General features: G+C 42.4%; 3 protein-coding genes across 3 annotated transcripts; 2 read left to right on the plus strand and 1 right to left on the minus strand.

Moving 5' to 3' along the window:
* The first annotated feature begins 3,385 nt into the window (after nt 1-3,385).
* LOC120038423 lies at nt 3,386-8,180 on the plus strand. Its single transcript, XM_038984190.1, has 3 exons — nt 3,386-4,127; nt 6,927-7,006; nt 8,079-8,180. The coding sequence occupies exons 1-3, from the start codon at nt 3,386-3,388 to the stop codon at nt 8,178-8,180; spliced, it is 924 nt and encodes a 307-aa protein (XP_038840118.1).
* A 10,017-nt stretch (nt 8,181-18,197) lies between these two features.
* On the plus strand, nt 18,198-22,979 carry LOC120038424. Its single transcript, XM_038984191.1, has 3 exons — nt 18,198-18,830; nt 21,734-21,829; nt 22,905-22,979. The coding sequence occupies exons 1-3, from the start codon at nt 18,198-18,200 to the stop codon at nt 22,977-22,979; spliced, it is 804 nt and encodes a 267-aa protein (XP_038840119.1).
* A 9,729-nt stretch (nt 22,980-32,708) lies between these two features.
* Nucleotides 32,709-41,197, minus strand: LOC120038427 (Fc receptor-like protein 5). Its single transcript, XM_038984195.1, has 5 exons — nt 41,117-41,197; nt 38,855-39,143; nt 37,621-37,863; nt 36,327-36,368; nt 32,709-33,007 (listed from the first exon to the last, which is right to left on the minus strand). Exons 1-5 carry the CDS (start codon nt 41,129-41,131, stop codon nt 32,985-32,987), a joined length of 612 nt encoding a protein of 203 aa, XP_038840123.1. The 5' UTR covers nt 41,132-41,197; the 3' UTR covers nt 32,709-32,984.
* Nucleotides 41,198-72,089: the final 30,892 nt, after the last annotated feature.

Consider the following 72,089-nt stretch of genomic DNA (forward strand, 5'->3'; position numbering starts at 1 on the left):
GGCTATCAGAGGAGTCCCAACAGCAGAGTCCCAACACCTTACCACTGCTACACCTGGCTATCAGAGGAGTCCCAACAGCAGAGTCCCAACATCTTACTGTTACACCGGGATATCAGCGGAGACGTCTGGCAGCGAAACAGTTCATTCAGCCTCATTTACTGCCTTTTTAAAAAACATAGCTGATATGGCTGACTTGCTTAAACAAATGTGGTTTCTACTGACAATTGAGATGTACAAACTATGCCATAAGGGGACGATGAGCAGATAAAAGGCAGTCCGTAATTTTGATTAAGACATTAATGAGCGAGCTAGAACGGACGTAGTCAATATAACGATTTGTTCAGCACTTTTGAAATGTACAGGAAAAGAATTCCGAACATGGGCCATTCTTACAGTATTCCCCCTGTACAACAAGTCAGAACCGTAGGATAAATAATGGGGGCATATAAGCAGACAATGAAATCTCTTATAATATTTGATGATGACATTTTTCTTAAACGGGCTATAGGCTACATGTGCACCACCAAGTCAGAACAGTAGTCAAAATTAAGATGGGTAAATAGTTAACTAAGTTATGAGGGGGAAAGGGACTGAGTTAGATGACCGTTCAAAACGTATTTTCCCAGTCGGAGCTCGTTTTTCCCCCTGAGTTCCCAGTTGTCTTGAACTCACTAAAGTCTGAGATTTCCCAGTTCTGAGTTTCCAGTTGTTTTGAACGCAGCAGAAGCCATGCTTGATTGACAGCATGGCCAATGTTGAATGTTTATCCTTTTAAGCTTGGAAAAGAGACCCTTAAACCCAGACTTTGATCACACACTCTGTCCACTGAATAGCAGGCTAGTGATTGCTTTGCAATGCTGCAGTTAGCCACTGATTCCTTCCAAGCCACTCGTTGTTGAATTTGCGATTTCCAACTTGTTGTCTAATGTTTGTGTCCAATGGACGATGAGCACCGATGTTTAATCTATAATTTCTCTTCATAATTTCACTTCATATGACAAGGGTTGAAAAAGATTTGCCAGTAGATTGTCAACTTGATTCACGATGATGACTGCTAGCTAAGATTTTGAAGGTATGATGTTGACATGATTAGTCCAATCAAAAGCTACGGATAGATATAACATGATTTGACATCATTTGATCTGTGGCCAATGACCTTGAGTCTTCTTGGATGGGCACTTCTAATGGGATGACAACTAGAGGAGTTCATTAATCGAATTAATTCTAAGGGGCTTGAATTTTTGAGCTCTCCCCGTAGATTTTGCGATGACATGATGTCCCCATGGGTGACAGAACTCTGAGCCAATCACGGCGCAACTAGAGAAGATTGCCAACCCCTATATTATATATTTCTCTGTCTGCCCCTCCACCACAGAAAGCACTGAGCTCGGCTGAAACACCTGCGTTTTGGAGCTGCCTTACTCAAGAAAACAACAAAGAGACCACGTTTGTATGCGACTTTATTAACTCAACACTGTTTTAAAGTTTTTTAAATGTTTTACATTGTTTGCAAACTGACATGTGACACGTATTAATGCCAAAATAACATGCAAAACAGGCAACAACAAAAAAGGTGGGGCTCATAACAGGCCCTGAATAACGGGACGCCACTGACTGACACTATTGCAGTCAGTTAACAGTGCTAGTTTGAACGTAAACATTCCCCCGAGGAGGTGAAACATTGCTCACCGGCCCCTAAAAGGAGAAAAGGGTTGAGCCCTTGGCAGTAGCTCAAACATCTAGGCCTGTATTCTAAAAGCGTCTCAGACTACTGCTGGTCTAGGATCAGGTCCCAGTGTCGTTGTAATCTCTTTCATTATGATTATAAGGATTAGAACTGATCCTAGATCATAACACTGATTCAGAGACACTTTATGAATCGAGGAGGCAGAAAGTAGGGACATTTGTGGCATGTAACACAGCCCAGGCCAAGACTGGATAACTTTCAGTTTCATTTCCTGAGATCTTCATGGTGAGTCCTGCCCCCAGAGTAAATTATGACACACACACACACACACACACACACACACACACACACACACACACACACACACACACACACACACACACACACACACACACACACACACACACACACACACACACACACACACACACACACACACACAAACAGAGACAGCAAAGCTTGCAGATCATCCAATCAACTTCTCACACGGCCTCATACAGATCTACAGGGACATCGAGCACCAGAAAATAGAGATTCCATTTATTTTGAAACACCAGGTACAGTAAAAACATTTTATGATGTGCTTTTTTGTGATATTTTGTCTGTTCTCACTAAACAGGTTAGATCTAGTCTGTCCTTACTAAACAAGTTAGATCTAGTCTGTCCTTACTAAACAAGTTAGATCTAGTCTGTCCTTACTAAACAAGTTAGATCTAGTCTGTGATGTATATTTTCATAAATTTGCTCTCTAGGAAGGAATCTACCAAGACAACCACATCTACCAAGACAACTAAAGGAGTTAACCCTCCACATCTATCAAGACAACTAAAGGAGTTAACCCTCCACATCTACCAAGACAACTAAAGGTGTTAACCCTCCACATCTACCAAGACAACTAAAGGAGTTAACCCTCCACATCTACCAAGACAACTAGAGGAGTTAACCCTCCACATCTATCAAGACAACTAAAGGTGTTAACCCTCCACATCTACCAAGACAACTAAAGGAGTTAACCCTCCACATCTATCAAGACAACTAAAGGAGTTAACCCTCCACATCTACCAAGACAACTAGAGGAGTTAACCCTCCACATCTATCAAGACAACTAAAGGAGTTAACCCTCCACATCTACCAAGACAACTAGAGGAGTTAACCCTTCACATCTATCAAGACAACTAAAGGAGTTAACCCTCCACATCTACCAAGACAACTAAAGGAGTTAACCCTCCACATCTACCAAGACAACTAGAGGAGTTAACCCTCCACATCTATCAAGACAACTAAAGGAGTTAACCCTCCACATCTATCAAGACAACTGGAGCGCTGGGCCAGCCACTCTTAAATATCACCTTCCAATTAATGAGACGAACAAGCCAGCACAGGTGTAACACATACTGACTAATGAAGTGACACCAATTGGAGTGCCCTACGTGCTAACATCCAACCTTGAAATATAAATACATTTAAAAAACAGCCTGTAACACTTTTGCCGGTGTAGTGATGTAGGGAACAGCTACATTAGTGCACTCCAACGCCATAAATGTCCAGACCTCTTAGCAGAGGCTTATACTGTATATGGAAGGTAACTTAACTGTATCACCATGAACTGTATTGTTTAATGCTGTCTGTTTCCTTGTACTCTCTCCCCCTCTTTCTATATCCCTCTCTCTCTCTCTCTCTCCCTCCCCCAGGGATACCATGGTTCGAACATTGAACAATATGGCGGAGCTGAGAGCTTCTAGGTTTGGTCATCCTTGGCCCAGGCACGGACTCAAGCTCCTTTTCTGGTTCGCCAACGATTACATCGTCTTCGACGATGACAACCAGATGTTTGCAAATTACGACCCCGAAGAGGGAGACTTTGGTTTCCATCACTTCCAGAACAGACATGAGAGTGAAAACGGCGTCTGCAAGAGGCTGCTTCCTGATGATGGCTACCCATTCTATGAGGTGGGCAACCTCCACCTTATAGCATCTGATTCCATGCCTGAGTACGTCAGGAAGTACAACACTGGTCACATAGATACCAGCAACATGGACCGCCTCATCATCAGTATGCGTCCAGACATGACAGTGGATAAGGTCTATGTGACCCAGCACGAGGACCTGAGGAGCTTCGACCCGGTCAACACCTATCGCATCAGCAGGGGGTTGCTCATGATCATATGCGGCCATCCATTCGCTGACATGTCACTGAGTAACTTCCTGGAACAGGCGGGCTATTCCACCCACGAGCCAATGAGATATATCGATCAGAGTTCTAGTACCGCCCAAATCGAATTCTCAAGCCCCGCACCCAGGGAGTCTAGGGACACCACAATGAATATGGAAGTTGGACCCAGAGCTCCGCCCAGAGCTGCACCCAGAGCTCCGCCCAGAGCTGCACCAGGCTTCTGGGAAAACGACTGTATCATACTGTTATTTTTTATTGTTTTTGTTTTATTTTACATTTATTTAACCAACAAGTTCTCATTTACAACCTGGCCAAGATAAAGCAAAGCAGTGCAACACAAACAACAACACAGAGTTACACATGGAGTAAAACAAACATACAGTCAATAATACAGTAGAAAAAGTCTATATACAGTGTGTGCAAATGGTGTAAGGAGGTAAGGCAATAAATAGGCCATAGTAGCAAAGTAATTAGAATTTAGCAGATTAACACTGGAGTGAAAAACTAACAGGTCTGTGAGAGTCGGAATTCTTACTGGTTGGTAGGTGATCAAATACTTATGTCATGCAATAAAATGCAAATTAATTACTTAAAAATCATACAATGTGATTTTCTGGATTTTTGTTTTCGATTCCGTCTCTCACAGTTGAAGTGTACCTATGATAAAAATTACAGACCTCTACATGCTTTGTAAGTAGGAAAACCTGCAAAATCGGCAGTGTATCAAATACTTGTTCTCCCCACTGTAAGTCTCCAACTTCAGCGATTTTTGCAATGGGGATGACCAGTGAGATACACCTGCTGGATCACGTACTACGGGTGGGTGTTGTTATGGTGACCAGTGAGCTGAGATAAGGCAGAGCTTTACCTAGTAAAGACTTATAGATGACCTGGAGCCAGTGGGTCTGGCGACGAATATGTAGCGAAGGCCAGCCGACTAGAGCATACAGGTCGCAATGGTGGGTGGTATATGGTGATTCGGTAACAGAACGGATGGCACTGTGATAGACTGCATCCAGTTTGCTGAGTAAAGTGTTGGAAGCTATTTTGTAGATGACATCGCCGAAGTCGAGGATCGGTAGGATAGTCAGTTTTACTAGGGTATGTTTGGCGGCCTGAGTGAAGGAGGCTTTGTTGCGAAATAGAAAGCCGATTCTAGATTTGATTTTGGATTGGAGATGTTTAATATGAGTCTGGAAGGAGAGTTTACAGTCTAGCCAGACACCTTGGTATTTATAGTTGTCCACATATTCTAGGTCGGAACCGTCCAGGGTGGTGATGCTAGTCTGGCGGGCGAGCGGGTGCGGGCAGCGAACGGTTGAAAAGCATGCATTTGGTTTTACTAGCGTTTAAGAGCAGTTGGAGGCCACGGAAGGAGTGTTGTATGGCATTGAAGCTCGTTTGGAGGTTAGTTAGCACAGTGTCCAAGGAAGGGCCAGAAGTATACAGAATGGTGTCGTCTGCGTAGAGGTGGATCAGGGAATCGCCCGCAGCAAGAGCGACATCATTGATATATACAGAGAAAAGAGTCGGCCCGAGAATTGAACCCTGTGGTATCCCAATAGAGACTGCCAGAGGTCCGGACAACATGCCCTCCGATTTGACACTGAACTCTGTCTGCAAAGTAGTTGGTGAACCAGGCGAGGCAGTCATTAGAAAAACCAAGGCTATTGAGTCTGCCAATAAGAATACGGTGATTGATAGAGTCGAAAGCCTCGGCCAGGTTGATGAAGACGGCTGCACAGTACTGTCTTTTATCGATGGCGGTTATGATATCGTTTAGTACCTTGAGCGTGGCTGAGGTGCACCCGTGACCGGCTCGGAAGCCGGATTGCACAGCGGAGAAGGTACGGTGGGATTCGAAATGGTCAGTGATTTGTTTATTAACTTGGCTTTCGAAGACTTTAGAAAGGATGGATATAGGTCTGTAACAGTTTGGGTCTAGGGTGTCACCCCCTTTGAAGAGGGGGATGACCGCGGCAGCTTTCCAATCTTTAGAGATCTCAGACGATACGAAAGAGAGGTTGAACAGACTGGTAATAGGGGTTGCAACAATGGCGGCGGATAGATTTAGAAAGAGAGGGTCCAGATTGTCTAGCCCAACTGATTTGTACGGGTCCAGATTTTGCAGCTCTTTCAGAACATCTGCTGTCTGTATTTGGGTGAAGGAGAAGCTGGGGAGGCTTGGGCGAGTAGCTGCGGGGGAGGCGGAGCTGTTGGCCGGGGTAGGAGTAGCCAGGAGGAAGGCATGGCCAGCCGTTGAGAAATGCTTATTGAAATTTTTGATTATCATGGATTTATCAGTGGTGACTGTGTTACCTAGCCTCAGTGCAGTGGGCAGCTGGGAGGAGGGGCTCTTGTTCTCTATGGACTTTACAGTGTCCCAAAACTTTTTGGAGTTAGAGCTACAGAATGCAAATTTCTCCTTGAAAAAGCTAGCCTTTGCTTTCCTGACTGACTGCGTGTATTGGTTCCTGACTTCCCTGAACAGTTGCATATCGTGGGGACTATTCGATGCTATTGCAGTCCGCCACTTAGCAGACACTCTTATCCAGAGTGACTTCAGTGCATTCGACGAAGGTAGATAAACAACAACATACTGTATCACAGTCATAACAGGCAAAACGTATCTGTAACCGTTACTGAGAAGGTTGTTGCTGGCTACAATACATATAAGAGAGATAGGCCAAAGGTCAAATGGGGTGGTGGATATGAGGGTTTAAATGATACTGCTTATAACAGCACCACCTATAGGCCAATTAGTGCAATTATTTTTGACCCAGTTAAACGGCCTCTAGTTTCTGTGTGCCAAATTTGTAAAAAGTGACCAATCTCTGCTTGAGTTATTTGACTATGTCAAGACACATAAAGAATACAGAGAATAACAATAGGTGGATGTGACCCTTGACCCCAACACTGGCCCCGACACTGCCTTTGACTGCCTCGTCTTATACGAGAACATTAAACAAGTGAGAGGTTTACCCACGAGGTGGAGAATTCCTTGTGACAACCCCAAGAGGTTTCAATTGTGTACCTGTGTCCTGTGTAAGGAGGGCTTCTTCTCAGGCAGGTTCTACCTAGAGGTGTTGGTGAAGGGGAAGACTTCTTGCAAGTTAGGAGTGGTCAGAGAGTCTGTGGGGAGGAAGGTACTGCTGATACTGAAGAGGTCTGAGTATGACTTTGGACTGTGGAGATGCAGCTTCATGCTAAGGACTACCAGACCAACATCACCTCAGCCTCTACCTGGCTCACCCCCAGAAGGAGCTGGTATTTGTAGATTATGAAGAGGGGCAGGTCTCCTTCTACGATGTGGAGTACAGGTCTGATATCTGTTCTTTCACTGGCTGCACCTTCACTGAGAAACCCCACCTTCAACACCGCTAGCCATCTTTTAAATCCAAGCCCAGAGCCATTGGTCATCTCTCCTGTCAGTCACCTGGCCTAGATTAGAGAGACGACAACTGAGAATGTACATCTTTATTTAACTAGGCAAGTCAGTTAAGAACAAAATCTTATGTACAATGACTGCCTACCCCGGCCAAACCTGGACGACGCTGCGCCAATATGGGACTCCCAATCACAGCCGAATGTGATACTGCCTGGACTATATAGCCTGGAGTACATGTCTGTCAAATCCAAAATGGCACCCTATTCCCTATATAGTGCACTACTTTTGACCAGAGCCCATACAAAGTAGTGTACTATATAGGGGATAGGGTGCCATATAGTGCCAAATAGTGCACTACTTTTGACCAGTACCCATAGAAATTAGTGTACTATGTAGGGGATATGGTGCCATTGGGACCTACTCTTGTTCTGTATTCTGATGCCTCATTCAGTAGTAGCAGGTTGGAGCACGGCGCTGGCCACTGGCTTCACTAGAGGATATGAATCCCACATGGGCCACATCCACTGACTAGTCAACGTTTTTGTAAGACAAGCCTGACTCCATGTTGTGTAATGATAGAACCCCATGGAGGTGGGGGAAGTGCATGTTACGGTTTATCTGTCTTTTGTCATGTGAATATAGTAATCATTTATATTGCAAAGCTAATTAGACTTTACTGTTTATTTTCTGTGTATTTTAACTTTCGAAACTATGAGGAGAATCACAGAATAAACATTTAATTTAAACTGAAAGATGTGTGTTGTTTAATGGCGCTGGTTGGTGTTCCATGTGTTTCTACATGATCCTCTCACTCCACCTTGTGGCCACAGATGGAACAGCACTCCAGACTGACGGAAGAGGCGAAAGAGATGGAGAGTGACGGAGAAAAACAGAGAGGAATAAAGACGCTGACACACATCAGTTCACGTTGATACAGCCTCCCTGTGCTATGTGGTGTAATCCAGGCAGTATTATGTGGTGTAATCCAGGCAGTATTATGTGGTGTAATCCAGGCAGTATTATGTGGTGTAATCCAGGCAGTATTATGTGGTGTAATCCAGGCAGTACTATGTGGTGTAATCCAGGCAGTACTATGTGGTGTAATCCAGGCAGTACTATGTGGTGTAATCCAGGCAGTATTATGTGGTGTAATCCAGGCAGTACTATGTGGTGTAATCCAGGCAGTATTATGTGGTGTAATCCAGGCAGTACTATGTGGTGTAATCCAGGCAGTATTATGTAGTGTAATCCAGGCAGTATTATGTGGTGTAATCCAGACAGTATTATGTGGTGTAATCCAGGCAGTATTATGTGGTGTAATCCAGGCAGTATTATGTGGTGTAATCCAGGCAGTACTATGTGGTGTAATCCAGGCAGTATTATGTGGTGTAATCCAGGCAGTACTATGTGGTGTAATCCAGGCAGTATTATGTAGTGTAATCCAGGCAGTATTATGTGGTGTAATCCAGGCAGTACTATGTGGTGTAATCCAGGCAGTATTATGTGGTGTAATCCAGACAGTATTATGTGGTGTAATCCAGACAGTATTATGTGGTGTAATCCAGACAATACTATGTGGTGTAATCCAGGCAGTATTATGTGGTGTAATCCAGACAGTATTATGTGGTGTAATCCAGGCAGTATTATGTGGTGTAATCCAGACAGTATTATGTGGTGTAATCCAGGCAGTACTATGTGGTGTAATCCAGACAGTATTATGTGGTGTAATCCAGGCAGTATTATGTGGTGTAATCCAGACAGTATTATGTGGTGTAATCCAGGCAGTATTATGTGGTGTAATCCAGTCAGTACTATGTGGTGTAATCCAGGCAGTATTATGTGGTGTAATCCAGACAGTATTATGTGGTGTAATCCAGGCAGTATTATGTGGTGTAATCCAGACAGTATTATGTGGTGTAATCCAGGCAGTATTATGTAGTGTAATCCAGGCAGTATTATGTGGTGTAATCCAGGCAGTACTATGTAGTGTAATCCAGGCAGTATTATGTGGTGTAATCCAGGCAGTATTATGTGGTGTAATCCAGACAGTACTATGTGGTGTAATCCAGGCAGTATTATGTGGTGTAATCCAGGCAGTATTATGTGGTGTAATCCAGGCAGTATTATGTAGTGTAATCCAGGCAGTATTATGTGGTGTAATCCAGGCAGTACTATGTAGTGTAATCCAGGCAGTATTATGTGGTGTAATCCAGGCAGTATTATGTGGTGTAATCCAGACAGTACTATGTGGTGTAATCCAGACAGTACTATGTGGTGTAATCCAGGCAGTACTATGTGGTGTAATCCAGGCAGTTCTATGTGGTGTAATCCAGGCAGTATTATGTGGTGTAATCCAGGCAGTACTATGTGGTGTAATCCAGGCAGTACTATGTGGTGTAATCCAGACAGTATTATGTGGTGTAATCCAGGCAGTATTATGTGGTGTAATCTATGCAGTACTATATGGTGTAATCCAGGCAGTACTATGTGGTGTAATCCAGGCAGTTATATGTGGTGTAATCCAGGCAGTATTATGTGGTGTAATCCAGGCAGTATTATGTGGTGTAATCCAGGCAGTACTATGTGGTGTAATCCATGCAGTATTATGTGGTGTAATCCAGGCAGTACTATGTGGTGTAATCCAGACAGTATTATGTGGTGTAATCCAGGCAGTACTATATGGTGTAATCCAGGCAGTATTATGTGGTGTAATCCAGGCAGTATTATGTGGTGTAATCCAGGCAGTACTATGTGGTGTAATCCAGGCAGTATTATGTGGTGTAATCCAGGCAGTACTATGTGGTGTAATCCAGGCAGTATTATGTGGTGTAATCCAGGCAGTACTATGTGGTGTAATCCAGGCAGTATTATGTGTGAGGGGGACATGAGGGAAAAACACCACTGCTTTGTTTCAGTGTTATTGACAGTCTTTATTTATATCTGTTAAGTAGAAACAGCAGAAACAGGATATTAATACGGTACTACACTTTACCAACCTATCCCCCTCCTTTAGCACCTCTAACAGGTCTGATTGGTGACCAGTCTAGTAACTCCTTTACCACCTCTAACAGGTCTGATTGGTGACCAGTCTAGTAACTCCTTTACCACCTCTAACAGGTCTGATTGGTGACCAGTCTAGTAACTCCTTTACCACCTCTAACAGGTCTGATTGGTGACCAGTCTAGTAACTCCTTTACCATCTCTAACAGGTCTGATTGGTGACCAGTCTAGTAACTCCTTTAACACCTCTAACAGGTCTGATTGGTGACCAGTCTAGTAACTCCTTTAACACCTCTAACAGGTCTGATTGGTGACCAGTCTAGTAACTCCTTTAACATGTCTGATTGGTGACCAGTCTAGTAACTCCTTTACCACCTCTAACAGGTCTGATTGGTGACCAGTCTAGTAACTCCTTTAACACCTCTAACAGGTCTGATTGGTGACCAGTCTAGTAACTCCTTTACCATCTCTAACAGGTCTGATTGGTGACCAGTCTAGTAACTCCTTTAACACCTCTAACAGGTCTGATTGGTGACCAGTCTAGTAACTCCTTTAACACCTCTAACAGGTCTGATTGGTGACCAGTCTAGTAACTCCTTTAACACCTCTAACATGTCTGATTGGTGACCAGTCTAGTAACTCCTTTACCACCTCTAACAGGTCTGATTGGTGACCAGTCTAGTAACTCCTTTAACACCTCTAACAGGTCTGATTGGTGACCAGTCTAGTAACTCCTTTAACACCTCTAACAGGTCTGATTGGTGACCAGTCTAGTAACTCCTTTAACACCTCTAACAGGTCTGATTGGTGACCAGTCTAGTAACTCCTTTAACACCTCTAACAGGTCTGATTGGTGACCAATCTAGTAACTCCTTTAACACCTCTAACAGGTCTGATTGGTGACCAGTCTAGTAACTCCTTTAACACCTCTAACAGGTCTGATTGGTGACCAGTCTAGTAACTCCTTTAACATCTCTAACAGGTCTGATTGGTGACCAGTCTAGTAACTCCTTTAACACCTCTAACAGGTCTGATTGGTGACCAGTCTAGTACCTCCTTTACCACCTCTAACAGGTCTGATTGGTGACCAGTCTAGTAACTCCTTTATCACCTCTAACAGGTCTGATTGGTGACCAGTCTAGTAACTCCTTTACCACCTCTAACAGGTCTGATTGGTGACCAGTCTAGTAACTCCTTTAACACTTCTAACAGGTCTGATTGGTGACCAGTCTAGTAACTCCTTTAACACCTCTAACAGGTCTGATTGGTGACCAGTCTAGTAACTCCTTTAACACCTCTAACAGGTCTGATTGGTGACCAGTCTAGTAACTCCTTTACCACCTCTAACAGGTCTGATTGGTGACCAGTCTAGTAACTCCTTTACCACCTCTAACAGGTCTGATTGGTGACCAGTCTAGTAACTCCTTTAACACCTCTAACAGGTCTGATTGGTGACCAGTCTAGTAACTCCTTTAACACCTCTAACAGGTCTGATTGGTGACCAGTCTAGTAACTCCTTTAACACCTCTAACAGGTCTGATTGGTGACCAGTCTAGTAACTCCTTTAACACCTCTAACAGGTCTGATTGGTGACCAGTCTAGTAACTCCTTTAACACCTCTAACAGGTCTGATTGGTGACCAGTCTAGTAACTCCTTTAACATCTCTAACAGGTCTGATTGGTGACCAGTCTAGTAACTCCTTTAACACCTCTAACAGGTCTGATTGGTGACCAGTCTAGTAACTCCTTTAACACCTCTAACAGGTCTGATTGGTGACCAGTCTAGTAACTCCTTTAACACCTCTAACAGGTCTGATTGGTGACCAGTCTAGTAACTCCTTTAACACCTCTAACAGGTCTGATTGGTGACCAGTCTAGTAACTCCTTTAACATCTCTAACAGGTCTGATTGGTGACCAGTCTAGTAACTCCTTTAACACCTCTAACAGGTCTGATTGGTGACCAGTCAGGTAACTCCTTTACCACCTCTAACAGGTCTGATTGGTGACCAGTCTAGTAACTCCTTTAACACCTCTAACAGGTCTGATTGGTGACCAGTCTAGTAACTCCTTTAACACCTCTAACATGTCTGATTGGTGACCAGTCTAGTAACTCCTTTAACACCTCTAACAGGTCTGATTGGTGACCAATCTAGTAACTCCTTTAACACCTCTAACAGGTCTGATTGGTGACCAGTCTAGTAACTCCTTTAACACCTCTAACAGGTCTGATTGGTGACCAGTCTAGTAAATCCTTTAACATCTCTAACAGGTCTGATTGGTGACCAGTCTAGTAACTCCTTTAACACCTCTAACAGGTCTGATTGGTGACCAGTCTAGTAACTCCTTTAACACCTCTAACAGGTCTGATTGGTGACCAGTCTAGTAACTCCTTTAACACCTCTAACAGGTCTGATTGGTGACCAGTCTAGTAACTCCTTTAACACCTCTAACAGGTCTGATTGGTGACCAGTCTAGTAACTCCTTTAACACCTCTAACAGGTCTGATTGGTGACCAGTCTAGTAACTCCTTTAACACCTCTAACAGGTCTGATTGGTGACCAGTCTAGTAACTCCTTTAACACCTCTAACAGGTCTGATTGGTGACCAGTCTAGTAACTCCTTTACCACCTCTAACAGGTCTGATTGGTGACCAGTCTAGTAACTCCTTTAACACCTCTAACAGGTCTGATTGGTGACCAGTCTAGTAACTCCTTTAACACCTCTAACAGGTCTGATTGGTGACCAGTCTAGTAACTCCTTTAACACCTCTAACAGGTCTGATTGGTGACCAGTCTAGTAACTCCTTTAACACCTCTAACAGGTCTGATTGGTGACCAGTCTAGTAACTCCTTTAACACCTCTAACAGGTCTGATTGGTGACCAGTCTAGTAACTCCTTTAACACCTCTAACAGGTCTGATTGGTGACCAGTCTAGTAACTCCTTTAACACCTCTAACAGGTCTGATTGGTGACCAGTCTAGTAACTCCTTTAACACCTCTAACAGGTCTGATTGGTGACCAGTCTAGTAACTCCTTTAACACCTCTAACAGGTCTGATTGGTGACCAGTCTAGTAACTCCTTTAACACCTCTAACAGGTCTGATTGGTGACCAGTCTAGTAACTCCTTTAACACCTCTAACAGGTCTGATTGGTGACCAGTCTAGTAACTCCTTTAACACCTCTAACAGGTCTGATTGGTGACCAGTCTAGTAACTCCTTTAACACCTCTAACAGGTCTGATTGGTGACCAGTCTAGTAACTCCTTTAACACCTCTAACATGTCTGATTGGTGACCAGTCTAGTAACTCCTTTAACACCTCTAACAGGTCTGATTGGTGACCAGTCTAGTAACTCCTTTAACACCTCTAACAGGTCTGATTGGTGACCAGTCTAGTAACTCCTTTAACACCTCTAACATGTCTGATTGGTGACCAGTCTAGTAACTCCTTTAACACCTCTAACAGGTCTGATTGGTGACCAGTCAGGTAACTCCTTTACCACCTCTAACAGGTCTGATTGGTGACCAGTCTAGTAACTCCTTTAACACCTCTAACAGGTCTGATTGGTGACCAGTCTAGTAACTCCTTTAATACCTCTAACAGGTCTGATTGGTGACCAGTCTAGTAACTCCTTTAACACCTCTAACAGGTCTGATTGGTGACCAGTCTAGTAACCCCTTTAACACCTCTAACAGGTCTGATTGGTGACCAGTCTAGTAACTCCTTTAACACCTCTAACAGGTCTGATTGGTGACCAGTCTAGTAACTCCTTTACCACCTCTAACAGGTCTGATTGGTGACCAGTCAGGTAACTCCTTTACCACCTCTAACAGGTCTGATTGGTGACCAGTCTAGTAACTCCTTTTAACACTTCTAACAGGTCTGATTGGTGACCAGTCTAGTAACTCCTTTAACACCTCTAACAGGTCTGATTGGTGACCAGTCTAGTAACTCCTTTAACACCTCTAACAGGTCTGATTGGTGACCAGTCTAGTAACTCCTTTACCACCTCTAACAGGTCTGATTGGTGACCAGTCTAGTAACTCCTTTAACACCTCTAACAGGTCTGATTGGTGACCAGTCTAGTAACTCCTTTAACACCTCTAACATGTCTGATTGGTGACCAGTCTAGTAACTCCTTTAACACCTCTAACAGGTCTGATTGGTGACCAGTCTAGTAACTCCTTTAACACCTCTAACAGGTCTGATTGGTGACCAGTCTAGTAACTCCTTTAACACCTCTAACAGGTCTGATTGGTGACCAGTCTAGTAACTCCTTTAACACCTCTAACAGGTCTGATTGGTGACCAGTCAGGTAACTCCTTTACCACCTCTAACAGGTCTGATTGGTGACCAGTCTAGTAACTCCTTTAACACCTCTAACAGGTCTGATTGGTGACCAGTCTAGTAACTCCTTTAATACCTCTAACAGGTCTGATTGGTGACCAGTCTAGTAACTCCTTTAACACCTCTAACAGGTCTGATTGGTGACCAGTCTAGTAACCCCTTTAACACCTCTAACAGGTCTGATTGGTGACCAGTCTAGTAACTCCTTTAACACCTCTAACAGGTCTGATTGGTGACCAGTCTAGTAACTCCTTTACCACCTCTAACAGGTGTGATTGGTGACCAGTCTAGTAACTCCTTTAACACCTCTAACAGGTCTGATTGGTGACCAGTCTAGTAACCCCTTTAACACCTCTAACAGGTCTGATTGGTGACCAGTCTATTAACCCCTAACGGTGTAACAAAAGTTACATGCAAAACTAACATGCAAAACAGGCAAGTAAAAAAGAGTAGGGGCTTATAACAGAACCTGAATAACGGGTCGCCACTGACTGATACTATTGCAGTCAGTTCAACAGTGCTAGTTTGAATGTAAACAGTCCCCCAAGGAGGTGAAACCAGAGCTCACCGGGCCCCTAAAAGGAGAAAAGGGTTGAGCCCTTGGCTGTAGCTCAAACATCTGGGCCCGTATTCAAAAAGCATCTCAGACTACTGCTGGTCTAGGATCAGGTCCCCCTGTCGTTGTAATCTCTTTCATTATGATTATAAGGATTAGAACTGATCCTAGATCATAGCACTGATTCAGAGACGCTTTATGATACGAGGAGGCAGAAAGTAGGGACATTTGTGGCATGTACCACAGCCCAGGCCAAGACTGGATAACTTTCAGTTTCATTTCCTGAGATCTTCATGGTGAGTCCTGCCCCCAGAGTAAATTATGACACACACACACACACACACACACACACACACACACACACACACACACACACACACACACACACACACACACACACACACACACACACACACACACACCCCCCCCCCCCCCCCCCCCCCTAAACCTGTTAGGTCTAGTCTGTCCTTACTAAACAAGTTAGATCTATTCTGTCCTTACTAAACAAGTTAGGTCTAGTTTGTCCTTACTAAACAAGTTAGATCTAGTCTGTCCTTACTAAACAAGTTAGATCTAGTCTGTTCTTACTAAACAAGTTAGGTCTAGTCTGTCCTTACTAAACAAGTTAGGTCTAGTCTGTCCTTACTAAACAAGTTAGATCTAGTCTGTCCTTACTAAACAAGTTAGATCTAGTCTGTCCTTACTAAACAAGTTAGATCTACTCTGTCCTTACTAAACAAGTTAGATCTAGTCTGTGATGTATATTTTCATAAATTTGCTCTCTAGGAAGGAATATGCCCGAATCTAGCTCACAATTAACAACTTGATACTTTATTTGCTCTAGTTTGAGTTCATCTAGGTCATCTCTAATCTGAGTTCATCGAGGTCTGCCTTTATCTGAGTTCACCTAGGCCTGATCTAGTTTGAGATCATCTAGGTCTGTTCCAATCTGTGTTCCATTAGGTCTGCTCTAATATGAGTTCTTCTAGGTCTGATCTAGTTTGAGTTCATCTAGGTCTGATCTAGTTTGAGTTCATCTAGGTCTGCTCTTATCTGAGTTCACCTAGGCCTGATCTAATCTCAGTTCATCTAGGTCTGCTCTAATATGAGTTCATCTAGGTCTGATCTAATCTGAGTTCATCTAGGTCTGATCTAATCTGAGTTCATCTAGGTCTGATCTAATCTGAGTTCATCTAGGTCTGATCTAATCTGAGTTCATCTTGGTCTGCTCTAATCTGAGTTCATCTAGGTCTGCTCTAATCTGAGTTCATCTTGGTCTGCTCTAATCTGAAATGGGGAATTTACAAAGAGTCATTGACAACAACCAAAACGAAACCGGTGGGCTTTTAGGGGGGGTTTTGAAAGACACTAAAGGGGGTGTCCACTGAAAGTTGACTAGCAACAGCAACTGGAATATAAAAGACACCCACCATGAGCGCCCACCAAATTTACCAGGAAGAGGCAAACAAAAGAAAAAGCCACAACAAACTTAAGGACAGGATCCAAGAAAGTGGAGCAAACTGAAGAGGGAAGATCAGATAAAGGATTGTTTGTCTAGAAATGAAAATAGGGAGAGACAACTAGAGGAGTTAACCCTCCACATCTATCAAGACAACTAGAGGAGTTAACCCTCCACATCTATCAAGACAACTAGAGGAGTTAACCCTCCACATCTACCAAGACAACTAGAGGAGTTAACCCTCCACATCTACCAAGACAACTAGAGGAGTTAACCCTCCACATCTACCAAGACAACTAAAGGAGTTAACCCTCCACATCTATCAAGACAACTAAAGGAGTTAACCCTCCACATCTACCAAGACAACTAAAGGAGTTAACCCTCCACATCTACCAAGACAACTAGAGGAGTTAACCCTCCACATCTATCAAGACAACTAGAGGAGTTAACCCTCCACATCTATCAAGACAACTAAAGGTGTTAACCCTCCACATCTATCAAGACAACTAGAGGAGTTAACCCTCCACATCTATCGAGACAACTAGAGGAGTTAACCCTCCACATCTATCAAGACAACTAAAGGTGTTAACCCTCCACATCTATCAAGACAACTAGAGTAGTTAACCCTCCACATCTACCAAGACAACTAAAGGAGTTAACCCTCCACATCTACCAAGACAACTAAAGGAGTTAACCCTCCACATCTATCAAGACAACTAAAGGAGTTAACCCTCCACATCTACCAAGACAACTAAAGGAGTTAACCCTCCACATCTATCAAGACAACTAAAGGAGTTAACCCTCCACATCTACCAAGACAACTAAAGGAGTTAACCCTCCACATCTACCAAGACAACTAGAGGAGTTAACCCTCCACATCTACCAAGACAACTAAAGGAGTTAACCCTCCACATCTACCAAGACAACTAGAGGAGTTAACCCTCCACATCTACCAAGACAACTAAAGGAGTTAACCCTCCACATCTATCAAGACAACTAAAGGTGTTAACCCTCCACATCTACCAAGACAACTAAAGGTGTTAACCCTCCACATCTACCAAGACAACTAAAGGAGTTAACCCTCCACATCTATCAAGACAACTAGAGGAGTTAACCCTCCACATCTACCAAGACAACTAGAGGAGTTAACCCTCCACATCTACCAAGACAACTAGAGGTGTTAACCCTCCACATCTAGTAAGACAACTGGAGCGCTGGGCCAGCCACTCTTAAATATCACCTTCCAATTAATGAGACGGACAAGCCAGCACAGGTGTAACACATACTGACTAATGAAGTGACACCAATTGGAGTGCCCTACGTGCTAACATCCAACCTTGAAATATAAATACATTTAAACAGCCTGTAACACTTTTGCCGGTGTAGTGATGTAGGGAACAGCCACATTAGTGTACTCCAACGCCATAAAGGTCCAGACCTCTTAGCAGAGGCTTATACTGTATATGGAAGGTAACTTAACTGTATCATCGTGAACTGTATTGTTTAATGCTGTCTGTTTCCTTGTACTCTCTCCCCCTCTTTCTATATCCCTCTCTCTTTCTCTCTCTCCCTCCCCCAGGGATACCATGGTTCGAACATTGAACAATATGGCGGAGCTGAGAGCTTCTAGGTTTGGTCATCCTTGGCCCAGGCACGGACTCAAGCTCCTTTTCTGGTTCGCCAACGATTACATCGTCTTCAACGATGACAACCAGATGTTTGCAAATTACGACCCCGAAGAGGGAGACTTTGGTTTCCATCACTTCCGGAACAGACGTGAGTGTGAAAACGCCGTCTGCAAGAGGCTGCTTCCTGATGATGGCTACCCATTCTATGAGGTGGGCAACCTCCACCTTATAGCATCTGATTCCATGCCTGAGTATGTCAGGAAGTACAACACTGGTGACATAGATACCAGCAACATGGACCGCCTCATCATCAGTATGCGTCCAGACATGACAGTGGATAAGGTCTATGTGACCCAGCACGAGGACCTGAGGAGCTTCGACCCGGTCAACACCTATCGCATCAGCAGGGGGTTGCTCATGATCATATGCGGCCATCCATTCGCGGACATGTCATTTAGGAACTTCCTGGAACAGGCGGGCTATTCCACCCACGAGCCAATGAGATATATCGATCAGAGTTCTAGTACCGCCCAAATCGAATTCTCAAGCCCCGCACCCAGGGAGTCTAGGGACACCAGAATGAATATGGAAGTTGGACCCAGAGCTCCGCCCAGAGCTGCACCCAGAGCTCCGCCCAGAGCTGCACCAGGCTTCTGGGAAAACGACTGTATCATACTGTTATTTTTTATTTTTTTTGTTTTATTTTACATTTATTTAACCAACAAGTTCTCATTTACAACCTGGCCAAGATAAAGCAAAGCAGTGCAACACAAACAACAACACAGAGTTACACATGGAGTAAAACAAACATACAGTCAATAATACAGTAGAAAAAGTCTATATACAGTGTGTGCAAATGGTGTAAGGAGGTAAGGCAATAAATAGGCCATAGTAGCAAAGTAATTAGAATTTAGCAGATTAACACTGGAGTGAAAAACTAATAGGTCTGTGAGAGCCGGAATTCTTACTGGTTGGTAGGTGATCAAATACTTATGTCATGCAATAAAATGCAAATTAATTACTTAAAAATCATACAATGTGATTTTCTTGATTTTTGTTTTAGATTCCGTCTCTCACAGTTGAAGTGTACCTATGATAAAAATTACAGACCTCTACATGCTTTGTAAGTAGGAAAACCTGCAAAATCGACAGTGTATCAAATACTTGTTCTCCCCACTGTAAGTCTCCAACTTCAGCGATTTTTGCAATGGGGATGACCAGTGAGATACACCTGCTGGATCACGTACTACGGGTGGGTGTTGTTATGGTGACCAGTGAGCTGGGATAAGGCAGAGCTTTACCTAGTAAAGACTTATATATGACCTGGAGCCAGTGGGTCTGGCGACGAATATGTAGCGAAGGCCAGCCGACTAGAGCATACAGGTCGCAATGGTGGGTGGTATAAGGTTATTCGGTAACAAAACGGATGGCACTGTGATAGATTGCATCCAGTTTGCTGAGTAGAGTGTAGGAAGCTATTTTGTAGATGACATTGCCGAAGTCGAGGATCGGTAGGATAGTCAGTTTTACAAGGGTATGTTTGGCGGTGTGAGTGAAGGAGGCTTTGTTGCGAAATAGAAAGCCGATTCTAGATCTGATTTTGGATTGGAGATGTTTAATATGAGTCTGGAAGGAGAGTTTACAGTCTAGCCAGACACCTAGGTATTTATAGTTGTCCACATATTCTAGGTCGGAACCGTCCAGGGTGGTGATGCTAGTCTGGCGGGCGGGCGGGTGCGGGCAGCGAACGGTTGAAAAGCATGCATTTGGTTTTACTAGCGTTTAAGAGCAGTTGGAGGCCACGGAAGGAGTGTTGTATGGCATTGAAGCTCGTTTGGAGGTTAGTTAGCACAGTGTCCAAGGAAGGGCCAGAAGTATACAGAATGGTGTCGTCTGCGTAGAGGTGGATCAGGGAATCGCCTGCAGCAAGAGCGACATCATTGATATATACAGAGAAAAGAGTCGGCCCGAGAATTGAACCCTGTGGTATCCCCATAGAGACTGCCAGAGGTCCGGACAACATGCCCTCCGATTTAACACACTGAACTCTGTCTGCAAAGTAGTTGGTGAACCAGGCGAGGCAGTCATTAGAAAAACCAAGGCTATTGAGTCTGCCAATAAGAATACGGTGATTGATAGAGTCGAAAGCCTCGGCCAGGTCGATGAAGACGGCTGCATAGTACTGTCTTTTATCGATGGCGGTTATGATATCGTTTAGTACCTTGAGCGTGGCTGAGGTGCACCCGTGACCGGCTTGGAAACCGGATTGCACAGCGGAGAAGGTACGGTGGGATTCGAGATGGTCAGTGATCTGTTTATTAACTTGGCTTTCGAAGACTTTAGAAAGGCAGGACAGGATGGATATAGGTCTGTAACAGTTTGGGTCTAGGGTGTCACCCCCTTTGAAGAGGGGGATGACCGCGGCAGCTTTCCAATCTTTAGAGATCTCAGACGATACGAAAGAGAGGTTGAACAGGCTGGTAATAGGGGTTGCAACAATGGCGGCGGATAGTTTTAGAAAGAGAAGGTCCAGATTGTCTAGCCCAACTGATTTGTACGGGTCCAGGTTTTGCAGCTCCTTCAGAACATCTGCTGTCTGGATTTGGGTGAAGGAGAAGCTGGGGAGGCTTGGGCGAGTAGCTGCGGGGGAGGCGGAGCTGTTGGCCGGGGTTGGAGTAGCCAGGAGGAAAGCATGGCCAGCCGTTGAGAAATGCTTATTGAAATTTTTGATTATCATGGATTTATCAGTGGTGACTGTGTTACCTAGCCTCAGTGCAGTGGGCAGCTGGGAGGAGGGGCTCTTGTTCTCTATGGACTTTACAGTGTCCCAAAACTTTTTGGAGTTAGAGCTACAGGATGCAAATTTCTGCTTGAAAAAGCTAGCCTTTGCTTTCCTGACTGACTGCGTGTATTGGTTCCTGACTTCCCTGAACAGTTGCATATCGTGGGGACTATTCGATGCTATTGCAGTCCGCCACTTAGCAGACACTCTTATCCAGAGTGATTTCAGTGCATTCGACGAAGGTAGATAAACAACAACATACTGTATCACAGTCAGAGCAAGTCAACTGTTTCTGTAACCGTTACTGAGAAGGTTGTTGCTGGCTACAATACATATAAGAGAGATAGGCCAAAGGTCAAATGGGGTGGTGGATATGAGGGTTTAAATGATACTGCTTATAACAGCACCACCTATAGGCCAATTGGTGCAATTATTTTTGACCCAGTTAAACGGCCTCTAGTTTCTGTGTGCCAAATTTGTAAAAAGTGACCAATCTCTGCTTGAGTTATTTGACTATGTCAAGACAAATAAAGAATACAGAGAATAACAATAGGTGGATGTGACCCTTGACCCCAACACTGGCCCCGACACTGCCTTTGACTGCCTCGTCTTATACGAGAACATTAAACAAGTGAGAGGTTTACCCACGAGGTGGAGAATTCCTTGTGACAACCCCAAGAGGTTTCAATTGTGTACCTGTGTCCTGTGTAAGGAGGGCTTCTTCTCAGGCAGGTTCTACCTAGAGGTGTTGGTGAAGGGGAAGACTTCTGGGAAGTTAGGAGTGGTCAGAGAGTCTGTGGGGAGGAAGGTACTGTTGATACTGAAGAGGTCTGAGTATGGCTTTGGACTGTGGAGATGTAGCTTCATGCTAACGACTACCAGGCCAACATCACCTCAGCCTCTACCTGGCTCACCCCCAGAAGGAGCTGGTATTTGTGGATTATGAAGAGGGGCAGGTCTCCTTCTACGATGTGGAGTACAGGTCTCATATCTGTTCTTTCACTGGCTGCACCTTCACTGAGAAACCCCACCTTCAACACCGCTAGCCATCTTTTAAATCCAAGCCCAGAGCCATTGGTCATCTCTCCTGTCAGTCACCTGGCCTAGATTAGAGAGACGACAACTGAGAATGTACATCTTTATTTAACTAGGCAAGTCAGTTAAGAACAACATCTGATGTACAATGACGGCCTACCCCGGCCAAACCTGGACGACGCTGCGCCAAATGTGCGCCGCCCTATGGGACTCCCAATCACAGCCGGATGTGATACTGCCTGGATTATATAGCCTGGAGTACATGTCTGTCAAATCCAAAATGGCACCCTATTCCCTATATGGTGCACTACTTTTGACCAGAGCCCATACAAAGTAGTGTACTATATAGGGGATAGGGTGCCAAATAGTGCACTACTTTTGACCAGTGCCCATACAAAGTAGTGTACTATGTAGGGGATAGGGTGCCATTGGGACCTAGTCTTGTTCTGTGTTCTGATGCCTCATTCAGTAGTAGCAGGTTGGAGCACGGCGCTGGCCACTGGCTTCACTAGAGGATATGAATCCCACATGGGCCACATCCACTGACTAGTCAACGTTTTTGTAAGACAAGCCTGACTCCATGTTGTGTAATGATAGAACCCCATGGAGGTGGGGGAAGTGCATGTTACGGTGTATCTGTCTTTTGTCATGTGAATATAGTAATCATTTATATTGCAAAGCTAAATAGACTTTACTGTTTATTTTCTGTGTATTTTAACTTTCGAAACTATGAGGAGAATCACAGAATAAACATTTCATTTAAATTTAAAGATGTGTGTTGTTTAATGGCGCTGGTTGGTGTTCCATGTGTTTCTACATGATCTTCTCACTCCACCTTGTGGCCACAGATGGAACAGCACTCCAGACTGACGGAAGAGGAGAAAGAGATGGAGAGTGACGGAGAAAAACAAAGAGAGGTATGAAGACGCTGACACACATCAGTTCACGTTGATACAGCCTCCCTGTGCTATGTGGTGTAATCCAGGCAGTACTATGTGATGTAATCCAGGCAGTATTATGTGGTGTAATCCAGGCAGTATTATGTGGTGTAATCCAGGCAGTATTATGTGGTGTAATCCAGGCAGTACTATGTGGTGTAATCCAGGCAGTACTATGTGGTGTAATCCAGGCAGTATTATGTGGTGTAATCCAGGCAGTATTATGTGGTGTAATCCAGGCAGTATTATGTGGTGTAATCCAGGCAGTACTATGTGGTGTAATCCAGGCAGTATTATGTGGTGTAATCCAGGCAGTATTATGTGGTGTAATCCAGGCAGTATTATGTGGTGTAATCCAGGCAGTATTATGTGGTGTAATCCAGGCAGTATTATGTGGTGTAATCCAGGCAGTATTATGTGGTGTAATCCAGGCAGTATTATGTGGTGTAATCCAGGCAGTACTATGTGGTGTAATCCAGGCAGTATTATGTGGTGTAATCCAGGCAGTATTATGTGGTGTAATCCAGGCAGTATTATGTGGTGTAATCCAGGCAGTACTATGTGGTGTAATCCAGGCAGTATTATGTGGTGTAATCCAGACAGTATTATGTGGTGTAATCCAGACAGTATTATGTGGTGTAATCCAGACAATACTATGTGGTGTAATCCAGGCAGTATTATGTGGTGTAATCCAGACAGTATTATGTGGTGTAATCCAGGCAGTATTATGTGGTGTAATCCAGACAGTATTATGTGGTGTAATCCAGGCAGTATTATGTGGTGTAATCCAGGCAGTACTATGTGGTGTAATCCAGGCAGTATTATGTGGTGTAATCCAGACAGTATTATGTGGTGTAATCCAGGCAGTACTATGTGGTGTAATCCAGGCAGTACTATGTGGTGTAATCCAGGCAGTATTATGTGGTGTAATCCAGGCAGTATTATGTGGTGTAATCCAGGCAGTACTATGTGGTGTAATCCAGGCAGTATTATGTGGTGTAATCCAGGCAGTATTATGTGGTGTAATCCAGGCAGTATTATGTGGTGTAATCCAGGCAGTATTATGTGGTGTAATCCAGGCAGAACTATGTGGTGTAATCCAGGCAGTACTATGTGGTGTAATCCAGGCAGTACTATGTGGTGTAATCCAGGTAGTACTATGTGGTGTAATCCAGGCAGTACTATGTGGTGTAATCCAGGCAGTATTATGTGGTGTAATCCAGGCAGTACTATGTGGTGTAATCCAGGCAGTACTATATGGTGTAATCCAGGCAGTATTATGTGGTGTAATCCAGGCAGTACTATATGGTGTAATCCAGGCAGTATTATGTGGTGTAATCCAGGCAGTACTATATGGTGTAATCCAAGCAGTATTATATGGTGTAATCCAGGCAGTACTATGTAGTGTAATCCAGGCAGTATTATGTGGTGTAATCCAGGCAGTATTATGTGGTGTAATCCAGGCAGTACTATATGGTGTAATCCAGGCAGTATTATGTGGTGTAATCCAGACAGTATTATGTGGTGTAATCCAGGCAGTACTATGTGGTGTAATCCAGGCAGTACTATGTGGTGTAATCCAGGCAGTACTATGTGGTGTAATTCAGGCAGTACTATGTGGTGTAATTCAGGCAGCATTATGTGGTGTAATCCGGGCAGTAATATGTGGTGTAATTCAGGCAGTAATATGTGGTGTAATCCAGGCAGTATTATGTGGTGTAATTCAGGCAGTACTATGTGGTGTAATCCAGGCAGTATTATGTGGTGTAATCCAGGCAGTATTATGTGGTGTAATTCAGGCAGTATTATGTGTGAGGGGGACATGAGGGAAAAACACCACTGCTTTGTTTCAGTGTTATTGTCACCCTTTATTTATATATGTTAAATAGAAACAGCAGAAACAGGATATTAATACGGTACTACACTTTACCAACCTATCCCCCTCTAACTCCTTTACCACCTCTAACAGGTCTGATTGGTGACCAGTCTAGTATCTCCTTTAACACCTCTAACAGGTCTGATTGGTGACCAGTCTAGTAACCCCTTTAACACCTCTAACAGGTCTGATTGGTGACCAGTCTAGTAACCCCTTTAACACCTCTAACAGGTCTGATTGGTGACCAGTCTAGTAACTCCTTTAACACCTCTAACAGGTCTGATTGGTGACCAGTCTAGTACCTCCTTTAACACCTCTAACAGGTCTGATTGGTGACCAGTCTAGTAACCCCTTTAACACCTCTAACAGGTCTGATTGGTGACCAGTCTGATTGGTGACCAGTCTAGCCCCTGAATAACGGGTCGCCACTGACTGACGCTAATGCAGTCAATTCTATAGTGCTAGTTTGAATGTAAACATTCCCCCGAGGAGGTGAAACCATAGCTCACCGGGCCCCTAAAAGGAGAAAAGGGTTGAGCCCTTGGCAGTAGCTCAAACATCTGGTCTCGTATTCTTAAAGCGTCTCAGACTACTGCTGGTCTAGGATCAGGTCCCCCTGTCTATGTAATCTCTTTCATTATGATTATAAGGTTTAGAACTGATCCTAGATCCTAACACTGATTCAGAGACGCTTTATGAATCGAGGAGGCAGATAGTAGGGAATGTGTGGTATGTATGTTTTTTTTGTTGTTGTTGCTGCAGATGCGGAGCCCCATCGGGCCTTCACGACTGACTGCCGACATTATCTGCCCGAGGGAGTTATCCAACTGGCACCTCCGTCGCAACGTTACCTGAACGCTCATCTGGGGCCCGCTAATCGTTAGCTGTCTTATCGGCTGCTATCTGAATAAGTATATCGGACAATTTTTCTTGGGTCACTATAACTATTTTGCCAATTGGATTGATCCCCTCTACCACACGGAACCCCACTAATCTACCGACGGAAACGCACGAGGTGGCTAAAAATAGACCTCCATCCTATGCTATCTTGCTACCGACAGCCATCTACCCGGCCAGCTGTCTGGATCGCCGTGACCCCAACCAACCTCTACTCACTGGACCCTTATTGATCACTCGATTAAGCATGCCTCTCCTTAATGTAAATATGCCTTGTCCATTGCTGTTCTGGTTAGTGTTTATTGGCTTATTTCACTGTAGAGCCTCTAGCCCTGTTCACTATACCATATCCAACCTCTCAGTTCCACCACCCACATATGCGATGACATCACCTGGTTTCAATGATGTTTCTAGAGACAATATCTCTCTCATCATCACTCAATACCTAGGTTTACCTCCACTGTATTCACATCCTGCCATACCTTTGTCTGTACATTATTCCTTGAAGCTATTTTATCGCCCCCAGAAACTTCCTTTTACTCTCTGTTCTAGTCGTTCTAGACGACCAATTCTCATAGCTTTTAGCCGTACCCTTATCCTACTCCTCCTCTGTTCCTCTGGTGATGTAGAGGTGAACCCAGGCCCTGCAGTACCTAGCTCCACTCCTATTCCCCAGGCGCTCTCTTTTGATGACTTCTGTAACCGTAATAGCCTTGGTTTCATGCATGTTAACATTAGAAGCCTCCTCCCTAAGTTTGTTTTGTTCACTGCTTTAGCACACTCTGCCAACCCGGATGTTTTAGCCGTGTCTGAATCCTGGCTTAGGAAGACCACCAAAAATTCTGACATTTTCATCCCTAATTACAATATTTTCAGACAAGATAGAACGGCCAAAGGGGGCGGTGTTGCAATCTACTGCAAAGATTGCCTGCAGAGTTCTGTTTTACTATCCAGGTCTGTTCCCAAACAATTTGAACTTCTACTTTTAAAAATCCACCTCTCTAAAAACAAGTCTCTCACCGTTGCCGCCTGCTATAGACCACCCTCTGCCCCCAGCTGTGCTCTGGACACCATATGTGAACTGATTGCCCCCCATCTATCTTCAGAGCTCGTGCTGCTAGGCGACCTAAATTGGAACATGCTTAACACCCCAGCCATCCTACAATCTAAGCTTGATGCCCTCAATCTCACACAAATTATCAATGAACCTACCAGGTACCACCCCAATTCCGTAAACACGGGTACCCTCATAGATATCATCCTAACCAACTTGCCCTCCAAATACACCTCTGCTGTTTTCAACCAAGATCTCAGCGATCACTGCCTCATTGCCTGCATCCGTAATGGGTCAGCGGTCAAACGACCTCCACTCATCACTGTCAAACGCTCCCTGAAACACTTCAGCGAGCAGGCCTTTCTAATCGACCTGGCCGAGGTATCCTGGAAGGATATCGATCTTATCCCGTCAGTAGAGGATGCCTGGATATTTTTTTTAAAATGCCTTCCTCACCATCTTGAATAAGCATGCCCCATTCAAGAAATTTAGAACCAGGAACAGATATAGCCCTTGGTTCTCTCCTGACCTGACTGCCCTTAACCAACAGAAAAATATCCTATGGCGTTCTGCATTAGCATCGAACAGCCCCCGTGATATGCAACTTTTCAGGGAAGCTAGGAACCAATATACACAGGCAGTTAGAAAAGCCAAGGCTAGCTTTTTCAAGCAGAAATTTGCTTCCTGCAACACAAACTCCAAAAAGTTCTGGGACACTGTAAAGTCCATGGAGAATAAGAACACCTCCTCCCAGCTTCCAACTGCACTGAAGATAGGAAACACTGTCACCACCGACAAATCCACTATAATTGAGAATTTCAATAAGCATTTTTCTACGGCTGGTCATGCTTTCCACCTGGCTACCCCTTCCCCGGTCAACAGCACTGCACCCCCCACAGCAACTCGCCCAAGCCTTTCCCATTTCTCTTTCTCCCAAATACAGTCAGCTGATGTTCTGAAAGAGCTGCAAAATCTGGACCCTTACAAATCAGCCGGGCTAGATAATCTGGACCCTTTCTTTCTAAAACTATCTGCTGAAATTGTTGCCACCCCTATTACTAGCCTCTTCAACCTCTCTTTCGTGTCGTCTGAGATTCCCAAAGATTGGAAAGCAGCTGCGGTTATCCCCCTCTTCAAAGGGGGGGACACTCTTGACCCAAACAGCTACAGACCCATATCTATCCTACCCTGCCTTTCTAAGGTCTTCGAAAGCCAAGTTAACAAACAGATTACCGACCATTTCGAATCCCACCATACCTTCTCCGCTATGCAATCTGGTTTCAGAGCTGGTCATGGGTGCACCTCAGCCACGCTCAAGGTCATAAACGATATCGTAACCGCCATCGATAGGAAACAATACTGTGCAGCTGTATTCATTGACCTGGCCAAGGCTTGTGACTCTGTCAATCACCGTATTCTTATCGGCAGACTCGACAGCCTTGGTTTCTCTAATGATTGCCTCGCCTGGTTCACCAACTACTTCTCTGATAGAGTTCAGTGTGTCAAATCGGAGGGTCTGTTGTCCGGGCCTCTGGCAGTCTCTATGGGGGTGCCACAGGGTTCAATTCTTGGACCGACTCTCTTCTCTGTATACATCAATGATGTCGCTCTTGCTGCTGGTGAGTCTCTGATCCACCTCTACGCAGATGACACTATTCTGTATACTTCTGGCCCTTCTTTTGACACTGTGTTAACAACCCTCCAGGCGAGCTTCAATGCCATACAACTCTCCTTCCGTGGCCTCCAATTGCTCTTAAATACAAGTAAAACTAAATGCATGCTCTTCAACCGATCGCTGCCTGCACCTGCCCGCCTGTCCAACATCACTACTCTAGACGGCTTTGACTTAGAATATGTGGACAACTACAAATACCTAGGTGTCTGGTTAGACTGTAAACTCTCCTTCCAGACTCACATCAAACATCTCCAATCCAAAGTTAAATCTAGAATTAGCTTCCTATTCCGCAACAAAGCATCCTTCACTCATGCTGCCAAACATACCCTTGTAAAACTGACCATCCTACCAATCCTCGACTTCGGTGATGTCATTTACAAAATAGCCTCCAATACCCTACTCAATAAATTGGATGCAGTCTACCACAGTGCCATCCGTTTTGTCACCAAAGCCCCTTACACTACCCACCACTGCGACCTGTACACTCTCGTTGGCTGGCCCTCGCTTCATACTCGTCACCAAACCCACTGGCTCCAGGTCATCTACAAGACCCTGCTAGGTAAAGTCCCCCCTTATCTCAGCTCGCTGGTCACCATAGCAGCACCTACCTGTAGCACGCGCTCCAGCAGGTATATCTCTCTGGTCACCCCCAAAACCAATTCCTACTTTGGCCGCCTCTCCTTCCAGTTCTCTGCTGCCAATGACTGGAACAAACTACAAAAATCTCTGAAACTGGAAACACTTATCTCCCTCACTAGCTTTAAGCACCAGCTGTCAGAGCAGCTCATAGATTACTGCACCTGTACATAGCCCATCTATAATTTAGCCCAAACAACTACCTCTTTACCTACTGTATTCATTTATTTATTTTTGCTCCTTTGCACCCCATTATCTCTATCTCTACTTTGCACTTTCTTCCACTGCAAACCAACCATTCCAGTGTTTTTTTACTTGCTATATTGTATTTACTTCGCCACCATGGCCTTTTTATATTTTTATTTATTTTTATATATATTTTGTTTGCCTTCACCTCCCTTATCTCACCTCACTTGCTCACATTGTATATAGACTTATTTTTCACTGTATTATTGACTGTATGTTTGTTTTACTCCATGTGTAACTATGTGTTGTTGTATGTATCGAACTGCTTTGCTTTATCTTGGCCAGGTCGCAATTGTAAATGAGAACTTGTTCTCAATTTGCCTACCTGGTTAAATAAAGGTGAAATAAATAAATAAAAATCTTACCAGAGGCGTCTGTTCTATCCTGCTGATACAGTGTATAACCAGCCACCCCTTGTCTTACCAGAGGCTGCTGTTCTATCCTGCTGATACAGTGTATAACCCGCCACCCCTTGTCTTACCAGAGACTGCTGTTCTATCCTGCCGATACAGTGTATAACCTGCCACCCCTTGTCTTACCAGAGGTGTCTGTTCTATCCTGCTGATACAGTGTATAACCTGCCACCCCTTATCTTACCAGAGGTGTCTGTTCTATCCTGCTGATACAGTGTATAACCTGCCACCCCTTATCTTACCAGAGGCGTCTGTTCTATCCTGCTGATACAGTGTATAACCTGCCACCCCTTATCTTACCAGAGGTGTCTGTTCTATCCTGCTGATACAGTGTATAACCTGCCACCCCTTATCTTACCAGAGGTGTCTGTTCTATCCTGCTGATACAGTGTATAACCTGTCATCTGTATGTTATTCATGTCTTCACTCAACCACGACTCAGTGAAACACAAGATATTACATGTTTTTATGTCCCGTTGGTAGGATATACGTGATCATAGATTGTAGTTAATATCCAGTGATTGTGCGTTGGCTCGATGGCTCGATTGTGCGTTGGATGCAGATTACCCACTCGCCGTTGGATCCTTACAAGACACACAGACCTACGTCCCCGATATAACGGCAGCCATTCTCCTCTCCTGACACCAACAACAACGTCTGCTCAGTGTTTATGGAAACAGTGTTGATTGTTGTGTTGTGACAAGGTAGGGGTGGTATACAGAAGATAGCCCTATTTGGTAAAATACCAACTCCATATTATGGCAAGAACAGCTCAAATAAGCAAAAAGAAACAACAGTCCATCATTACTTTAAGACATGAAGGCCAGTCAATAAAACCACATACGAATGAAAAAAGAGACCATGTTTGTAAGGCAGCTCCAAAATGCAGGTGTTTCAGCCTAGCTCAGTGCTTTCTGTGGTGGAGGGGCAGCCAGCGGAAAATATAGAGCGTATTCAAGAGAGAGAGGGAGGAAGGAATTTATGGGGGGGTCATAAACCTTACCCACAGGCCAACGTCATGACAACCATATAAAGGGACCCAGATTGCATCCCCTATGGCTTCCACTAGATGTCAACTGTCTTTAGACATTGTTTCAGGCTTTTATTCTGAAAAATTAGGGAGAATGACCACTTTGAATGAGTGGAAAGTCCCAGAGCTGTTTGGTGCACGAGCTGCACGCTCCTTTTTAAAACATATATGTAAGGGATAGGCGTCCCGCTAGCGAGAGCGCGCTGTTTGTTGTTTTTCCTTTATATTGACCACGCTATTGTCCGGTTGAAATATCATTAATTATTTAGACAAAATACAACCTGAGGATTAATAATAAAACATCGTTTGACATGTTGACAAACTTTACTAGTCCTTTTTGGATGTATTCGTCTGCCTGTTGTGACTGCCTTTGAGACAGTGGATTACTGAACAAAACGAGCCAACAAAACAGTTTTTTGGATATAAAGAGGGACTTTATCGAACAAAACAAACATTTATTGTGTAACTGGGAGTCTTGTGAATGCAACCATATGAAGATCTTCAAAGGTAAGTAATTCATTTTATCGCTATTTCTGACTTTTGTGACTCCTCTACTTGGCTGGAAAATGTTTGTATGGTTTTGTGTGCTGTCCTCAGATAATCGCATGAAGCCTTTTTGAAATCTGACAGGCTGGAAAGAAGTTCATCTTTAAGCCGATGTATAACACTTGTATGTTTTATGAATGTTTATTATGAGCATTTCTGTTTTTTGAATTTCGCACTCTGCAATTTTACCGGATGTTGTCGTTGTGGGTCGCTAGCGAAATGACTATCCCTTACAAGTCAGCCATATCAGCTATGTTTTTTAAAACGGCAGTAAATCAGGTTGAATGAATTGTTTCTCTGCCAGACAAGGCTCCGCTGAGGCTCTGGGGTAGCGGAGGTAAGGATTCACTCCATGGTACTGAAAAGAAAGCTCTGCTGTTGGGACAGCTTAATGGAGGCCCTAACAGTTTGTGGACACCGTTTTTCACCATTATAGTGCAGTTAATGTTTTGTTTAGTGTTGTGTTGTGTAGTGGCTTGACCCACCAAGATTTACAGCTAAACTTTTCACTGGACAACAAGTAGGCTGTAGTAAATATTTACATTTACAACAACTTGGTGCCAAGAACATTGATCATATGAAATAAATGTGACTTTCACTGTCAGTTGAATAGAGAGTTGTGAGCAGTATGGCAGAAATGACTGGGGGCTGTAGGGGGAACCTGGAATGGAGTATTTAGAAGATACTCAAGGTCCTGGGGGCTGTAGGGGGAACCTGGAATGGAGCATTTAGAAGATACTCAAGGACCTGGGGGCTGTAGGGGGAACCTGGAATGGAGCATTTAGAAGATACTCAAGGCCCTGGGGGCTGTAGGGGGAACCTGGAATGGAGCATTTAGAAGATACTCAAGGCCCTGGGGGCTGTAGGGGGAACCTGGAATGGAGCATTTAGAAGATACTCAAGGTCCTGGGGGCTGTAGGGGAAACCTGGAATGGAGTATTTAGAAGATACTTAAAGGGAAGTGAATGAATTTAAAAACTGAGTTGTTTTGATGTCATTCAGAACAGATAAAAAAACAGGCTACATGATTGAGGAAAATCATTTATTTAATTCTATATGATAGAAAGACAAAAGCAATCTTAGCTAGATGATTAATTGAAAAATAATGGTTTTGCACAAACAGGACTACGTTAGTTTCATGTTTAAATCAAATCATGATGAATTACTATAGAGACCAAAATGGGAAAATAAAGATAATAATTATAATATAATTCTCCTCTCCTGTATGTTTTCTATCTCTGTAACATGTAACGGTATAACATTATACTGAACCTGTAACAATAATGCCTGAACCTAAACACCTATCAGTTGATCTGTATAGACATGAAAAGTTAAGGCATTTACAATGTATCAACCATAATGCTATACAGTATATGACCAGTATATGACTGATGTTAAAGCTGCTGAATGAATAATACAACACACATTATATTAAAACACATTCCAATCAGAATAATACATGTATCAGTTAATAGATCACATTTGATCAAATGCCACTATTGTTCCAGCAGGTGGAGCTACAATGTAACAACATACAGCATTGTGACTCACAGTTCTATATTAGAATTCCATGAGTTCCATTCTGATGGTTGTTATGGTGATCAGGTGATCTCAGCCTCACTCTTCTTCAACATGATCACCTGTTCAACACAGAAGTAGTTCATCAGTGTGGCCATGTATTTACTTATCCAATACAGAACCACTTAGAAATGGAAATCATATCAGATGATTTACTAGTCAATACTGTGCTACAGTACCAGTTGGCTATTTACTAATGATCAATACTATTTACTAATGATCAATACCTGGGTTATTTACTCCTTATCAATACACAGGCTATTTTCTCCTTATCAATACCTGGGCTATTTACTCCTTATCAATACACATGCTATTTTCTCCTTATCAATACCTGGGCTATTTACTAATTATCAATACCTGGGATATTTACTAATTATCAATACATGGGATATTTACTAATTATCAATACACAGGCTATGTTCTCCTCTTACTTCTACTAAGAGGTAATATAATATAGTACACACTGTGTTCAGAATACCATATTGTGGTAGTTGACTCTAATCCATCCTACTTTCTACTTCTACTAAGAGGTAACATAATATAGTACACACTGTGTTCAGAATATATATATCATTTACAACTGCGACCTGGCCAAGATAAAGCAAAGCAGTGCAACAAAAACAACAGAGTTACACATGGGATAAACAAACGTACAGTCAATAACACAATAGAAAAATCTGTACACGGTGTGTAGAAGAGTAGGGAGGTAAGGCAATAAATAGGCCATAGATGCAACATAATTACAATTTAGCATTAACACTGGAGTGAGATGTGCAAGAAGAGATATTGGGGTGCAAAAAAATAATAATATGGGGATGAGGTAGTTGGGTGGGCTATTTACAGATGAGCTATAAATAAATACAGTATGGGGATGAGGTAGTTGGGTGGGCTATTTACAGATGGGCTATAAATAAATACAGTATGGGGATGAGGTAGTTGGGTGGGCTATAAATAAATACAGTATGGGGATGAGGTAGTTGTGTGGGCTATTTACAGATGGGCTATAAATAAATACAGTATGAGGATGAGGTAGTTGGGTGGGCTATTTACAGATGGGCTATAAATAAATACAGTATGGGGATGAGGTAGTTGTGGGCTATTTACAGATGGGCTTTAAATAAATACAGTATGGGGATGAGGTAGTTGTGTGGGCTATTTACAGATGGCCTGTAAATAAATACAGTATGGGGATGAGGTAGTAGGGTGGGCTATTTACAGATGGGCTATAAATAAATACAGTATGGGGATGGGGTAGTTGGGTGGGCTATTTACAGATGGGCTATAAATAAATACAGTATGGGGATGAGGTAGTTGGGTGGGCTATTTACAGATGGGCTGTAAATAAATACAGTATGGGGATGAGGTAGTTGGGTGGGCTATTTACAGATGGGCTATAAATAAATACAGTATGGGGATGAGGTAGTTGGGTGGGCTATTTACAGATGGGCTGTAAATAAATACAGTATGGGGATGAGGTAGTTGGGTGGGCTATTTACAGATGAGCTATAAATAAATACAGTATGGGGATGAGGTAGTTGGGTGGGCTATTTACAGATGGGCTGTAAATAAATACAGTATGGGGATGAGGTAGTTGGGTGGGCTATTTACAGATGGGCTATAAATAAATACAGTATGGGGATGAGGTAGTTGGGTGGGCTATTTACAGATGAGCTATAAATAAATACAGTATGGGGTTGAGGTAGTTGGGTGGGCTATTTACAGATGGGCTGTAAATAAATACAGTATGGGGATGAGGTAGTTGGGTGGGCTATTTACAGATGGGCTTTAAATAAATACAGTATGGGGATGAGGTAGTTGGGTGGGCTATTTACAGATGAGCTGTGTACAGGTGCAGATACCGTTAAGCTGCTCTGACAGATGATGCTTAAAGTTAGTGAGGGAGATATGAGTCACCAGCTTCAGTGATTTTTGCAATTCGTTCCAGTCATTGGCAGCAGAGAACTGGGAGGGCTGCGTTGGCTTTGGGGATGACCAGTGATGGGTGTTGCTATGGTGACCAGTGAAATATACCTGCTGCTACGGGTGGGTGTTGCTATGGTGACCAGTGAAATATACCTGCTGCTACGGGTGGGTGTTGCTATGGTGACCAGTGAAATATACCTGCTGCTACCGTTGGGTGTTGCTATGGTGACCAGTGAAATATACCTGCTGGAGCGCGTGCTACGGGTGGGTGCTGCTATGGTGACCAGTGAAATATACCTGCTGGAGCGCGTGCTACGGGTGGGTGTTGCTATGGTGACCAGTGAAATATACCTGCTGGAGCGCGTGCTACGGGTGGGCGTTGCTATGGTTACCAGTGAAATATACCTGCTGGAGCGCGTGCTACGGGTGGGTGTTGCTATGGTGACCAGTGAAATATACCTGCTGGAGCGCGTGCTACGGGTGGGTGTTGCTATGGTGACCAGTGAAATATACCTGCTGGAGCGCGTGCTACAGGTGGGTGCTGCTATGGTGACCAGTGAGATATACCTGCTGGAGCACGTGCTACGGGTGGGTGTTGCTATGGTGACCAGTGAAATATACCTGCTGGAGCGCGTGCTACGGGTGGGTGTTGCTATGGTGACCAGTGAAATATACCTGCTGGAGCGCGTGCTACGGGTGGGTGTTGCTATGGTGACCAGTGAAATATACCTGCTGGAGCGCGTGCTACGGGTGGGTGTTGCTATGGTGACCAGTGAAATATACCTGCTGGAGCGCTTGCTACGGGTGGGTGTTGCTATGGTGACCAGTGAAATATACCTGCTGGAGCGCGTGCTACGGGTGGGTGTTGCTATGGTGACCAGTGAATTATACCTGCTGGAGCGCGTGCTACGGGTGGGTGTTGCTATGGTGACCAGTGAAATATACCTGCTGGAGCGCGTGCTACGGGTGGGTGTTGCTATGTTGACCAGTGAAATATACCTGCTGGAGCGCGTGCTACGGGTGGGTGCTGCTATGGTGACCAGTGAAATATACCTGCTGGAGCGCGTGCTACGGGTGGGTGTTGCTATGGTGACCAGTGAGATATACCTGCTGGAGCGCGTGCTACGGGTGGGTGTTGCTATGGTGACCAGTGAGCTGAGATAAGGCAGGCCTTTATATGCTACCAAGCAGAGACTTATAGATGACCTGGAGCCAGTGGGTTTGGCGACGAGTATGTTGTGAGGGCCAGCCAACAAGGGTATACAGGTCGCAATCCCTCCTACTTTCTACTTCTACTAAGATATAATATAGTACACACTGTGTTAAGAATACCATATTGTGGTAGTTGACTCTAATCCATCCTACATCTACTAAGAGGTAACATAATATAGTACACACTGTGTTCAGAAAACCATATTGTGACCCCTGCAGCTGTTGTGTTGTAATGTAGAAACTCACCTAATTGGTCTTGGTGTGTCTTCCTGGGTACCCTGGTTTCACCTAAACAGACAGTTACCAACACATTGGAGTGTTTTCTATCCTAATCTGTAAATGATATGCATATTCTACGTCTGGGCCAGAGAAAATGTCAGTTTACCTTGGGAACGTTATTTTAAGAAAAAAAAAGATTATGACCCCTAGCGCTAAAAGGTTAACCTCTTAAAAAAAACTCCAAAGTTTCCAAAACTGTCAAAATATTGTCTGTGAGTATAACAATACTTATTATGCAGGCGAAAACCTGATCAAATCTAACCCGGAAGTGATTTTTTTTTTAATCTGTGTTTCCTGGCCCGTCTTTCTTCCATTTAAAGGGGTATCAACCAGATTCCTTTTCCAATGGCTTCCTCAGGCTGTGTCCAGGCTTTAGACATAGTTTCAGGCTTTTATTTTGAAAAATGAGCGAGATGTTTCATAAGTAGTCAGGTGTCCTCTGAATGTTTCCTGCGCGCGAGAGAGGAGCTCCCCATTTTCCTTTTCTCTCCTAAAGAATAGGTTATGGTCCGGTTGAAATATTATCGATTATGTTTGTTAAAAACAACCTGAGGATTGATTATAAAAAACATTTGACATGTTTCTACGACCATTACGGATAATTTTTGGAATTTGTCGACCGGAACAAGGCTTTGGTTTTCTCAACATAATTTTTTTGTGATAAAAGTAATATTTATCGAACAAAAATAACATTCGTTGTGTAACTGGGAGTCTCGTGAGTGCAAACATCCGAAGATTATCAAAGGTAAGCGATTCATTTTATTGCTTTTCTGACTTTCGTGACCAAGCTAATTTGGGGCTAGCTGTTGTACCATTGATTGATACACTCACAAAAGCTTACATTTCTTTCGCTGTAAAGCATATTTTCAAAATCTGACACGATAGGTTAATTAACAACAAGCTAAGCTGTGTTTTGGTATATTTCACTTGTGATTGCATGATTATAAATATTTTTTGTAATATTTATGCATTTGGCGGCCTGCAATTCTAGCGGTTGTTTAGGAAAGTGATCCCGTAAAAGGGATCCGTAGCGCAGTGAAGTTAACAAGAAGATAAGATTTATTTTGATGTCTTACACTTATATTTTTGTGAAGGTTGAATATTGATATTTCTGTAGTTTGAATTTGGAGCGCTACAATTTCAGTTTTACCACCACTTAACAGTGTAAAGAAGAACCACCCAGTTTATAATGCAGGTTTTAACACCACTTAAGTGTAAAGAATAACCAGATAATCTGTGTCAAGGTTTCTCATATTCTCACCTGTCACTGTCATCCAGCTCTCTGGTGATTCTCCTTCAGAGTTGGTACACTTGTAGAGTCCTTCATCTGACTTGGATACTGCAGGGATGGTCATCTCTCCTGTAGTCTCAGTCCTGATGAAGGATCCATCTTTGTAGAAATCAGCTGTGAGATTAGAGGGAGTTCCCTGATATCTGCAGCGCAGAGTCACAGAATCTCCCCCAGTCACAGGAAGGGCAGGGCTCTCCAGGATCACAGCTCCATCTGTATATAATATATAAACATCATATATAAACAGGTCTCTCCAGGATCACAGCTCCAGCTGTATATAATATATAAACATCATATATAAACAGGCCTCTCCAGGATCACAGCTCCATCTGTATATAATATATAAACATCATATATAAACAGGTCTCTCCAGGATCACAGCACCAGCTGTATATAATATATAAACATCATATATAAACAGGGCTCTCCAGGATCACAGCTCCATCTGTATATAATATATAAACATCATATATAAACAGGTCTCTCCAGGTTCACAGCTCCAGCTGTATATAATATATAAACAGGTCTCTCCAGGATCACAGCACCAGCTGTATATAATATATAAACATCATATATAAACAGGTCTCTCCAGGATCACAGCTCCAGCTGTATATAATATATAAACATCATATATAAACAGGTCTCTCCAGGATCACAGCTCCAGCTGTATATAATATATAAAAAACATATATAAACAGGTCTCTCCAGGATCACAGCTCCAGCTGTATATAATATATAAACATCATATATAAACAGGTCTGTCCAGGATCACAGATCCAGCTGTATATAATATATAAACATCATATATAAACAGGTCTCTCCAGGATCACAGCACCAGCTGTATATAATATATAAACAGGTCTCTCCAGGATCACAGCTCCAGCTGTATATAATATATAAACATCATATATAAACAGGTCTGTCCAGGATCACAGATCCAGCTGTATATAATATATAAACATCATATATAAACAGGTCTCTCCAGGATCACAGCTCCAGCTCTATATAATATATAAACAGGTCTCTCCAGGATCACAGCTCCAGCTGTATATAATATATAAACATCGTATATAAACAGGTCTCTCCAGGATCACAGCTCCAGCTGTAAATAATATATAAACATCATATATAAACATATCAGGTATCTGAAACCAGATGAACCACTAAACACTATAATGTTAGAAGATGGTGTTTGTGGACATACCATGTACTGTGATGTTGACAGCATTGCTGTGTTCTCCAGACCCAGACTCACACCAGTACACTCCACTGAATGATGGTATTAGCGACACGATGCATGAAGACCCTTGTTGTTTTCCCCAGTCAGTATTACACTCTGAAAGGTTTCCTCTCGATGTGTTCCTCGCCACTCTCCATCCAGCAGAGTTCCCCTGAACCTCACAGCTCAGAGAGACAGACTCATATTTAAAGAACTGAGATCTGTCAGGACTGACAATCAGAGAGGCAGGAAGAGAGAGATCTGAGAGAGAGAGGGAGAGACAAGGTCATGAGAAGATGAGCTTTTGACTATTTTAGCAAATAAATAAATGTTTTGTCATACCAGTGGAAGACGGTCTGATATACCACTGCTTCCAGCCAATAAGCATTCAGGGCTGGAACCCCCCCAGTTTATAATGCAGGTTTCAGCACCACTTAACAGTGTAAAGAAGAACCACCCAGTTTATAATGCAGGTTTCAGCACCACTTAACAGTGTAAAGAAGAACCACCCAGTTTATAATGCAGGTTTCAGCACCACTTAACAGTGTAAAGAAGAACCACCCAGTTTATAAAGCAGGTTTCAGCACCACTTAACAGTGTAAAGAAGAACCACCCAGTTTATAATGCAGGTTTCAGCACCACTTAACAGTGTAAAGAAGGACCACCCAGTTTATAATGCAGGTTTCAGCACCACTTAACAGTGTAAAGAAGAACCACCCAGTTTATAATCCAGGTTTCAGCACCACTTAACAGTGTAAAGGACCACCCAGTTTATAATGCAGGTTTCAGCACCACTTAACAGTGTAAAGAAGAACCACCCAGTTTATAATGCAGGTTTCAGCACCACTTAACAATGTAAAGAAGAACCACCCAGTTTATAATGCAGGTTTCAGCACCACTTAACAGTGTAAAGAAGAACCACCCAGTTTATAATGCAGGTTTCAGCACCACTTAACAGTGTAAAGAAGAACCACCCAGTTTATAATGCAGGTTTCAGCACCACTTAACAGTGTAAAGAAGAACCACCCAGTTTATAATGCAGGTTTCAGCACCACTTAACAATGTAAAGAAGAACCACCCAGTTTATAATGCAGGTTTCAGCACCACTTAACAGTGTAAAGAAAGACCACCCAGTTTATAATGCAGGTTTCAGCACCACTTAACAGTGTAAAGAAGAACCACCCAGTTTATAATGCAGGTTTCAGCACCAATTAACAGTGTAAAGAAGGACCACCCAGTTTATAATGCAGGTTTCAGCACCACTTAACAGTGTAAAGAAGGACCACCCAGTTTATAATGCAGGTTCAGCACCACTTAACAGTGTAAAGAAGAACCACCCAGTTTATAATGCAGGTTTCAGCACCACTTAACAGTGTAAAGAAGAACCACCCAGTTTATAATGCAGGTTTCAGCACCACTTAACAGTGTAAAGGACCACCCAGTTTATAATGCAGGTTTTAACACCACTTAACAGTGTAAAGAAGAACCACCCAGTTTATAATGCAGGTTTCAGCACCACTTAACAGTGTAAAGAAGGACCACCCAGTTTATAATGCAGGTTTCAGCACCACTTAACAGTGTAAAGAAGGACCACCCAGTTTATAATGCAGGTTTCAGCACCACTTAACAGTGTAAAGAAGAACCATCCAGTTTATAATGCAGGTTTCAGCACCACTTAACAGTGTAAAGAAGAACCATCCAGTTTATAATGCAGGTTTCAGCACCACTTAACAGTGTAAAGAAGAACCACCCAGTTTATAATGCAGGTTTCAGCACCACTTAACAGTGTAAAGAAGGACCACCCAGTTTATAATGCAGGTTTCAGCACCACTTAACAGTGTAAAGAAGAACCACCCAGTTTATAATCCAGGTTTCAGCACCACTTAACAGTGTAAAGGACCACCCAGTTTATAATGCAGGTTTCAGCACCACTTAACAGTGTAAAGAAGAACCACCCAGTTTATAATGCAGGTTTCAGCACCACTCAACAGTGTAAAGAAGAACCACCCAGTTTATAATGCAGGTTTCAGCACCACTTAACAGTGTAAAGAAGAACCTCCCAGTTTATAATGCAGGTTTCATCACCACTTAACAGTGTAAAGAAGAACCACCCAGTTTATAATGCAGGTTTCAGCACCTCTTAACAGTGTAAAGAAGAACCACCCAGTTTATAATGCAGGTTTCAGCACCACTTAACAGTGTAAAGAAGAACCAGATAATCTGAATGTCAAGGTTTCTCATATTCTCACCTGTCACAGTCATCCAGCTCTCTGGTGATTCTCCTTCAGAGTTGGTACACTTGTAGAGTCCTTCATCTGACTTGGATACTGCAGGGACAGCTGTATATAATATATAAACATCATATATAAACAGGTCTCTCCAGGATCACAGCACCAACTGTATATAATATATAAACATCATATATAAACAGGTCTCTCCAGGATCACAGCACCAGCTGTATATAATATATAAACATCATATATAAACAGGTCTCTCCAGGATCACAGCACCAGCTGTATATAATATATAAACAGGTCTCTCCAGGATCACAGCACCAGCTGTATATAATATATAAACAGGTCTCTCCAGGATCACAGCTCCATCTGTATATAATATATAAACATCATATATAAACAGGTCTCTCCAGGATCACAGCTCCATCTGTATACAATATATAAACATCATATATAATCAGGTCTCTCCAGGATCACAGCTCCAGCTGTATATAATATATAAATATCATATATAAACAGGTCTCTCCAGGATCACAGCTCCAGCTGTATATAATATATAAACATCATATATAAACAGGTCTCTCCAGGATCACAGCTCCAGCTGTATATAATATATAAACATCATATATAAACAGGTCTCTCCAGGATCACAGCTCCAGCTGTATATAATATATAAACAGGTCTCTCCAGGATCACAGCTCCAGCTGTATATAATATATAAACATTATATATAAACAGGTCTCTCCAGGATCACAGCTCCATCTGTATATAATATATATACATCATATATAAACAGGTCTCTCCAGGATCACAGCTCCAGCTGTATATAATATATAAACAGGTCTCTCCAGGATCACAGCTCCAGCTGTATATAATATATAAACAGGTCTCTCCAGGATCACAGCTCCAGCTGTATATAATATATAAACAGGTCTCTCCAGGATCACAGCTCCAGCTGTATATAATATATAAACAGGTCTCTCCAGGATCACAGCTCCAGCTGTATATAATATATAAACAGGTCTATCCAGGATAACAGCACCAGCTGTATATAATATATAAACAGGTCTCTCCAGGATCACAGCTCCAGCTGTATATAATATATAAACAGGTCTCTCCAGGATCACAGCTCCAGCTGTATATAATATATTAACATCATATATAAACAGGTCTCTCCAGGATCACAGCTCCAGCTGTATATAATATATAAACATCATATATGAACAGGCCTCTCCAGGATCACAGCACCAGCTGTATATAATATATAAACATCATATATAAACATAACATCAGCTATCTGAAACCAGATGCACCACTAAACACTATAACGTTAGTAGATGGTGTTTGTGGACATACCAGGTACTGTGATGTTGACAGCATTGCTGTGTTCTCCAGACCCAGACTCACACCAGTACACTCCACTGTGTGATGGTATTAGTGACACGATGCATGAAGACCCTTGTTGTTTTCCCCAGTCAGTATTACACTCTGAAAGGATTCCTCTCGATGAGTTCCTCACCACTCTCCATCCAGCAGAGTTCCCCTGAACCTCACAGCTCAGAGAGACAGACTCATATTTATAGAACTGAGATCTGTCAGGACTGACACTCAGAGAGGCTGGAAGTCACAGATTTTACAAAGAGAAAGAGAGCGAGATAGAGAGATGGGGGAGATAGAGAGGTCATGAGAATATGGGACTGTAGTCTTGTCTCAGCCAGGTTTGCGGGGGGGGGGGGTAATGGGACTGTAGTCTTGTCTCAGCCAGGTCTGCAGGGGGGGGGGGGGGGGGTGTAATGGGACTGTAGTCTTGTCTCAGCCAGGTCAGTAGGGGGGTAATGGGACTGTAGACTTGTCTCAGCCAGGTCAGCAGGGGGGGGGGGGGGGGGGGTAATGGGACTGTAGTCTTGTCTTAGCCAGGTCAGTAGGGGGTAATGGGACTGTAGTCTTGTCTCAGCCAGGTCAGCAGGGGGGGGGGGGGGGGTAATGGGACTGTAGTCTTGTCTCAGTCAGGTCAGCAGGGGGGGTGATGGGACTGTAGTCTTGTCTCAGCCAGGTCAGCAGGGGGGGGTAATGGGACTGTAGTCTTGTCTCAGCCAGGTCAGCAGGGGGGGTAATGGGACTGTAGTCTTGTCTCAGCCAGGTCAGCAGGGGGGTAATGGGACTGTAGTCTTGTCTCAGCCAGGTCAGCAGGGGGGGGGGGGGGGGGTAATGGGACTGTAGTCTTGTCTCAGTCAGGTCAGCAGGGGGGGTAATGGGACTGTAGTCTTGTCTCAGCCAGGTCAGTAGGGGGGTAATGGGACTGTAGTCTTGTCTCCCATCAATATATTTTGATTCCATATGTGTTGTTTCATAGTTTTGATGTATTCACTTTTATTCTACAATGTAGAAAATAGTAAATATAAAGAAAAACCGTGTGTCCAAACTTCTGACTGGTTCTGTATATATTTTATATATATTTATTTATACAGTATATTTATTTTATTTTATTGGTCATTTGATCTGATCTTCATCTAAGTCACAACAATAGACAAACACAGTGTGTTTAACCCTTGTGTTGTCTTAAGGGTAAAACACGACCTGCCACTATGTTTAACAGCAGAGAAAAACCCCTAAATGATGTTTTTTCAACTTGATGACTTATGATGACTTTTCCTAGAGTGACGCCAACGTTAGAAAAAGTGAAACATCTCCTTTGTTCATCATTTTTGACCCTGCTGTTATAAAATCATGTACACACCACAAAAACCACAAATACACACACACACGCACACACACAATGAGAAATGGAGATTATGTGTGCTACTGATTGAACTCAGCCAGCAACTCCTGAAGAGGAAGATCACCATGGTTAGCACAGTTAGAAAGAACAAGCCTGAGCTCCCCCTGCACTCCTCGCAACAAGGGGGAGAGAAGTCTTCACCCCCACCACCAATCTAGTTTCTTACCTCCCAAAGAGGAACAAGAATATGCTCCCCCTGAGCACACTGCACAAAACAGCTGAGATCAGTGATCATGAAGACAGGAAACCAGCCATCATCCTGGACTAAAACCACAACAAAGGAGGCGTGGACAACCTGGACAAGGTGATTGGAACTTATAGCTGCAGGAGGATGGCTGCCCGCTGGCCTCTGGTCATCTTCCATAACAGCTGCAGGAGGATGACTGCCTGCTGGCCCCTGGTCATCTTCCATAACAGCTGCAGGAGACTGCCCACTGGTCCCTGGTCATCTTCCATAACAGCTGCAGGAGGATGACTGCCCGCTGGCCCCTGGTCATCTTCCATAACAGCTGCAGGAGGATGACTGCCCACTGGTCCCTGGTCATCTTCCATAACAGCTGCAGGAGGATGACTGCCCGCTGGCCTCTGGTCATCTACCATAACAGCTGCAGGAGGATGACTGCCCGCTGGCCCCTGGTCATCTTCCATAACAGCTGCAGGAGGATGACTGCCCGCTGGACCATGGTCATCTTCCAAAACTTCATTGATGTTTCCTCATACAATGCCTTTGTGATATGAATCAACCCTACCTGGATGCCTGATAAGCGTAACAAGAGGAGGGTGTTCCTGGAGCAGCTGGGAAAGGCCCTTGTAACCCCACCAATCTAAAGAAGGGAACGCCTCCCTGCACAGCAGCCTCTGCAGCGCTTCTGAAAGCTGTTTTTTTATTTTTTTTATTTCACCTTTATTTAACCAGGTAGGCCAGTTGAAAACAAGTCCTCATTCACAACTGCGACCTGGTCAAGATAAAGCAAAGCAGTGCGACAAAAACAACAACACCGAGTTACACATGGAATAAACAAACGTACAGTCAATAACACAATAGAAAATCTGTATACAGTGTGTGCAAATTAAGTATGTCCAAGATGGCGTATGTCTGATGTCCAAGATGGCGTAGCAGTCAGATGTCCTTTGTCCTCGTCCTGTCCCGTGTATATATATTTTATATATTTTTCTTCGCATTTCTTTTTATATATATATTTTTTCTTCTTAAAAACTCAACTTCAAAACACTCTCCGGCAACCCACCTCACCAAATGTGGTGCGGATCTGTTTTTTTCCTCAAAGGTATTATTCACCTCGTATCCGAAATCTACAACAGAAGCTAACCAGAAGTTAGCCAGCTCACAAGCTAACGTGAGTAGTTCAGCTAACCACAGCTAGCGCTCATCAGCTATCCTTTAGCTCGGAAAACTATTGCCAGTTTCGTACAACGCGACTCAGACCAGAGCATACCAGACCTATTTTCTCTCCATATCCCCGGATTTTTACCGCAAGCTCTGGACATTTACACCGGGATCTTGCAGCTAACTAGCTGCTATCCCGAGTGACTATTGGCTAACATCAATTCCGGAGCAAACACCAATTATCCCGGAGCTAGCCAGCTGAAGAGTTCCATCAGCCACTCCCGGGCTACAATCACCTATCCGGACCCGTTTTACTGCCGATGCGGAGCCCCACCGGGCCTTCACGACTGGGATACCGACGTTATCTGCCCGAGGGAGTTATTCAACTGGCCCCTCCATCGCGACGTAACCTGAACGCCCATATGCTAACTGCGGCCCGCTAATCGTTAGCTGTCCTGAGCATATCGGCTGTTATCTGAACAGGTCTATCGAACAATCTTCTTAGGCCACTATAACTATTTTGACAATTGGATTGGTCCCCTCTACCACACGGAACCCCACTAATCTACCGACGGAAATGCACGGCGTGGCTAAAAACAGACCTCCATCTTCTGCTAGCTTGCTACCCATGACTAGCTGTCTGAATCACGAACCTAGCACCAGTTAGCAAACACTATTCTACAATTCACAACCTCTCTTTCGCCATCCGGCTTGGATTCTCTGTCGACACGACCACGTCTGGTCTGCAGACGATTACCCCATCCGCTGTGCCCTCAACCGGCCTCCGTCTGAGCAGACCCCCTCCGTCTGAGCAGACCACCCCCCGGGCTACTAACTTTAAAACGCCGCGGGCTAGCTTAGTGGAGGCCTCACTGCTCCATCTACGGCTGCCCCCTGGACACTATGATCACTTGGCTACATAGCTGATGCCTGCTTGACTGTCCATTAATTCATGGTACTCCATTCCGTTTATTTGTGTTTTATCTGTCGGCTCTGTGCTTTAACTCAGGATCTGTGTGTAGTTAATCCGACCCTCTCTGCCTAGCCGTCGCCATTTTTACCTGCTGTTGCTGTGTTAGCAGACTAGCTGCTGTTATCTCACCTGTTGTTTTAGCTAGCTCTCCCAATCAAGACCTGCAATTACTTTATGCCTTATTGTATGTCTCCCTCAAATATCAATATGCCTTGCATACTGTTGTTCAGGCTAGTTATCATTGTTTTGGTTTACAATGGACCCCGTAGTTCCACTCTCCGTACCTCTGATACCTCCTTTGTCCCACCCCCCACACATGCGGTGACCTCACCCATTGAGACCAGCATGTCCAGAGATACAACCTCTCTTATCATCACCCAGTGCCTGGGCTTGCCTCCACTGTACCCGTGCCCCACCATACCCTGGTCTGCACATTATGCCCAGAATCTATTCTACCACGCCCATAAATCTGCTCCTTTTATTCCTTGTCCCCAACGCTCTAGGCGACCAGTTTTGATAGCCTTTAGCCGCACCCTCATCCTACTACTCCTCTGTTCCTCGGGTGATGTGGAGGTAAACCCAGGCCCTGCATGTCCCCAGTCTCCCTCATTTGTTGACTTCTGTGATCGAAAAAGCCTTGGCCTCATGCATGTCAACATCAGAAGCCTCCTCCCTAAGTTTGCCTTACTCACCGCTTTAGCACACTCTGCCAACCCTGATGTCCTTGCCGTGTCCGAATCCTGGCTTAGGAAGGCCACCAAAAATTCTGAGATTTCCATACCCAACTATAACACTTTCCGTCAAGATAGAACTGCCAAAGGGGGAGGAGTTGCAATCTACTGCAGAGATAGCCTGCAAAGTTCTGTCATACTTTCCAGGTCTATGCCCAAACAGTTCGAACTTCTAATTTTAAAAATTAATCTCTCCAGAAATAAGTCTCTCACTGTTGCCGCCTGCTACCGACCCCCCTCAGCTCCCAGCTGTGCCCTGGACACCATCTGTGAATTGATCGCTCCCCATCTAGCTTCAGAGTTTGTTCTGTTAGGTGACCTAAACTGGGATATGCTTAACACCCCGGCAGTCCTACAATCTAAGCTTGATGCCCTCAATCTCACACAAATCATCAAGGAACCCACCAGGTACAACCCTAAATCCGTAAACATGGGCACCCTAATTGACATTATCCTAACCAACTTGCCCTCCAAATACACCTCTGCTGTCTTCAATCAAGATCTCAGCGATCACTGCCTCATTGCCTGTATCCGCCACGGGTCCGCGGCCAAACGACCACCCCTCATCACTGTCAAACGCTCCCTAAAACACTTCTGCGAGCAGGCCTTTCTAATCGACCTGGCCCGGGTACCCTGGAAGGATATTGACCTCATCCCGTCAGTTGAGGATGCCTGGTCATTCTTTAAAAGTTACTTCCTCACCATATTAGACAAGCATGCTCCGTTCAAAAAATGCAGAACCAAGAACAGATATAGCCCTTGGTTCACTCCAGACCTGACTGCCCTCGACCAGCACAAAAACATCCTGTGGCGAACTGCAATAGCATCGAAGAGCCCCCGCGATATGCAACTGTTCAGGGAAGTTAGGAACCAATACACGCAGTCAGTCAGGAAAGCAAAGGCCAGCTTTTTCAAGCAGAAATTTGCATCCTGTAGCTCTAACTCCAAAAAGTTCTGGGATACTGTAAAGTCCATGGAAAACAAGAGCACCTCCTCCCAGCTGCCCACTTCACTGAGGCTAGGTAACACGGTCACCACTGATAAGTCCATGATAATCGAAAACTTCAACAAACATTTCTCAATGGCTGGCCATGCCTTCCTCCTGGCGACTCCAACCTTGGCCAACAGCCCCGCCCCCCCCGCTGCTACTCGCCCAAGCCTCCCCAGCTTCTCCTTTACCCATATCCAGATAGCAGATGTTCTGAAAGAGCTGGAAAACCTGGACCCATACAAATCAGCTGGGCTTGACAATCTGGACCCCCTATTTCTGAAACTGTCCGCCGCCATTGTCGCACCCCCTATTACCAGCCTGTTCAACCTCTCCTTCGTATCATCTGAGATCCCCAAGGATTGGAAAGCTGCCGCGGTCATCCCCCTCTTCAAAGGGGGAGACACCCTGGACCCAAACTGTTACAGACCTATATCCATCCTGCCCTGCCTATCTAAGGTCTTCGAAAGCCAAGTCAACAAACAGATCACTGACCATCTCGAATCCCACCGTACCTTCTCCGCTGTGCAATCCGGTTTCCGAGCCGGTCACGGGTGCACCTCAGCCACGCTCAAGGTACTAAACGATGTCATAACCGCCATCGATAAAAGACATTACTGTGCAGCCGTCTTCATCGACCTGGCCAAGGCTTTCGACTCTGTCAATCACCATATTCTTATCGGCAGACTCAGTAGCCTCGGTTTTTCTAATGACTGCCTTGCCTGGTTCACCAACTACTTTGCAGACAGAGTTCAGTGTGTCAAATCGGAGGGCATGTTGTCCGGTCCTCTGGCAGTCTCTATGGGGGTACCACAGGGTTCAATTCTCGGGCCGACTCTTTTCTCTGTATATATCAATGATGTTGCTCTTGCTGCGGGCGATTCCCTGATCCACCTCTATGCAGACGACACCATTCTGTATACTTCCGGCCCTTCCTTGGACACTGTGCTATCTAACCTCCAAACGAGCTTCAATGCCATACAACACTCCCTCCGTGGCCTCCAACTGCTCTTAAACGCTAGTAAAACCAAATGCATGCTTTTCAACCGTTCGCTGCCTGCACCCGCACGCCCGACTAGCATCACCACCCTGGACGGTTCCGACCTAGAATATGTGGACATCTATAAGTACCTAGGTGTCTGGCTAGACTGCAAACTCTCCTTCCAGACTCATATCAAACATCTCCAATCCAAAATCAAATCTAGAGTCGGCTTTCTATTCCGCAACAAAGCCTCCTTCACTCACGCCGCCAAACTTACCCTAGTAAAACTGACTATCCTACCGATCCTCGACTTCGGCGATGTCATCTACAAAATAGCTTCCAATACTCTACTCAGCAAACTGGATGCAGTTTATCACAGTGCCATCCGTTTTGTTACTAAAGCACCTTATACGACCCACCACTGCGACCTGTATGCCCTAGTCGGCTGGCCCTCGCTACATGTTCGTCGTCAGACCCACTGGCTCCAGGTCATCTACAAGGCTATGCTAGGTAAAGTGCCGCCTTATCTCAGTTCACTGGTCACGATGGCTACACCCACCCGTAGCACGCGCTCCAGCAGGTGTATCTCACTGATCATCCCTAAAGCCAAAACCTCATTTGGACGCCTTTCCTTCCAGTTCTCTGCTGCCTGCGACTGGAACGAATTGCAAAAATCTCTGAAGTTGGAGACTTTTATCTCCCTCAACAACTTTAAAAATCTGCTATCAGAGCAGCTAACCGATCGCTGCAGCTGTACATAGTCCATCTGTAAACTACCCACCCAATTTACCTACCTCACCCCCCATACTGCTTTTATTTATTTACTTTTCTGCTCTTTTGCACACCAGTATCTCTGCTAAATTGTAATTACTCGATTTATTGCCTACCTCATGCCTTTTGCACACATTGTATATAGAGTGTATATAGATTCTCTTTTTTTCTACCATGTTTTGACTTGTTTATTGTTTACTCCATGTGTAACTCTGTGTTGTTGTCTGTTCACACTGCTATGCTTTATCTTGGCCAGGTCGCAGTTGCAAATGAGAACTTGTTCTCAACTAGCCTACCTGGTTAAATAAAGGTGAAATTAAAAAAAAAAAAAAAATAATAAAAAAAAAAAAAAAAATTAAAAAGTAAGGAGGTAAGGCAATAAATAGGCCACAGTGGCCAAGTAATTACAATTTAGCAATTAACACTGGAGTGATAGATGTGCAGATGAGGATGTGCAAGTAAGAATACTGGTATAAATACCGCTGTGTAAAAAAACAGAAAAAAATGAGGTAGGTAGTAGGTTGGTGGGCTATTTACAGATGGGCTGTGTACAGCTGCAGCGATCGGTAAGCTGCTCTGACAACCGATGCTTAAAGTTAGTGAGGGAGATATGAGTCTCCAGCTTCAGTGATTGTTGCAATTCGTTCCAGTAATTGGCAGCAGAGAACTGGAAGGAAAGGCGGCCTAAGGTGGATTTGGCTTTGGGGATGACCAGTGAAATATACCTGCTGGAGCGCTTGCTACGGGTGGGTGTTGCTATAGTGACCAGTGAGCTGAGATAAGGGGGCTGTATCTTGTCCTGATCCACCTGAGGCTGCAGCTCGGGCAGGCAAGAGGAGGAGATGCCAATTCTGCCCCCCAAAGAAGGATGGTAATTTGTTTTTGTATCTATTATCTTATTTTATTATTATTTATTGTTGTTGTTTATACACCTTGTGGGTGGGGGCAATGGTTAAAAAATGGGAGAAGACTAGTATATATTGTAGCTGAATTCCTCAGTGTACAGTATATAAGAATATATCGCTATGATGCCTAAACTAACTAGACTGTTATTGTTTCCCTTCAATAAAATGCATCCAAAACTACTTTCTGCACATAGGCTATACTAGTGCTAACTCTTGCAAAATAATTGTTTACACCTATGCAGTACCTTTAGCAATAATAATAATAATAATGAACCTCTACTTTAGTAAAGGAAACATTTATGACAGGTGTGTTGTAATAAAAACGAGTGGTGTCCACTGCTTAAATTCAGTCTTTCTGCATTGTGAAGAGGGAAAACCCAGATATTCACAAAGTTTGTGATGAATGACAGGTTGTTTCTGAAAGGAATGTTATAATATCTGTACATTATAGGAACACCTGTAATTGCAAAAGTACAATGATTGATGTTTTTCTTTAGCTTTGAGATTAAGAATCAATGGTGAGACTTTGCAAGTGCATGAAGAGATCAACTGTACAAAAGTATGTTTGTTGAAACTATACTTTCAGTTCCTGTTGATGCTGTGTTCCAGACTTACTTCTGCTACCACATCATAGCAATAGGAGGAAGAAGGATTGGGAAACTAACTGCAAATAACAATATACTGAACTCCGCCTAGCAGAGAAATCTTGGTCATAGCAACTGTTAATTATGAATTTATAAATATTAAAGTTATTAAAGTTAAGGGACATCACTCTGGGCGGGTGAACCTCAGTAGGGGATAAAAAGGGAAAATACCATCTTGAAAGCTGAGTGTGTTACTTGCAAATTACTGTAAGTGTAAACTCCGGGTTGCAAACCAGCTTGCAATCCTTATTAAACAAACTAACCTCTGATCAAAGAAGTTTCCTGTGGTCTCTTGTATGAACTGAGGGCAGAAATCCCTTACATTTCTTACATTTCTTGATGCAAAATAGATTTGGGGTTTAAATGTCTTAATGATTAGCCCCTTATTTCAATTTTCGTCTAAAATGACCCAAATCTAACTGCCTGTAGCTCAGGCCCTGAAGCAAGGATATGCATATTATTGGTACCATTTAAAAGGAAACTCTTTGAAGTTTATAAATGTTAAAGGAATGTAGGAGAATATAACACAATAGATCTGGTAGATATTACAAAGAAAAAAAAGGTTATTTGTATTTTTTTGTACCATCATCTTTGAAATGCAAGAGGAAGGCCATAATGTATTTTACTAGCCCAGGTGTGTAATTTAGATTTTGGCCAGTAGATTGCATCAGTGTATGTGCAAAGTTTTAGACTGATACAATGAACCATTGCATTTCTGTTCAACATTTTGTATCAAGACTGCCCAAATGTGCCTAATTTGTTTATGAATAACTTTTCATTTTCAAAATGGTGCACTCTCCTCAAACAATAGCAGGGTATTCTTTCACTGTAATAGCTACTGTAAATTGGACAGTGCAGTTAGATGAACAAGAATTTAAGCTTTCTGCCCACATCAGATATGTTTATGTCCTGGAAAATGTTCTTGTTACTTACAACCTCATGCTAATCACATTAGCCTACGTTAGCTCAACCGTCCCGTGGAAGGGTCACCGATCCCAAATAGGTTTTTAAGCTGCTTCAGTGAAGGCGGGTCATTTTTTTACCCTTAGGACAAGGGGAGGATACAGAATGTTAAGACTACACAAGGGTTAAACTAATAACACACAAACTATTGTATTATTCTTGTCTATATTGAATACATCATTTAAACATTCACAGTGTAGGTTGGAAAAAGTATGTGAACCCCTAGGCTAATGACTTGTCCAACAGCTAGTTGGAGTCAGGAGTCAGCTAACCTGGAGTCTTGAGACAAGATTGGAGATATTGGTTAGAGCTGCCCTGCCCTATAAAAATCACTCACAAAATTTGAGTTTGCTGTTCACAAGAAGCATTGCCTGATGTGAACCATGCCTCGAACTAAAGAGATATCAGAAGACCTAAAATTAAGAATTGTTGACTTGCATAAAACTGCAAAGGCTTACAAAGTATCTCTAAAAGCCTTGAGGTTCGTCAGTCCTCGGTAAGACAAATTGTCTGTAAATGGAGAAAGTTCAGCACTGTTGCTACTCTCCCTTGGAGTGGGAGTCCTGCAAAGATGACTGCAAGCAGAATGCTCAACGAGGTTAAGAAGAATCCTAGTGTCAGCTAAAGACTAACAGAAATCTCTGGCACATGCTAACATCTCTGTTGACGACTCTATGATGCGTTAATTAGGGAAATAAATAAAATAACAGACTTTAAACATCTTATGGCTGGTGGGCAGTATTGAGTAGCTTGGGATGAAAAGCGTGCCCAGAGTAAACTGCCTCCTACTCAGTCCCAGATGCTAATATATGCATATTATTAGTAGTATTGGATAGAAAACAGAACTGATATGGCAGGCATAAACCTGAGAAAAATCCAACCAGGAAGTGGGAAATCTGCGGTTTGTAGTTTTTAAAAGCTTGGCCTATCGAATACACAGTGTCTATGGGGTCATTGTGCACTTCCTAAGGCTTCCACTAGATGTCAACCGTCGTTAGAAACTTGTTTGAGGCTTCTACTGTTAAGGAGGGGCTCATAATTGCATCAGAATCAGAATGCACTCCCAGGAATCCCAGTTCCACAATAAATGTTTGTTTTGTTCGATGAAGTTCATAATTTATGTCCAAATAACTCATTTTTGTTAGCGCGTGTAGCCCAGTAATCAAAATTCATGACGCGCGATCACTAGGTGCTGACGAAAAGTCAAAACGTTCCGTTACAGTCCGTAGAAACATGTCAAACGATGTATAGAATCAATCTTTAGGATGTTTTTAACATAAATCTTCAATAATGTTCCAACCGGAGAATTCCTTTGTCTTCAGGAATGCAATAGAACACAAGCTAACTCTCTGACATGAACGCGCATGGTCAGCTTGTGACACTCTGGGAGAGACCTTACTCAATCCCCTCTCATTCGCCCCCACTTCACAGTAGAAGCCTCAAACAAGGTTCTAAAGACTGTTGACATCTAGTGGAAGCCGTAGGAAGTTTAACATGACCCCATTTCCACTGTATCTTGGATAAGCAAAGAGTTTAAAAACTACAAACCTCAGATTTCCCACTTCCTGGATGTGAAAATACTGCCCCCTACCCAAGAGAGGTTAACTAAGGAAGACGTCCTGTGTCGTTTCTGTTTTGTTTGTACAGCTTGCCTGGCCCGTCGTGTCAAGTCACTCTGGTTCACATGGTCTGATTCATTTTCAGAGTCAGTCGGCATGGTAACGATCGTCTTCCTGAAAGGAGTCAATCACAACTTTGTCCCACTTTGTCGATAGCGCCTGATAATGTCAGGGCAGCAATGTTATTGAGAGCGTTAGCAACACATTTGGCAGACCAATCCAAAACTCATCTCTCGGCATGTCCAGCCCATTCATTATCTCAGCCAATCATGGCTAGCGGGACGGTTCCTGTCTTTTTCTGTGGCTAAACCAACAAGTCGCATAATTTAACAACTTTCTTCGTATTTACAGATGACATACAAGTTTGTTATTAAGGAACATGAAAGTTCACATGTTCAAGAAGGCACTTCTGCCAAAAATAGAATTTTGATGAAATAATATATAAATATAAACATTCAAACGCCTCTCCTGTGAAGTCGTGAAGTCATCTTTTGCAAAATACACCTAGTTTCCTGAAACTAGTCACACATTAGTTGTATTTACAATGTTGTTTGTTCTTCACTGGTTTCCCTTTTCTTGTGGCAACAGGTCACAAATCTTGCTGCTGTGATGGCACACTGTGGTATTTCAACCAATATTTTTGTATTTGTATTTATTATGGATGCCCATTAGTTCCTGCCAAGGCAGCAGCTACTCTTCCTGGGGTTTATTATGGATCCCCATTAGTTCCTGCCAAGGCAGCAGCTACTCTTCCTGGGGTTTATTATGGATCCCCATTAGTTCCTACCTCTTAAACGCTAGTAAAACCAAATGCATGCTCTTCAACCGTTCGCTGCCCGCACCCGCCTGCCCGACTAGCATCACTACTCTAGACGGTTCTGACTATATGTGAATAACTACAAATAACTACAAACTACAAATATGTGAACAACTACAAATACCTAGGTGTCTGGCTACACTGTAAACTCTCCTTCCAGACTCATATTAAACATCTCCAATCCAAAATTAAATCTAGAATCGGCTTTCTATTTCACAACAAAGCCTCCTTCACTCACGCCGCCAAACATATCCTAGTAAAACTGACTACCCTACCAATCCTCAACTTCGGCGATGTCATTTACAAAATATCCTCCAATACTCTACTCAGCAAACTGGATGCAGTCTATCACAGTGCCATCTGTTTTTTCACCAAAGCCCCATATACCACCCACCACTGCGACCTGTATGCTCTAATCGGCTGGCCCTCGCTACATATTCGTCGCCAGACCCACTGGCTACAGGTCATCTATAAGTCTTTGCTAGATGAAGCTCCGCACTATCTCAGCTCACTGGTCACGATAACAACACCCACCTGTAGCACGCGCTCCAGCAGGTATATCTCACTGGTCATCCCCAATGCCAACACCTCCTTTGGCTATGTATCTATTGATAAATTGATAATAGCCCTGGTATTGATAAATGGTAAATAGCCCTGGTTTTGATAATTAGTAAGTAGCCCTGGTATTGATAATTAGTAAATTGCCCTGGTATTGATAAGGGATAACTGGACATAAGCAGGAGCCCCATTTGAAGTAATTGGAAAGGATTCTAAGTAGCACAGTATTGACTAGTAAATCATCTGATATGATTTACATTTCTAAGTGGTTCTGTATTGGATAAGTAAATACATGGCCACACTGATGAACTACTTCTGTGTTGAACAGGTGATCGTGTTGAAGAAGAGTGAGGCTGATCAAGAGTGAGGCTGATCAGCATTGTGACTCACCTGATCACCATAACAACCATCAGAATGGAACTCATGGAATTCTAATATAGAACTGTGAGTCACAATGCTGTATGTTGTTACATTGTAGCTCCACCTGCTGGAACAATAGTGGCATTTGATCAAATGTGATCTATTAACTTCTTGACGCTAGGGGTCAGATTTCTTTATTTTTTAAAAATAACGTTCCCAAGGTAAACAGACTATTTCTCAGGTCCAGATCGTAGAATATGCACATAATTTACAGATTAGGATAGAAAACACTCCAAAGTTTCCAAAACTGTCAAAATATTGTCTGTGAGTATAACAAAACTGATTTTGCAGGCGAAAACCTGAGGAAATCTAACCCGGAAGTAAAAAAAAAAAAATCTGTGTTTCATTTCCCGTCTTTCTTCCATTTAAAGGGGTATCAACCAGATTCCTTTTCCAATGGCTTCATCAGGCTGTGACCAGGCTTTAGACATAGTTTCAGGCTTTTATTTTGAAAAATAAGCGAGATTTTTCAAAAGTAGTCAGGTGTCCTTTGATTAGTTCCTGCGCGCGAGAGAGGGGCTCCCCATTTTCTTTTTCTCTCTTATTGAATAGGTTATGGTCCGGTTGAAATATTATCGATTGTGTATTTTAAAAACAACCTGAGGATTGATTATAAAAAACATTTGACATGTTTCTACGAACATTACGGATACTTTTTGGAATTTTCGTCGAACGGAACGAGGCTGTGGTTTTCTGAACATAATGCGCAACCCAAATGGCGTTTTTTTGTTATAAAAGTAATATTTATTGAACAAAAATAACATTTATTGTGAAACTGGGAGTCTCGTGAGTCTCACATCCCAAGTTGTTGTAAAATGAAATATTTACTACAGCCTACTTGTTGTCCAGTGGTGATTTTAGCTGTAAATCTTAGTGGGTCTTTTTCCCTTCGATTCATGCCAACAAAGCCACTACACAACACAACATTAAACAATTCATTAATTGCACTATAACGGTGATAAACGGTGTCCACAAATGGAGTGAATCCTTACCACTGCTACCCCTGAGCCTCAGTAGAGTCTTGTCTGGCAGCGAAACAGTTCATTCAGCCTCATTTACTGCCGTTTTAAAAACACAGCTGATATGGCTGACTTGTTTAAACAAATGTAGTTTCTACTGACAATTGAAATGAACAAACTATGGCATAAGGGAACGATGAGTGGATAAGAGGCAGTGGAAATTTTGATTAAGACAATGAGTAAGCTGAGAAGTCCGTAGTCAATATAACTATTTGTTCAGCACTTTGAAATGTACAGCAACAGAATCCAGAACATGGGCTGTTCTTAGTGTTCTTCTTGAACACCAAATCAGAACTGTAGGATAAATAAAGGGGGCATATAAGCAGACAATGAAAGCTCTTACAATATTTGATGATGGCATTTCTCTAAAACAGGCTATAGGCTACATGTGCACCACCAAGTCAGAACAGTAGGCTAAATTATGATGTGGAAAGGGACCAAATTATTTGGGTGAGGAACATGGGCTACTAACAGCTTACTACCCAACATACACTTAATAGTACTTTCTTAGCTACAGTATACATACCTACCTGGCATATTACATCATTTATGCAGTAGCATACAAAACATTTTTGGGGGTGGCATGGCAGTCCTTCTTGTGGGCAAATTTTCATACCTGTCTTTCTCTGGATTTATGGTGCTTTGAAGACAATTGGGAACTCTGAAAAAAGACAAGGTCGAATCATGACATAAGTTATCTTCAGGTCAGAGCTCTAGAAAGAGGCCATAGTTCCCAAATTGGAATTAGATTTTGAAAGTATGATGTTGAAATGATCAGTCCAATCAAAGCTACGGTAGATATAACATGATTTGACGTAATTTTATCTGTGGGCAATGACCTTGAGCCTTCTTTGATGGACACTTCTAATGTAAATCTATGGCAGCACCCAAGAGGCTTGAATTTTCTAGCTCTCTGTAGATTTTGCGGTGACGTAGTGTCACCGTGAGTGACAGAACACTGGGCTAATCACGTCGCAACTACAGAACATTCTACGTATAATGTAGAATGTAATGTAATATCCTATGTTCTGCTGGCTGCCCCACCACCACAGAAAGCACTGAGCTAGGCTGAAACACTGTCACGTTCCTGACCTGTTTTCCTTGTTTTTGTATGTGTTTAGTTGGTCAGGGCGTGAGTTGGGGTGGGCATTCTATGTTATGTGTTTCTATGTTTAGGTTCATTGTCTATTGGCCTGATATGGTTCTCAATCAGGGACAGGTGTTTTACGTTTCCTCTGATTGAGAACCATATTAAGGTAGGCTGTTCTCACTGTTTGTTTGTGGGTGATTGTCTTCCGTGTCTGTTTATGTACCACTCAGGACTGTTTCGTTTGTTTTGTCTGTTCCTGTTCGTGCGTTCTTCGTGTTATATTGTAAGTTCACATGTTCAGGTCTGTCTACGTCGTTTTGTTGTTTTGTAGTTATTCAAGTGTATTTCGTGTCAGTGTTCGTCTTGTTTAATAAATTAATTATGTCTTCATACAACGCTGCGTTTTGGTCCGATCCCTACTCAAGGCAGCTCCAAAATGAAGGTGTTTGTAACGGTTGCTCTCCTCCTCTTCGTTAAGAATTAAAAAAGAGACCATGTTTATGTGGTTTTATTGACTGGCCTTCATGTCTTAAAGTAATGATGGACTGTTGTTTCTTTTTGCTTATTTGAGCTGTTCTTTCCAAAATATGGAGTTGGTATTTTACCAAATAGGGCTATATTCTGTATACCACCCCTACCTTGTCACAACACAACAATCAACACTGTTTCCATAAACACTGAGCAGACATTGTTGTCGGTGTCAGGAGAGGAGAATGGCTGCCGTTTTACGGTCCCCTAACCACCATCATTAAGTTTGCTGACGACACAACGGTGGTAGGCCTGATCACCGACAACGATGAGACAGCCTATAGGGAGGAGGTCAGAGACCTGCAGTGTGGTGCCAGGACAACAACCTCTCCCTCAACGATGAGACAGCCTATAGGGAGGAGGTCAGAGACCTGGCAGTGTGGTGCCAGGACAACAACCTCTCCCTCAACGATGAGACAGCCTATAGGGAGGAGGTCAGAGACCTGGCAGTGTGGTGCCAGGACAACAACCTCTCCCTCAACGATGAGACAGCCTATAGGGAGGAGGTCAGAGACCTGCAGTGTGGTGCCAGGACAACAACCTCTCCCTCAACGTTGAGACAGCCTATAGGGAGGAGGTCAGAGACCTGCAGTGTGGTGCCAGGACAACAACCTCTCCCTCAACGATGAGACAGCCTATAGGGAGGAGGTCAGAGACCTACAGTGTGGTGCCAGGACAACAACCTCCTTCAATGTGATCAAGACAACGGAGATGATCGTAGACTACAGGAAAAGGAGGGCCGAAAAGGCCCCCATTAACATCAACAGGGCTGTAGTGCAGCGGGTAGAGAGTTTCAAGTTCCTTGGTGTCCACATCACCAACAAAACTGTCTGGTCCAAACACACCAAGAAAGTCATCAAGAGGGCACGCCAATAGCTTTTCCCCCTCAGGAGACTGAAAAGATTTGGCATGGGTTCCCAGATCCTCATAAAGTTCTACAGCTTAACCATCGAGAGCATCCTGACCGGTTGCATCACCGCCTGGTATGGCAGCTGATCGGCCCCGGACCGCAAGGCACTACAGAGGGTAGTGCGTACGGCCCAGTACATCACTGGGTTCAAGCTTCCTGCCATCCAGGACCTCTATACCAGGCGTTGTCAGAGGAAGGCCCAAAAAATGGTCAGAGACTCCAGTCATCAAGTCATAGACTGTTCTCCCTGCTACCACACGGCAAGCGGTACCGGAGCGCCAAGTCTGGGTCCAAAAGGCTCCTTAACAGCTTTTACCCCCAAGCTATCAGACTGCTGAAAAATGTATAAAATGTCCACCCGGACATTTACATTTGTTTTTGCACTGCTGCTATTCACTGTTTATTACGTATGAATAGTCACTTTACCCCTACGTACATGTACACATTACCTCTAACCTGTACTACTGTTTATTATCTATATCATAATCACTTTACCCCTACCTACAGTATAAATTACCTGGTCTAACCTGTACTACTGTTTATTATGTATATCATAGTCTCTTTATCCCTACCTACAGTATAAATTACCTGGTCTAACCTGTACTACTGTTTATTATCTATATATCATAGTATCTTTATCCCTACCTACAGTATAAATTACCTGGTCTAACCTGTACTACTGTTTATTATGTATATCATAGTCTCTTTATCCCTACCTACAGTATAAATTACCTGGTCTAACCTGTACTACTGTTTATTATCTATATATCATAGTATCTTTATCCCTACCTACAGTATAAATTACCTGGTCTAACCTGTATCCCCACATATTGACTCGGTACCAGCACCCCCTGTATATAGCCTCCTTATTGTTATGTAATTTTTTGTGTTACATTTTATATATTTTTTTACTTTAGTTTATTTAATAAATATTATCTTAACATTGTTTGTTAGGGGCTTGTAAGTAAGCATTTCACGGTAAAGGTATACACCTGTTTTAATCGGCACATGTGACCAATACAATTTGATTTGATAGCATGGCGTCAGAATTGTAGGTAGAGTAATCTGATCCTAGATCTGTGGTTAGGGAATTCTATTTAAAGTTTCATCCATGTCTGCAGCCAGGGAATGTAATAGATGTATCACAGTGTACAGTATTACACCATTACAACACATGGAGCACTGCCATCTAGTGGACAAATCAGGATACAACACATGGAGCACTGCCATCTAGTGGACAGATTAGGATACAACACATGGAGCACTGCCATCTATTGGACAGATCAGGATACAACACATGGAGCACTGCCATCTAGTGGTTAAATCAGGATACAACACATGGAGCACTGCCATCTAGTGGACAGATTAGGATACAACACATGGAGCACTGCCATTTATTGGACAGATCAGGATACAACACATGGAGCACTGCCATCTAGTGGTTAAATCAGGATACAACACATGGAGCACTGCCATCTAGTGGTTAAATCAGGATACAACACATGGAGCACTGCCATCTAGTGGTTAAATCAGGATACAACACATGGAGCACTGCCATCTAGTGGTTAAATCAGGATACAACACATGGAGCATTGCCATCTAGTGGACAGATCAGGATACAACACATGGGGCACTGCCATCTAGTGGACAAATCAGGATACAACACATGGAGATACTGCCATCTAGTGGACAAATCAGGATACAACACATGGAGCACTGCCATCTAGTGGACAGATCAGGATACAACACATGGAGCACTGCCATCTAGTGGTTAAATCAGGATACAACACATGGAGCACTGCCATCTAGTGAACAGATCAGGATACAACACATGGAGCACTGCCATCTAGTGGACAGATCAGGATACAACACATGGAACACTGCCATCTAGTGGTTAAATCAGGATACAACACGTAGAACCACTAGGTCTAGGAAGCTTTATTTGGTAAGTTGGCAACCAAACACTGGTGTTGCTCAAGATAAACACACACAATTACATTATAGAAATATCCAATGGGACATAAACAATTACAATATAAAAAACACAATGAAGCCTTTACATCATTCATCATGGACATAACACTACAACTTTCCTTCTGTTAATAGTAATGAAGCCTTTACAACAATCTTGTTGATAGTTCCAGTCAGTGGTGTCTGTATGTTCTCATGTTAAACTAACTCTAACTCTGTTGATGTGGATCAAGGCTGCAGCGTCTAAAGAGAAGTACATGATAAACTGACTCTAACTCTGTTGTGGAAACTTCACACCTCTCTGTTGCTGATGCTGTTGATGGCAGTCAAGGCCGCAGCGTCTAAAGATAAGTGTGTTGGTGTGAAAAGGGAAGGATTGAGAGAGAAGATAAGAGAAAGGAGAAGTAAAGAGATGGACTGACAGGGTTGTGGTTATTCACCGCTGCTGGAGAGGATCTTTTTCCATCCACCATGACGTTCTGATGAACAGGGTCACTAGGTAAAGAGAGAGGAGAGAGAGATGAGTGAGGGACAGAGGAGCTGATCCAGTCTACTGCAGTGAAGACCTCCAACACCACAGGAACATTTATACACCCCAACAGGTCTCAGTGTTTAATGTGTAGTTAGATACATTTATACACCCCAACAGGCCTCAGTGTTTAATGTGTAATTAGATACATTTATACATCCCAACATACAGTCCAATTATAATGACTGATTCAACCATGTGTTTCAGTGGTGTTTTAAGTGTTTAGAACTCTGAATGTACATCATACAGAATACATAGGTTCCCATGGAGACTGAAATAGACCCTGCTGCAGCAGTCAACAAAGGAGAGGGGGTGTGGGTGATGTTGTTCACAAATAGCTCTAACCTCAAACTGCCACAGATCTCCTGCTCTGAACAGCCTCTATTTTTACTAATGCTGTCAGATGTAAGGACGTTTCATTTGGTGACTTTGGGTCTTTTGAGAATCATGTTATACTGTTTAAATGTCAGCCACCAGACCAGAGCATCATGTTATACTGTTTAAATGTCAGCCACCAGACCATCATGTTATACTGTTTAAATGTCAGCCACCAGAGCATCATGTTATACTGTCTAAATGTCAGCCACCAGAGCTTCATGTTATACTGTTTAAATGTCAGCCACCAGACCAGAGCATCATGTTATACTGTTTAAATGTCAGCCACCAGAACAGAGCATCATGTTATACTGTTTAAATGTCAGCCACCAGACCAGAGCATCATGTTATACTGTTTAAATGTCAGCCACCAGAGCATCATGCTATGCTGTTTAAATGTCAGCTACCAGAGCATCATGTTATACTGTTTAAATGTCAGCCACAAGACCAGAGCATCATGTTATACTGTTTAATGGTCAGCCACCAGAGCATCATATTATACTGTTCAAATGTCACTCACAGACCAGAGCATCATGTTATACTGTTTAAATGTCAGCCACCAGACCATCATGCTATACTGTTTAAATGTCAGCCACCAGACCAGAGCATCATGTTATACTGTTTAAATGTCAGCCACCAGACCAGAGCATCATGTTATACTGTTTAAATGTCAGTCACCAGACCAGAGCATCATGTTATACTGTTTAAATGTCAGCCACCAGACCAGATAATCATGTTATACTGTTTAAATGTCAGTCACCAGACCAGAGCATCATGTTATACTGTTAAAATGTCAGCCACCAGAGCATCATGTTATACTGTTTAAATGTCAGCCACCAGACCAGAGCATCATGTTATACTGTTTAAATGTCAGCCACCAGACCAGAGCATCATGTTGTACTGTTTAAATGTCAGCCACCAGAGCATCATGCTATACTGTTTAAATGTCAGCCACCAGACCAGAGCATCATGTTATACTGTTTAAATATCTGCCACCAGACCAGAGCATCATGTTATACTGTTTAAATGTCAGCCACCAGACCAGAGCATCATGTTATACTGTTTAAATGTCAGCCACCAGAGCATCATGTTATACTGTTTATATGTCAGCCACCAGACCAGAGCATCATGTTATAATGTTAAAATGTCAGCCACCAGACCAGAGCATCATGTTATACTGTTTAAATGTCAGCCACCAGAGCATCATGTTATACTGTTTAAATGTCAGCCACCAGACCAGAGCATCATGTTATACTGTTTAAAAAGTTTATGAAGGTTAGTCAAAAATTATATATCTTTTGCTGGTTTGTTACGATCGCTAACCTTTGCTGCTGGTAAATGGCTTGTGTTTCTGGCTATTGTGGTAAGCTAATATAATGCTATATTGTGTTTTCGCTGTAAAACACTTAAAAAATCGGAAATATTGTCTGGATTCACAAGATGTTTGTCTTTCATTTGCTGTACACCATATATTTTTCAGAAATGGTTTATGATGATTATTTAGTTATTTGACGTTGGTCTCTGTAATTATTCTGGCTGCTTCGGCGCTATTTCAGATTGCAGCTGCAATGTAAAACTGTGATTTATACCTGAAATATGCACATTTTTCTAACAAAACATATGCTATACAATAAATTTGTTATAAGACTGTCATCTGATGAAGTTGTTTCTTGGTTAGTGACTATTTATATCTTTATTTGGTCGAATTTTTGATAGCTACCTATGCAGTAAAAAAATGGTGAAAAAAAAAAGTTGGGTCTTTTGCTATCGTGGTTAGCTAATATAAATACATATTGTGTTTTCCCTGTAAAACATTTTAAAAATCGGAAATAATGGCTGGATTCACAAGATGTTTATCTTTCAATTGGTGTCTTGGACTTGTGATTTCATGAACATTTTATTATATGATATCCCTGTCGCTTTAGGCTAGGCTATGCTAGTCAGCTTTTTTGATGGGGGGATCCCGGATCCGGGGTTGTGACTCGTTAGAGGTTAAGAACCAGTGTATCTTTCATTTGCCATACAACAAGTATTTTTATGTTAAGTTTATGATGAGTTCTTTGGTCAGATTAGGTGAGTGTCCAAAATAGCTCCGGACATTCTGGGGAAATGTTGCTACATATTCACAATGTATAACCACGGTTTGCAGCTCTAAATATGCACATTTTCGAACAAAACATAAGTGTATTGACCTGATGTTATAAGACTGTCATCTGATGAAGTTGTTCAAGGTTAGTGATTAATTTTATATCTTTTGCTGGTTTTTGCGATAGCTAGATTTTGCGGTGAATAAATGCATTTGTGTGTTTGGCTATTGTGGTAAGCTAATATAATTCTATATTGTGTTTCTGCTGTAAAACACTTAAAAAATCGGAAATATTGGCTGGATTCACAAGATGTTTATCTTTCATTTGCTGTACACCATGTATTTTTCATAAATGGTTTATGATGAGTATATATTTATTTCACGTTGCTCTCTGTAACTATTCTGGCTGCTTCGGTGCTATTTGTGATGGTATTTATACCTCAAATATGCACATTTTTCGAACAAAACATAAATGTATTGTATAACATGTTATAAGACTGTCATCTGATGAAGTTGTTTCTTGGTTAGTGACTAATTATATCTCTATTTGGTCGGTTTTGTGATAGCTACCTATGCGGTAGAAACATGGTGAAAATATGCGGTTGAGTCTTTGGCTATTGTGGTTAGCTAATAGAAATACATATTGTGTTTTCGCTGTAAAACATTTAAAAAATCGGAAATGATGGCTGGATTCACAAGATGTTTATCTTTCATTTGCTGTATTGGACTTGTGATTTCATGAAAATTATATTATATGATATCCCTGTCCCGTTAGGCTAGGCTATGCTAGTCAGCTTTTTTGATGAGGATGCTCCCGGATCCGGGATGGGTATCACTGAAAGGTTAATTGATCTACCGTTTCTATGATAGGCCACTGTAATCGATGGGAGCTCAGGGCGGTACCATTCTGCTCATATGTGGCGAGATCGTCAGGTCGTCGGTTCACCCTGACATTTCCATTCCTCTTCTGGCAACAGAACTTGACGAACTGCTCACCAGGCACAGCAAGGGCCGCCCGGACCGTTATGCTGTTCTGCTCTTCCAAGGATGTGTAACCGAAGAGACATACCACGAGTGGACACAGAATACCAACTGGAAGGATCCTGAGGCAAAGTGGCTTACCAGTGAACCTCTGGGTATTCATCTTTAATACTGTGTCTCAGAAGTTTCTGTCCATGACTGATGCAACCCGAAAAATCATTGAAGACAGAGTTAATGAGTACTTGAGGTCACAGAGAAAGTCTGGACATGGCCTGCTCTCCCTTATGTGAGCAATTAGGCACGTTACCATGTTTACTATGTACTGTAGACTGCTTACATGTCAGACTGCAGAGTAGCTCAATAAACATACTGTATGCAGGAGCCTTCTATCTTCAATATGATTTAAATGCTTTATTATCACAATGTTTAAGGTGCGTGTGGGTGACCTCATGCAACCGCTAAATGTTGGATAAAGCATATACTGTACAGTATTTCTACACCAACATCTTTATGCTTTCATTAATAATAATTACAAAAATACTCTTTCAAAATGCAGAATTATTATTTTGCTCTTAGTAAGGTAACCTACTCCTGACCGGTCACGTTGTACAGCGCCATATTTTCCTAACAGAAACCCTGAGGGTTTCGTTTTCATTTTTCTTGGAATAGAAACACCATAATATTAATCAAATTAATTAAGCTAAATTTGGCGCAGTGGTCTATGGCACTGCATCTCAGTGCTTGAGGCATCACTACAGACACCCTGGTTCAATTCCAGGCTGTATCACAACCGGATGCGATTTGGAGTCCCATAGGGCGGTGCAAAAAACCACTGGAAAACAGATCACTATAACAATATTGCAAACTTTAATTAAATCTCTTTAGTGCGGTTGATCTGATGGAGGTGCACATTTATATAATGACAGAGAGAGAGCGAGAGAGAGAGAGGATTGAAACACACACAGTAACTTGTGGAATATAGCAATAAGAATGTCAGTTTAATATGCAGATCACCTCCTATTATCCTTCTCAGAGTTTTAAGAATTGTGTGTGTTCAATTATTTGTGACATTGTGGCATTTAAAGCATATGGTCAACTATTTCAACACCGTTTCGCTCTGCTCTGAGACAAGCATGGGGACTGGTCTTGATAAATTAATGAGATTATTATTTTTCACTGAATCTCTGTTTGGGTATTGGTTAGACTACAATTAGGGTGTGGAAATGTTATGCTCTTAGTACTGTAGCCTACATGTTGTACAGCGCCATACTTTCCTAACAAAAACCCTGAGGGATTCTTTTTTCATTTTTCTTGGAATAGAAACACCATAATATTAATCAAATTAATTAAGCTACATTTCTTAAACTCAATCCCATATACTATGTTCTTACAAAAAAGGTTTTAAATTCTCTAGTACAGCCAATATTTAAAAAATCTACTGCTTCTCAAAGATGCCCTCTGGTGGTCACACTAGCACTAACTTGCGTTAATGGCAACAATGGCTGACACTTAAATAACGTGCCATAGAATTCTGAGGCAGCCCGCAAAGTGTGCTGCAGTTCGACACAACGTTTACAGGAAGAACCACTGTAGCAAGCTTGGTAGCTGACCTAGCAAGCTTGGTAGCCTTAACTTAGCATTCAGTCCTTATAAAGTAAAATATATCATTGTAATGTATTTTCTTCTTGGCTTTAATAGTAGCTTCAGACTGAACATGACTCACTCAGTTCCAGGTTGGACTTCAGACTGAACATGACTCACTCAGTTCCAGGTTGGACTACAGACTGAACATGACTCACTCAGTTCCAGGATGGACTACAGACTAAACATGACTCACTCAGTTCCAGGTTGGACTTCAGACTAAACATGACTCACTCAGTTCCAGGTTGGATGGTGCTTCAGGTTTCTGTTGTGTATATGTCCTCGTGTAAAAATCCAAGTTTATCTAACTCTAAATCTATATTGTTGTAAAAACATGCTGAAGAATGTGTGAGCTCACATGTAGCTGTGTCCCTTTGTCTCCATCTCTCTCTCTTTCTGTTGCACTCTTTGTCTGTCTCTCTCTGTATATATCTCCCTCTCTATCACTCTCTCTTTCTCCGCTCTACCCTCTCTCTCTGTATCTATCTATAAATTCAATGGGCTTTATTGGCATGGAAAACATATGTTAACATTGCCAAAGCAAGTGAGGTAGATGATATACTACAGTGTGTCCTGTAGGCTATGTTACTACAGTATGTACTGTAGACTATGTTTACTACAGTATGTACTGTAGACTATGTTACTACAGTATGTACTGTAGACCATGTTTACTACAGTATGTACTGTAGACTATGTTTACTACAGTATGTACTGTAGACTATGTTTACTACAGTATGTACTGGACTTCAGACTGAACATGACTCACTCAGTTCCAGGTTGGACTTCAGACTAAACATGACTCACTCAGTTCCAGGTTGGACTTCAGACTAAACATGACTCACTCAGTTCCAGGTTGGACTTCAGACTAAACATGACTCACTCAGTTCCAGGTTGGACTTCAGACTAAACATGACTCACTCAGCTCCAGGTTGGACTTCAGACTAAACATGACTCACTCAGTTCCAGGATGGACTTCAGACTAAACATGACTCACTCAGTTCCAGGGTGGACTTCAGACTAAACATGACTCACTCAGCTCCAGGTTGGACCTCAGACTAAACATGACTCACTCAGTTCCAGGTTGGACTTCAGACTAAACATGACTCACTCAGTTCCAGGTTGGACTTCAGACTAAACATGACTCACTCAGTTCCAGGTTGGACTTCAGACTAAACATGACTCACTCAGTTCCAGGATGGACTTCAGACTAAACATGACTCACTCAGTTCCAGGTTGGACTTCAGACTAAACATGACTCACTCAGTTCCAGGTTGGACTTCAGACTAAACATGACTCACTCAGTTCCAGGTTGGACTACAGACTGAACATGACTCACTCAGTTCCAGGTTGGATGGTGTTTCAGGTTTCTGTTGTTTGTTTGCTGTAGACCATTTGCTGTAAATCTTGGAAATAAGAATCTTTGGTTGTAGGAATCCTTCCAGGTAGTTTTGTCCAAATCAGGTTGTAGGGTTGGAGTTTGATTTGGAGTGAATGTTATGTTGTGAAGGGTAGTATCCTGTATATGTCCTGGTGGAAAAATCCAAGTTTATCTAACTCTAAATCTATATTGTTGTAAAAACATGCTGAAGAATGTTTGAGCTCACATGCAGCTGTGTTTCTCTTTCTCTCATCTATCTCTCTTTCTTTGTCTCTGTCTCTGTCTGTATATATCTCCCTCTCTATCACTCTCTCTTTCCTCACTCCACCCTCTCTCTCTGTATCTATCTATCAATTACAGGGCTTTATTGGCATGGGAAACATATGTCTCTCTCTGTGTCACGCTCTTTGTCTCTGTCTCTCTCTCTCTCTCTATATATATATATATATCTCCCTCTCTATCTCTCTCTCTCTCTCCACTCTCTTTCTGTATGTATCTATCTCCCTCACTCTCTCTTTCCCCTCTCTCCCCTCTGTATCTATCTATCAATTCAATGGGCTTTATTGGCATGGGAAACACATGTTAACATTGCCAAAGCAATTGAGGTAGATAATATACAAAAGTGAAATAAACAATAAAAATTAACAGTAAACATTACACTCACAGAAGTTCCAAAAGAATAAAGACATTACGTCTCTCTCTCTCTCTGTGTGTCTCTCTCTCTCTCTCTAGGCCCCTTCATTCTGTCACACACATCTTTCACACCTCTCAGTCCATCTCAAGAGGAAGTATAGATGGACAGGCTACAAGTCACTAGAGTTTAGATACAGTTAGTGATCGACACATTGAGATGGAACGTACCTGTCTTCTACTCTGTGAGTTGAATATTATTTAAATGGTTTAATATCTATATCGTTTAATATCTGTACAGTTTAATATCTGTACAGTTTAATATCTAAATGGTTTAATATCTAAATGGTTTAATATCTATATCGTTTAATATCTGTACAGTTTAATATCTTTACAGTGTAATATCTGTACAGTTTAATATCTGTACAGTTTAATGTCTAGATATCAATTTTAATATCTGTATGGTTTAATAAATGTGTAATTTAATATCTGTATAGTTTAATATGTATGATTTAATATCTGTATAGTTTAATGTCTGTATGGTTTAATATCTATACAGTTTAATATCTATATAGTTTAATATCTGCATAGTTCAATATCTGTATAGTTTAATATCTGTATGGTTTAATATCTGTATAGTTTAATATCTATATGGTTTAATATCTGTATGGTTTAATATCTGTATAGTTTAATATCTTTATGGTTTAATATCTATATAGCTTAATATCTATATAGTTTTATATATATGGTTTAATATCTATAACGTTCAATATCTATATAGTTCAATATCTGTATAGTTTAATATCTGTATAGTTTAATATCTATATGGTTTAATATCGATATAATTTAATATCTATATGGTTTAATATCTATATAGTTCAATATCTGTATGGTTTAATATCTGTATGGTTAAATATCTATATAGTTTGATATCTATAACGTTCAATATCTGTATATTTTAATATCTATAACGTTCAATATCTATATGGTTTAATATCTATATAGTTTAAAATCTGTATAGTTTAATATCTATATAGTTCAATATCTATATTGTTTAATAGCTGTATGGTTTAAAATCTATATGGTTTAATATCTATATGGTCTAAGATCTGTATAGTTTAAAATCTGTATGGTTTAATATCTATATAGTTTCATATCTATATGGTTTAATATCTATATAGTTTAATATCTATGTGGTTTAAAATCTACACAGTTTAAAATCTGTATGGTTTAATATCTATATGGTTTAAAATCTATATAGTTTAATATCTATATTGTTTAATATCTGTATGGTTTAATATCTATATAGTTAACAATCTGTATAGTTTAATTTCTATATGGTTTAATATCTATATAGTTTAATATCTGTATAGATTAATATTTATATGGTTTAATATATGTATGGTTTAATATCTGTATAGTTTAATATCTATATAGTTTAATATCTGTATAGTTTAATATTTATATAGTTTAATAGCTGTATGGTTTAATATCTATATAGTTTAATAGCTGTATGGTTTAATATATCCTCTAAAAAGGGTGGTTCTAGTCAGCTAATATATAGAATTGTTTTAAATGGTCTAACATGGACAACAAACTATTTCCTTTTACATTTCAGGAACACAGTACGTAGAATTTATAAAAATAAATATATTTTTTTGGCCTGGACTACTACTACTACACCTGTGCATTTAATAACAGATTCAGAAATGGCAAAAAAGACAGTCAAAAAACGGTCATAAGGAATAAGGTTTACGAGATATCAAGTTCAAGTTTCAAGTTTATTTTATATAGCCCTTCGTACATCAGCTAATATCTCGAAGTGCTGTACAGAAACCCAGCCTAAAACCCCAAACAGCAAGCAATGCAGGTGTAGAAGCACAGTGGCTAGGAAAAACTCCCTAGAAAGGCCAAAACCTAGGAAGAAACCTAGAGAGGAACCAGGCTATGAGGGGTGGCCAGTCCTCTTCTGGCTGTGCCGGGTGGAGATTATAACAGAACATGGCCAAGATGTTCAAAATGTTCATAAATGACAAGCATGGTCAAATAATAATCAGGAATAAATGTCAGTTGGCTTTTCATAGCCGATCATTAAGAGTTGAAAACAGCAGGTCTGGGACAGGTAGGGGTTCCATAACCGCAGGCAGAACAGTTGAAACTGGAACAGCAGAAAGCCCAGGTGGACTGGGGACAGCAAGGAGTCATCATGTCCGGTAGTCCTGACGCATGGTCCTAGGGCTCAGGTCCTCCGAGAGAGAGAAAGAAAGAGAGAAGGAGAGAATTAGAGAGAGCATACTTAAATTCACACAGGACACTGGATAAGACAGGGGAAGTACTCCAGATATAACCAACTGACCCTAACCCCCCGACACATAAACTACTGCAGCATAAATACTGGAGGCTGAGACAGGAGGGGTCAGGAGACACTGTGGCACCATCCGATGATACCCCCGGACAGGGCCAAACAGGAAGGATATAACCCCACCCACTTTGCCAAAGCACAGCCCCCGCACCACTAGAGGGAAATCTTCAAACACCAACTTACAATCCTGAGACAAGGCCGAGTATAGCCCACAAAGATCTCCACCACAGCACAAACCAAGGGGGGGCGCCAACCCAGACAGGAAGTAATATAAGTAAGATCACGTCAGATATAAGAAAGTTAAGGAAATATATTTGCATATTCACTTCATTTGTATGGGTTACCTTCAGATGGTTAATATCTATATATATCTCCATACTACCATTCATTTGTATGGGTTACCATCAGATGGTTAATATCTATATCTATCTCCATACTACCATTCATTTGTATGGGTTACCTTCAGATGGTTTAATATCTATATATATCTCCATACTACCATTCATTTGTATGGGTTACCTCCAGATGGTTAATATCTATATATATCTCCATACTACCATTCATTTGTATGGGTTACCTTCAGATGGTTAATATCTATATATATCTCCATACTACCATTCATTTGTATGGGTTACCTTCAGATGGTTTAATATCTATATATATCTCCATACTACCATTCATTTGTATGGGTTACCTTCAGATGGTTAATATCTATATATATCTCCATACTACCATTCATTTGTATGGGTTACCTTCAGATGAAGGTTTAATATCTATATATATCCCCATACTACCATTAATTTGTATGGGTAACCTTCAGATGAAGGTTTAAAAACTATATACAGTGGGGAGAACAAGTATTTGATACACTGACGATTTTGCAGGTTTTCCTACAGGTTTGCAGGTTTTCCTACAAAGCATGTAGAGGTTTGTAATTTTTATCATAGGTACACTTCAACTGTGAGAGACGGAATCTAAAACAAAAATCCAG

This window comes from Salvelinus namaycush, unplaced genomic scaffold (assembly GCF_016432855.1).
Source record: "Salvelinus namaycush isolate Seneca unplaced genomic scaffold, SaNama_1.0 Scaffold22, whole genome shotgun sequence".
Classification (NCBI taxonomy): Eukaryota; Metazoa; Chordata; class Actinopteri; order Salmoniformes; family Salmonidae; genus Salvelinus; species Salvelinus namaycush.

Coding starts and splice junctions, on each gene's coding strand:
- LOC120038423 (XM_038984190.1), top strand. CDS start 3,386: ATGGTTCGAACATTGAACAATATGGCGGAGCTGAGAGCTTCTAGGTTT. Junction 4,128..6,926: donor ATTTTTTATTGTTTTTGTTT/TATTTTACATTT, acceptor GCTTCTTCTCAG/GCAGGTTCTACCTAGAGGTG. Junction 7,007..8,078: donor GAGAGTCTGTGGGGAGGAAG/GTACTGCTGATA, acceptor TTGTGGCCACAG/ATGGAACAGCACTCCAGACT.
- LOC120038424 (XM_038984191.1), top strand. CDS start 18,198: ATGGTTCGAACATTGAACAATATGGCGGAGCTGAGAGCTTCTAGGTTT. Junction 18,831..21,733: donor ACACCAGAATGAATATGGAA/GTTGGACCCAGA, acceptor GTCCTGTGTAAG/GAGGGCTTCTTCTCAGGCAG. Junction 21,830..22,904: donor GAGAGTCTGTGGGGAGGAAG/GTACTGTTGATA, acceptor TTGTGGCCACAG/ATGGAACAGCACTCCAGACT.
- LOC120038427 (XM_038984195.1), bottom strand. Junction 37,864..38,854: donor TGTCAACATCACAGTACATG/GTATGTCCACAA, acceptor TATTATATACAG/ATGGAGCTGTGATCCTGGAG. Junction 36,369..37,620: donor GAGCTGGATGACAGTGACAG/GTGAGAATATGA, acceptor CTGTCTGTTTAG/GTGAAACCAGGGTACCCAGG.